General features: G+C 31.8%; 3 protein-coding genes across 8 annotated transcripts in view; all 3 read left to right on the forward strand.

Moving 5' to 3' along the window:
* Positions 1-415, forward strand: part of LOC114174551 (abhydrolase domain-containing protein C22H12.03-like) — a 7,958-nt gene extending 7,543 nt beyond the window's left edge. The window contains exon 13 of the mRNA XM_028059387.1: positions 115-415. Coding sequence (XP_027915188.1) covers positions 115-183 — 69 coding nt within the window. The 3' untranslated portion in view covers positions 184-415. The remainder of the gene's footprint in view (positions 1-114) is intronic.
* A 1,971-nt stretch (positions 416-2,386) lies between these two features.
* On the forward strand, positions 2,387-15,145 carry LOC114173702 (protein phosphatase methylesterase 1). Of its 5 annotated transcripts, XR_003602546.1 has the most exons (16): positions 2,387-2,546; positions 3,453-3,556; positions 4,918-5,106; positions 5,235-5,319; positions 5,417-5,487; positions 7,601-7,715; positions 7,792-7,871; positions 8,886-8,970; positions 9,060-9,140; positions 10,284-10,378; positions 10,536-10,586; positions 10,991-11,071; positions 12,112-12,184; positions 12,279-12,356; positions 13,639-14,031; positions 14,649-15,038. XR_003602546.1 is itself a non-coding variant. In XM_028058244.1 (15 exons), the coding sequence occupies exons 3-15, from the start codon at positions 4,982-4,984 to the stop codon at positions 15,126-15,128; spliced, it is 1,335 nt and encodes a 444-aa protein (XP_027914045.1). In that variant the 5' UTR covers positions 2,387-2,546; positions 3,453-3,556; positions 4,918-4,981; the 3' UTR covers positions 15,129-15,145. The 5 variants fall into 5 exon arrangements, 4 of the variants coding, with proteins under 4 accessions (XP_027914045.1, XP_027914046.1, XP_027914048.1 ...); XM_028058244.1 differs by lacking the exon at positions 13,639-14,031 and having other exon boundaries at positions 14,814-15,145; XM_028058245.1 differs by lacking the exon at positions 13,639-14,031 and having other exon boundaries at positions 4,940-5,106; positions 14,814-15,145.
* A 22,616-nt stretch (positions 15,146-37,761) lies between these two features.
* Positions 37,762-40,864, forward strand: LOC114174342 (putative SNAP25 homologous protein SNAP30). Of its 2 annotated transcripts, none has more exons than XM_028059177.1 (6): positions 37,762-37,866; positions 39,129-39,569; positions 39,706-39,799; positions 39,887-40,017; positions 40,123-40,220; positions 40,539-40,863. In XM_028059177.1, exons 2-6 carry the CDS (start codon positions 39,138-39,140, stop codon positions 40,633-40,635), a joined length of 852 nt encoding a protein of 283 aa, XP_027914978.1. In that variant the 5' UTR covers positions 37,762-37,866; positions 39,129-39,137; the 3' UTR covers positions 40,636-40,863. The 2 variants fall into 2 exon arrangements, with proteins under 2 accessions (XP_027914978.1, XP_027914979.1); XM_028059178.1 differs by having other exon boundaries at positions 37,768-37,866; positions 39,132-39,569; positions 40,539-40,864.
* The last annotated feature ends 23,717 nt before the right edge of the window (positions 40,865-64,581 follow it).

Genomic DNA, 64,581 nt, shown 5'->3' on the forward strand with positions numbered 1-64,581 from the left:
CCTTCCGAGATCTATGCTATCGTCCAAAAAATACTTTCAACGTTAATACCTATGGCATTTGGATTGTTTGGGACACCATTTAAAAGAGGATTGATTTACTTTGTCTATGAACAGGTGCATGCAGATAACCCGGACGGACTCTTCAGGATACTGTCATCATCTTTCCAGGGAGGCAAGACCTGAGTTTGCAAATGTCTACTAGATGAGATTTTGCCTTCGATGTTTGACGCCATTCCTTCTTCCCATTTTCTGTCAGTTATTCCTTTTGTATATGCTATTTATTTTTTTCACGATAATAATTTTTATGGTTACCCTATTCATTAAATCTCCTCCCCATGTTTTATGTCATCTGCGAGAGCAGCGTTGATGTTTAATTGTACACGGTCGTTGCTTTAGTTGCTTTGTCCGCAGGTAATTCTTCACTACTTAAATATGTTTTATGGCTTTAAATTCCAGATAAGTATTTTTCTTTAAAACAATGTTGTAGTCCTTTCATGCAATTTTTTTTTATTCAAAATGTTGTAGTCCTTTGATGCAGGAAAAGGTTTGAAATGAAAATGTGGTAGGATTTTCAAAAGTAACAATGTAAAATTCAAAGAGATCGTTACGCTAATGATGACTGTTGGTTCGCTAGTAACGTAAATGAAATCTTTAACCATATTTATTTGAAATTAAAACTAAACTACAGAAAAATTGTTTAAATCAGTGAGATATTGAATATCTGTATCATAACAATTTTTTAGTCCCAGTCTCTTTTAATTCTTTTCTTATCATGACAACCCATTTAATTATTAGCATTGTGGCCCTCTAATTATTAGCAGGATGAGCACTGCAATTGGGGTTGCAGTCAGTGGTGCTTTCCCATGCCACGCCACCTATCACCACAGTGAGTGTGCTCCAAATCGTTGATAAACAAGTCCTCTCATAATTTGAATTAAACAACGCTTTGCTATCTCCTATCATAATTGCCCTAAACTTCCCAACCAAAATCTCAGAGTTATAGTTTCTTGACTTTCTTCATTTTTATGTCACCCTCCACGCCATGCCTCGTTTCGCCTGGAGGAAAAATGTGTTTCTTTACCCTTAGACTTAGACATCACTTGACTTTTTATTCTTAGACTTAATCAACAAAAATATTCAATGCCCATCACTCATGGGAGTGTCTAATTTTATACCAAAGAACAGTAAGAAAAGACTCGGTCAAAAATTTAAATTTGTAAATTACTAGCTTTTTCAAAGTCTGTAATTTTATTGGATCTTCTGAAACATCTTTATTGAAGAGATACAACACCAATAAAATTTAAGTCCAACTCATATAAAAAAATTAATACTATTTTCAATTTAAAATCTTAAAATAATAAATTTGAGTCGTCTGCCTATGTTGGTTAACTTTCATATTTCTATCCAAGGACACTTGAATTATCAAAGCAGGATTCATTTATAAAATCCAGTGCCATGATTGTCGGTTTCGTCTTGTATGCTACTTTCACTGATCATGCTATTCATGGAGGTCAACACTAGGCCACATTCTATGTACTATCAATAATAGCACCATTTCTACTGTGGTGCAAATCATTTTCCAATATGAAAACTATAATTTTCATGCCTTCAGCCAATTAATGATGTTAGCACTTTTAATTATTATTTTTATATATAATGACAATGCCAATAACATGATATTATCTAATACACTTGTTTGTAATGTATTCTTTATTATTGGTTGAAATTTGTTAAAAATACATTTTTTTTAAAAAGCTAACTACAGGATTTTTATCATCGAAACTAATGATTTTATATTTTTTTTAACGATAGATTTACTAAAAAAATAATTGTATACCGTCAGACAAAAATAATCTCAATCCTTTGATTTAATTTTAACAAATTGTGTAATGATATTTTGTATTCTTTTAACATGACAATTACTAAATACAATAATAGTCTAAAATGGAAAAGGTTCTATATAATATGTATGAATATTCATAAAATAGATGCATGCATGTTAAAAGGATCCTTGCTAAATACCTTGAAATACTCCTTATTACACTACATTTTTTTTTTTCATAAAAATCCTTTTTGAATATTAGTTATGGCTGATGCATAATTGCATTTGACTTCTTACTATGATTTTGTGATAAACAGAAATAAAAATAAAAATGTCGATCCAGATTTAATAAATTTTTTTATTGTTATCATTATATGATATTCCCTTTCTATCAAATAAAATTACTATTATTATTATTATTCACATGATATCATTTTGTGGTGCACCTTATCCTAAAAAACAGAGAAAGAAAAGGAAAAAAAAAAGGGAAAGGAATGAAAGGATAGTTGTGGTGCTTAATCCATTTTTGCAAGTTGCGAAGGTAAATAAATAGAGATGAACGCATGCATGTGACGTGGCATCTCCAAACTCACTTTTTATTTACCCAAACCCAACCCCAACCCCTCAAAAACAACACAAAGCAAATTTCTGACTCTCATTCTCTCTCTCGATTCTACTCTGCTCTCCTTTCTTCCGTCAACGGCGCTTCTCACTGTGGCCACCGGTAAGCTCTTTCTTCTCAGCGCGCAATCTCTAATTCTCTCTTTTTCCGATTATTGCTTTAGGTTCAATTTTCCGAACGCTGATTTAACTCGCTTTATCCGTTCAACTTCTATGTTGAATGTGTGAAAATGTAATTGTATCACGATAATACCGACTTTTGAACTAAGACGAGTTGACTGTTGAATCTGAATTCTTAACTACAGCTAGGTTTCATTTCGTTAAGATCTACCTGAGGTTGAAACTAAATAGTGTGTGCTGATGTTACGATTTAGGTGATGATAGCGTCAATTTATTTTTAGCGAAAGAATTGTAGTTGTGATTGCAACGCACTCTAGGATTCGGTTTGAGGTTCCTCAACCCTAAACTATAGCCTGTATAATTTATAGCACTCCTAGCACATGTTTCGCACACTGTATATGACTTAGATTGGCCTTTTCTATTCCTGCTTTTCTCAGTTCCAATTTTAGACGAGCTTCTCAACAAACACGTTTATAAATCATAGCCTTGTCATAATTTGAAATGAGCTCATTTTTCAAAAGTTGAAGTGCATGACTTGATTACAACTAATTGTAGAAGTTTGACTGATTTTATCTTCCTATTTCTTCTTTTGTACGTGTTTTCCAAGAAGTTTGCAAGTGTTTGTATATTATTTTTCAATCTTATTTCGGTCCTCATTTTTTAATTCCTGAATATTTTTTACTCTCCCCTCATTATATACTTGCGTACTCGTCATTTTTGTCATTTCTTAATCAAACATTTGCAGATATATAAGTTAATTAATTTTGATTTGAATATGACGGCCATAACCATTTATTCTTAATAAAACTTTTATGAAAATAGTATTAAAAGTATTAATTTTGTAGAGATAACTTTTCTGACAATGAAGAATTCGTTTCTTCGTTTCCAGGGTGAACCTTTTCGGTTTGTGGACACGCTTTAATGTACAGAAGCAGCAATATTGTGGCTAGGGTTTTTAATCGTCAAATTTGCACTCCTCCTCCTGGCACTAGTGTAATTTCTTCTCACTACCAATAGTATTTATTGTTGTCTTTTCTGATAATTATTACATGTGTTGTCTTCTTTTAGCCACTTTTTTGTTTATCATGCTGAGCGACATTAGTTTTTTAAGTACTTCAGAAACAGGGATATTTCCTTGTAGTTCCTTTTTTTGGGGTAGGGAGTGTTAAGAAGAAATTGTACAATGATTGGGTTGTAAGTTGTAATTGTAGGAAATGTGGACATCCCCGGTGAACTATCAAAAACATGAGTGAGGGAACACAAAACAAGGTTTTGCTTTGTTACATTTTGGATTTTGGATTTCAATTTTGGATCTAGGTCGTTCTTCCGTGTTTTCAATTTTGGATTTTTATAATTCAAATTTAATATCTTAGTTATAATAAAAATGTTTAAATATCTTTTTCGTTCTCATTTTGGAAGTGTTTGTTGCGGATGATCCTCATTTTGACAACAGAATGTTTAAAATGGTCATCATTTTTTGAAAATGATCATCATTGTCGCAATTCTTGTTTTATTTGGTCATTTTCTGTGACGCCGTTTAAATCAGTAATGGAGCATTGTACAAGTGACAAATGTTTGTATTATGTTGCATTGAGGTGTGTTACAATATACATGTGTGATAATTTAGAAACCATGCAGAACATCACAATAATCCAAACACAAACAAACCCATAATAGAATTACGATAACCCTAACCCACAAGCAAACATAACCCAGAAAATTCTAAACCCACTTATTGAAATAAAGAGCTTAAGAAAGACGAAGACGAAGAAATCGTCTCCAACAATAAAGAGCACAACTGCAATCCAACTCAAACCCTAATTGCAAAATTTTCCCCAAATTGACAAGTTAATGTTAACACACTCCAATGCAACATAATACTAGTGCCACCTGTATAAGGCTCTGTTTACTAATTTAAATGGCGTCATAAAAAAGACTAAACAAAACATGAATTGCGAAAATGAAAATAATTTTAAACATTCTGTGAAATATGATGACCATTCCACAACAAACACTATGAAAATAAAGATGAAAAAGGTCTTTAAGCCTACTAAAAATTAACAAGTTCAAAAGAGTGTTTGGAGTTGTGTTAGAACTCATTATATTGTATTCATTTTCTTTAATTTCTTTAATACGATCGGAGAGTTTTTATCACAACCCGTAATCATCCAAGAACTAAAGCATCATATTGCATACAAAAAGTGCACTGCGATTCGACGAAACAGTGTCGCTTTCTTGTTCATCGAGTGTATTCACTGACCAATTCTCGTTAATGTATTTTGCTTTCTTGTTCTTTAGATTTTTTTATGAAAACATTTATTCAATTCAGATTTAAGTTTTTATTTACAATTCAGTTCTGGTCTGATTCTGCGAAAGTGTGATTGAACATTGGAGATCGACATAGGAAGACGAAGAGCTATGGATTCTTCTTCTTCTTCTTCTCTTATGGCTTCGCTTCCAGAAAATGCGACGGAGGAGCATTCACAACAGCAAACTCAACCCGATTCTGCTTTCGCTTCCGTTCCTCAATGCCCACCGACTAAGTAAGCTTCTGGCGATCTTCTTATTTTCACTTCTTCACTTCTCAACGGAATCGTTATTGGCATCTGCATGTGAATGACGGTATTCACCATCGCTTTCCGTTTTAACTTTTAACTGTTGTTTATTGTAGGAGCTCTTCAGAAAAATACGCGCCTCTAGATTGGTCCCAGTATTTTGACAAAGAAGACGATGTTGCGATTCCCGCATCTAACGATGTTAGTCTGCGAATCTAAATCATGCTCTATTCTGTGACCGCTTTCTGTAATCCGATAAGATGAATTTTCCTCTGTTGTTTTTTTCCCATTTGTTCAGGTGTTTCATATTTACACGGCAGGAACTGAAGGTCCCGTTGTATTCTGTTTACACGGGGGTGGTTATTCCGGGTACGATTGGTGCTAATGTGTCTTATTCATTGATGCTTCTCTTAATTTATAGTTACTATCAATGGTCCATGAAGTATTGTTGAATTTACTGTCGCCTACCTCTAAATTTCCTCTTCAGACCGTTGGTAGTGGAGTGTGCTAACTTTTTGGTTAATATTTGAAATTTCTTGATATTGTAGGAAAATTAAATGTTCACACATTGTTCTAAGAATACATTGTCTAAGTCTCGCTCAATGGACTAATGCTCTGTACTTTGATACATAAATTGAAATATAGTTGTGTAATTTCATGATGCATGTGGCCATGTGCTGGTGGTGTCTTTGCTTCTGCTAAGCAATGAAGGGAGTTTAATCTGTGCTTGTCCAATGCCTGTAGTTAATTTTAACATGTTTGCATAAGATTGTGAATCGTAACAATTGGATAGAATAACTTGAGAAATCAATATTGCGGAGAAATGTGTGACCTTGGACACATGCATATATGTGTGTGTATGTGTATTTGTGTGTGTATAAGGTTTTAGAAGGAAGCCCGCCACTTACATAATGAATTTTATGGTTAATTGTGGTAATGGATGTTAATAATTTCTCCTAATATGTGCACTAAGTATGTTTCTATTTCATAATCAATCACCCATTCACCTTTTGCATTGGGAGCTTTTCAGTAACTACTAAAATTTATTAGCCTGAATTTGGAGTACATTATTTGAAAATTTTGGTAATTCTTGGGTTTGTGCTCTAAATTTGGAGCAGTTATTTTCAGTGGTTTTTGAGGCTTTGACACTAAAGAGGGAAAGTCTATACGTGATGTACTGTCTTCATTGTTCTTTATCCCTAGTTTTATCCATTCACTTAAACGACTGACTGTTGTCTATTACATGTGGAACTAATTTCACTTTCGAAAGAGTACATAGTTTGGTGTTATTGAAGTTCTCATGTTAGATGGAATTAGTCTGTTCTTTTAGGCTACTGTGAAGGGTATTTTTAATGATTGTTTTTCAGCTTAGTCTTTAGTAATATAGCTTTACCAAAACTTGAAGCCTTTTCTAATGAAGCAACCAATAAAGGATTATTTCTTGAACCATTTACCAGTTAAAGTCAATAAAATGTTGTAAATAACATCTTGTCATAATTTACCTCAAAAGCTTTAGTTTGAGCGTTAACGTATAGGTTGTTTATGACGTGTTACCTGTTGGAGATTCACATTGATAAGATGTATGGCCAAATTATAGTGGGTGTAAGGTTGTTCTAGACTTAAACAACACTTTTTAAAATGGTATAAGAACCTATCCTAATAAGTATACTTGGACCTATCATGCCACCTGCCTCAAGTTACCTACAAACATCCAGTTCTATGCACGAGATATCCAATTCGCAGCGTGAGCGGTTGTGTTGGAGATCTTATATTTACTAGAGATGTGATCAAATTATAACATGTAAGTGAGTGCAAACCTCACCTTATTAGTGAAGTTGGAACCTACCTTTTTATTTTCCTTTTCTTATTGGAGTATATGGAAATGTAAGCGTGTGCACATAAAGTATATCATATTTATAAGTGTTTCTCTTTGTACAGTAAAATTTTACTGCACAGTTAGATGGCCTGAATGCAAACTATGAGATAGTGTGTTGGGTGGTAGAGGCAACAATAAGGTAAGCTTAATGCTTTAGAATTGAAAATGTTCCTACGAATGAGGGAGCACACAAGACTGAATAGAACTATTAGTACAATCATTGGAGAAAGTAGGGATAGAATCCATAGTAGAAAAGGTAGTGTCTTGTCTTAGAATGTCTAGGCATGTTTAGAGAAGTTTCATTGGAGCACGAGTAAGTAAGAAGGGTGAATCAAATAGAATAGAGTCAAATTGTTGCAGGTAGAGGGAGACTGAAGAAAATTGTGGTCAAATCATTAGAGGGATTTTGAAATAATGTTCTATCTTTCCATTTATGAAACAAATTTATGGTGTAGCACAATTTCTCTAGCTGATCTTACCTAATGGGGAAAAGTCTCTAGATGTTAGAACATGCTAATTCAGAAACATGTCATTTATTAACATTTTATTTTGAAATTATCCATAACTTTACAACCTGATGAAAGTTTTCTCATTATATTTCCACAGGCTTTCGTTTGCTGTCTCAGCAAGTAAAATTAAGGAGAAAGCTAGGGTAGTAGCTATGGACTTGAGAGGCCATGGGAAATCATCAACAGAAAATGATATTGACTTATCTGTTGAGGTAAAAAGTAGTAAATGAACTAAATTGGATATCTTACCACTCATGTACTTGTAGAGGTGATCATCTTCTTGTGCAGACTATGTGCAACGATGTATTTGCTGTTATAAAGGAATTATATGGCAACTCTCCTCCAGCAATGATTCTTGTTGGTCACAGGTGATTTTGTTTCTTAAATTAATTTTCTTGGATTTTTGTTATAGAGGCTTTAATACATGAAGTCAACTGTCAAAGACATCAATTAATAATGTTCCGATTTTGACACTTTTATCTTGGTTAAGCATGTTAGTCTCTGGAAGTAATATGGATTCTTTTCCAGCTTAAATGTGCAAGAAAATATATTTAAATATATCTATATAAGTCAACTGTGATTATCCTTCTATCACTGCCTTCGTTAGATGATGATTGTTAACCTTTCATAAGTTTGAAGTATTTTTTCCTTTTATAAGTTCAGAGTCTTTTAAGGGTATTTCAGTTTCTACTTCTCCTTTTGTTTCTTCATTTCAACTCCAAACACCCAAGAACACTCTATAAAAGAAACTTCAACTTGAAGTAATTTTTATGCTTAAAAAATCATAGGATTATGAAACAGCTATAACTTCAATCTGAAGTAGCTTTTTAAGCTCTAAATAGACCAAGTCATATGCTACTAAGTTGCTAAAAGAAGAACTTTATGTACTTCGTTTGATACATGAAACCCATTAGTCTCAAAGATCAAAGCATTTTTCCCTGATATTTGCTACCTGCCTCTTCACCACAGCTTTACTACATCTGACTAGAGTTATCATCCTTCAATCACTGTGTATTGTGCTTCATAACTCATTAGCATAATGCATCTGCTATAAAACTGTAATGTGGCATGACTATAAATGTTATGATTTCTTTGTATGAGATTGATAAGCCGCTGCAAGGATATTTTGTATAACTGTTATGTATTACCGCTTTAATTTCACATCTGCATTTACTCTTGCAGATATTTGTGTTTCTTTTTCTATTTTAGTCTGTGTCTGCACCACTTGTCTTTATTTTTCACTTATTTTCTTTTCTGAATTTTATTCCTATGAATATGTTTGGTGTACTGAGCATGACCAATTTTCCACTTGTATAAATTACATTTAACTTCGTTGTATATTATTGTTATTATCGGTTATTAAATTTGTTTCATTATTAAAGCATGGGAGGATCAATTGCTGTGCATGTTGCTGCAAGAAAATCATTGTCCACCTTGGCTGGGTTGGTTGTCGTGGATGTTGTAGAGGTTGGCTTCTGTAGTTAGTTGCCGCATTACTTTTGTGATTACTTTTTTCGTCATTGGAACAAAAATGTTGATTGTCTCAACAATTTCAGGGAACAGCTATGGCTTCACTCATTCATATGCAGAAAATTCTATCAAACAGGATGCAACATTTTTCAAGCATTGAAAAAGCTGTGAGCCCTGCTCTATACCTTCTTTCATTTGTGTTTCAAGTTTTGTGTTATCTGTTGTGTCTACTGTTTCTGATTTTGATCTTTTTTATTTTCTTTTTGTTGTCATTATTAAAGCAGTCTTTAAAAATTATTTTTGAATGTCATCCCAATCCCAGTTTATCATATTCCTCTTGAATATTGAGTTTTGGTTAGAAATGCACTTGAAATTGGTTTTTAAAACTAATTTATTTTTTTTTTGTTGAAATATCTAACAAAGTTATAACGTAATCATTGTTTTTGAATAAGAGGCACTGGTGCAAATTATCAACCTCTAAACCGACCCACTAATTTACAAGCTTCATGGCACGAGAAATTATTTGTTAGTGCACAAAGTTCGTGGAGCCAAGAACCAAGAACACTAAAAGTATTTAATCGAGGGAGGTCTTGAACGTGAAAAAAAAAATAATGTATGGAAACATAGAATGAGTACCTTTCGATTGTTATAAGCCATAGCTTAAGTTTGCTAACATACATTATTATATTTGTACATGCCAAGTGGTTTATTTTTGTTTTGGGCTTAAATATAATTTTGGCCCCCCTATTTTGTTTAATCTTCACTTTCAGCCTCTCCCGTTTTCCATTTTAAAATTGAGATTTGGTCCTATTTTAGGAAATCCAGAATTTTGGTTCAGTCCACAATTTTGTTTGTGTTTGATTTCTTTTATTATGGTCCGATTGAATCCTAGACCTAACATATTCATTTAAGGTCCAAAAAAATATTTAACTAATTAAAATTAAGAAATACAAAAAATAAGTGTAGACAAAATTGAAGATTGGTCTACAATTGTGGATTTTTTTTTAAAAGAGGGGGACTAAATATCTATTTAAAAATGGGAGGACTTAAATTGAAACTTGAACAAAATAGAGGGATCAAAATCGTATTTAAACTTTTAATTTAATTGATCTGCCTCTGTCATTCACCGGCCAATGGCACCATCAGTACTAAAACATCAATTGAGATTTTCCTTTGGAGGCATTTTTTTTCCATGTCATATCATGTGGCTATGTTATAAAACCTGCAGAAGCTCTAGGTTTAAGTGAAGGCTCACTGTTGTTTCATTTATTTTGGTGAATTTGACGTCAGTTGAAATTGCTTCTGTTCAGATTGAATGGAGTGTCAGGGCGGGGTCTGTAAGAAATATTGATTCTGCTCGTGTATCCATCCCTCCCACATTAAAATATGATGAGTCAAAGAAATGGTGAGTAGTAATGCTTCTCTTAACTTTCCATTACATTGATAGAATAATTCAAAATATAATGTTGTTCACCAGTTCCTATATGCATTCTAAACATCTGGTTACATATCCTTTTGTTTTTAGTTTTATGCTTGATTAGTATGAAGCTGATTTGTTGCAGTTATCTTTATCGGACTGAGCTGGAAAAGACTGAACAATATTGGAAAGGCTGGTATGTTTTTATCTTAACTTTCATGCCAGATGTTCACAGCAGTTGCAAATTGTGTATATGTGAATGAAACCAATTACTTTCTATGTTTTCTAACTTCTAAGTAAGAGGTGGATTGTGTGGGGTTCACTTTTGATTGTTGTTGGGTAATTGCTTCTAATATTGTTCTTGTGTAGATTTTGGTTGAGTCTTTACGCAGAGAGGAACGTGTAAAAACAATGACCGTTGGATCCTTTCTTTCCACAAATTTTCTTCACTTTTTTCTTGAAGAATTTTATGATATATACTTCCTTGTAATGCAGAGCATGATTACTTGATTCTAAAACAACGAAACTAGGCTAAGTTTTCGTCAAAAGCTCTTATGGTATCTTACTATCCCTTTAAGGAGTTAATATTTTTTCTTACAGGTATGAAGGACTCTCTGATAAATTTTTGTCATCTCCAGTTGCAAAGTTGTTGTTATTAGCAGGAACAGATAGATTGGACAGGTTAATCTTTTTGAATTATTTTAACTTTTGGTGGTACCGTAAAATTTATTTGTTGGTTTTCAGTGAAAACATCTTTTATAGCTTGCCAATTTCAATGGTTGAAATAGAATTTGAAACAGTTGGATGCAAATCTCATTCCAACTTTATGTGTTACTACTATATGTTTGAAGTACCATGGCAGGTTATGATCCGAGATTAGCTCAATTTTTAAGTTTCTTTCTTTCATAGTTATACATCTCTAACTATACTCTAGGTTAGTGAACATTGAGCTTTTAAGAGACAATGGGGAAAAGGTGGGAGTAGCAAGAATGATAATGTTAAGTTGGATATGTGGTCTCCAAAGAAAGGGTACCATATGAGAAGATATTGGTGGGAAACCGATTGGGAAAATATAACATTAAAATTGTTTAATGTGATATGAACATGTTCAATGGTCACTGAAAGCAATTGTGAGGAGAGGAGATTTCATGGTTTTTTGCTCTAAGAAAAGGGAGAGAGAGGGACTAAGAACAACACCAGGTGAGTTGTTAAGAGGGATCTCATGGTGAATAATATCTCTAAAGATTTGGTCTTCAACTGAGTGGAACGGAGTTGTGTGTCTTGTGTAGCTGACCTCAATTTGTGGGGTAAAACTTTGCTGTTGTTGGTTCATTAATAGATATAACTGAAATTCATAATAAGGTAAATTTAGTTGTCTAGCAGCATTTAGAAGCGCAATCCTGATTCATATTAAAATTCACGACAACAAGTAAATATGTTCTATGTTTTTTGAAATTAAATTTAGGCCATCTTGGTATGCACCACTATATAGATTGTAACATATTTATTTTAGATTTATAAGAAGGATTTATATGATCCTAATACGAGGGTGATAATATATGTTTGTGATACTAATGTGAACTTTTTATGTGAACAAATAAAGTTGAATTAAATAGCATTGTATACTGTGTAATTCTGTTTCTATTATTCTTTCTCAGTTGTGAGAAAACAGAATGTTGAAGTGGAGTTCTGATATTTTCTCGGAATTATTCCTGTGACAGGTCTCTCACAATTGGCCAGATGCAAGGGAAGTTTCAAATGGTAGTTGTAAGGCATACAGGGCACGCTATTCAGGTTTGTACTAGCCGTGTCTTTCTGCATTCATTATGCTGTTTCTGGTTTTCTCTTACAATTTGTAATTTAATAACTTGGTTCCCAATATTTTTAGGAAGATGTACCTGATGAATTTGCAACTCTGATTGTCAACTTCATTTCTCGGAACCGAATAGGCCCTCATGGAGTTGAGGTATTTCTCATGGTGATTTCTTTACAACTGTCCCGATCGTACTAATATTACTGTGACATTTATGAGAGGGTTTTTCCGTCATAATAAGAATGTTTTTATTTTTATTATGAGTACTTCAGTTGGGATCATCAACCTCAACTTGGTTGAAAGTATTGGTTTTTGGTCCCAAGAGGGTTGGGATATGGTAAGGATCAAGTATGTGTTTTGGAGCAATTGAAAAATAAGAAGTAATTGAGTTGAATGTCATCATTACTTTCTTAAGTGCATTTATATGGCACTAGAAGGTGTGAATCAAGGATCCTAACAGCAAGAGAAATTTAAAAAGGACAAGATACATCTAATTCAGATTGAAAGAAACAACATAACACAAGAACTGAATTGAAATAGGAAGAAGAATTGCAGAAGTAGACAAGAACATGAACTAGAATTGAAACAAGACAGCAAGCAAAGAAACAAGAAAAGGATGGAGAGAGTTGTAGAGAAGGAACAAGAGTGTCACTTGAAGATGGAGAGAACTTCATTTTTATGATAAGCCCAAAAAAGAACCGCCACTTGTCTCCTAGGAGTCCAAGATAAGATCTTAAGTAAGTAATCTCTCACAAGTGGTCTCATAACTCAAATTCTCTTAAATTCTAAGTGATTACAATAGGAGTAAATGGCTATTTATTGCCTAATACCATTATAAATTCTCATCCTAATTGTCGTCCAATGAAATGGGAAGGAGATTTGAAAAGCTTAACCCAGGTCAAAATTCAAATACAAAATGGGAGGGAGAGATTTGAAAATAAAATCAAAGGCAATCTTGGGAGTTGGTCGGAAATAGAGACACTCTACCCTTGTTTGCCATGCCTCTTTGGAACGTGCTTTTGTTGAGCCTTCCTTGCCCTTGATTATGATCATTAATTGGGTTTGAAAAGGCCCATCTAAACCTGTTCTTACTAATTATACCTTAAAATACAAGTATTAAATCTTGCATATTACAAGTCCCAAAGGATACAAAATAAAGAAAAAATGTTTTATTGAGCAAGAGCAACTTGTCTTGTCATGCTTCTTGTAGATATGTTGTGTTGTTGCTAATTTTCTTTTTACTCATTCATGCACTCATTGGGGTAGGTGGGCTGTTGGGGTATATTGGAGGGAAAATGAATTAAAACTAAGTTGATACAAGAGTCATTGGGCACATAGGCCATTGAAATTTCAGAAATCTAAAGCAAAGATATATCCATTAATGTGGTCGGGAGTCATGATACAGTGTCTAATTTGGCAACTAGTATGTGTGCAGTGGCTGCCTTGTTAGAGGGTATGGACGAACCTCAACTCCCAATCTTTGTTTCTTCAGTGTATGATTCTTATGAGTATTCAGTCCTAGGGTGCTCAAGGACAACTGATTGGTCAAAGAAAAAGCAACTTTTTAGTCACTCAATGATTTTATTGTGCACATGATTACCCCTGAAATACCCAAGTTCAGCTAAAAGAGCCATCTTATGGATAATATGATGAGTAAATCCTAGCAGCCACTGCCCAGTTTCATCCCTCAGCAGCTTGACAACTATATTCGGCAGGATTACCTCAAGAAACCTCATCTGGTCATTTTACATCAGTCCTTATGCTATTTCTCAAAATTATATTAGTTTCAGTCTCACTTTCACATTGGATGGTATCAATGTAATTGGAGGTAACGTTTGTTTTTTCATGAAACCTTTCACATAACAGCTATTTGCATGAGTTGTGACTGTAAAAAGATCCTTCCATTTTTAATTTGCAAGAGAGCCATAAATATAACGAGAGGTAAATTATTCTGAATCCCAAACTGTATGGGATGCTAATCAACAAATCCGAACACTAGAAGCTATTAGGTGCTCGCAAGTTATGTGCAAATGTTTTGGCAACATCCGAACAGAGGAGTTTTGGGCTGTCTCCTCTACCCCAATAATTTCTCAAAGCCTTATCTGGTAGAAAGTTAGGTATCCTTCAGTTCAGGTCCTCCCATTGTTTGATTCAACACAAACTACCTGTCCGTATTTGAAAACGGATTTAGTTGTGATCAATGGATCTTTGACAATGTGCTGTACTCCTTTTTGTGCACCTGAGATCTCTTAGTTTTGATGAATAATTTAAATGCTTTGCAATTCATTTAAATGCTTTTATCAGTAATTTAGATGAAAGTAGAAATTAAAATTCAATGTACCATGCACTTTACCTTTAAATAAATAATACATAGTTTAGATTTCATTTGATTGTCAGAATACTTAGGATTTGGTTTGTATGATTCTTGATAAAATTATTTTGCAGATACCTGGCCTTCTCAAGCCAGCCTTTTCAAAACCTTGAATCTGGCTGGTGCTTAAGTAACCCGAGAATGACCACTCTGCAAGATGACGATGATCATGGATTTCTTACTTTTTTTATTCCTTTACTTTGGATATATAATTATGGATACAATATTTATGTTGATAGGGGAGGAGGATAGGTGAAACGATTATACATCTCAGATTATTTTCAAATGTAATGAGCTGTAGGGGGAAGATGAGGAAGGGCATAGATTTGCGCACTCAGCTAAGCGAAGTTAGTATGGTCATCGGTACTATCCTTAGTGAATTTTACGAATACGAGGAAGAAATGTTGATGCAATGTGATTTTAGATTTAGTTCTCATATTATAATGTATCAGTTTATTTTACAACCTTTTTACCTGTTTTTATCTTATAAAAACAATCAACTTACTAACAAAACAAGGAGTAGTTATTTCAGCCAAAAATTACAACTGCGTTGAATACGTGATTCTAACATTGTCACAATTATTCATTTTTTCTATTTATGATTATTGTTATTAATTATTGTTCATATTTTCAATCTAAATTTTAATAAGTATTCTTTTTTATATTTTTATCATAAAAAATTAGACATACTGTTACTACGTTCCCACTATATCTATAATTTATTAGTATTATTATTTATACCATTATATAAAAAAATATATTTTTTCTAACTTCATTTACTGTGATGAGGTAAATTTGTTTTTTAATTAAAAAAATAATTTATACCTTTAATAAAATAACTAATTAACAACTTTTTTTCAACTTCAAAAAAAATAACTAAGAACTTATTTACTTCAAAATAACAGCTTTTATAAAATTATATATATAAATTATATTCTTCTTATGTCTTTAAATATATATATATATATTTATTATTTTCATGTAATATTATAACCTATTTTATTATTTATAAAACAATTGCAGTACATAAGAATTACTAAACCTCAAGTGTGAACTTCATTTACATACTATGAAAGGACATATATAGGGAATGTATGATAAGTTTTTTTTTTTTCTTATCTGTTCTTATAATGTATTAAATTTAATGTACTTATGTCGTGTCTATCTTTCCTACGCTATGTTAATTTAATTGTGGAACAAATTTCTTTTAGTTGCCGGATAAGTTAAGAAACAAACAAAACCTTATGAAGGTGAAATTAAAGTGGTAAACTTAACACCCAAAGTGTTCTTTTAATCTTTTTGGTCATGCTCACACAAATATTTGAAGTTGCTAAAAATTTTACAGAATTTTCACCTCCCATTTAACTGACATATGCATTTTCCAAAATTTTGGACTGTGTTGTGTATTGAAACTTTAAAGCCACCAATTAAACTTTTTAACAATGGAAGGAAATGTGATAGTTTGACTATCGTTACTTCCTTTTGATATTTAAATAAATTAATATTTTATTTAAATAATAATATTTTATTAAAAAAACTGGTGTTAAAGTGGAAGTTATTTGTAAATAGTGGTTTCAGATAATTTTTTCCTTTAACGATCATCGTCAAACTAATCAAACAATACTTAAACTTTACCCAAAAAACGCTCTTTCTATTAAAATATTAACGTAAAAATCCCATTACAATCTTAATATGTTCTTTTCTTTTTTTCAGTTCCTATATCAGAGAAAAAAAGGTTGATAAAAATTTAATTTTCAATTATTGTTTTAACCATTGAAAATAATAATCCACGGTGATTGTTTTAAACGAAATTTGTCTTTGTCTGAAGATTGGGAAAATTTTGAATACACACAGAGAAACATGATTATATGTGCTTAACACAATAGAAAAAAAAAACACAAAAATGTTAGTTTTTTCAACTCAAAAAATTAATTTAAAGTTGAGAAAGTAATATAAAGTTTGGATGTAAACCTAATAATCTGAATGGGCCCAAAGACCCGGACGGGCCTGACGACCCAGACGGGCCCGACGATCCAGACGAACTATACGACCTAGGTGGGCTCGATGACACGAACGAGCCCAACCACCTGGACGGGCACAACGATCTGAACGAGTCCGATGACCCGGACGAGCCTTACGACCCAGACAGACCCAACGACTCAGACGGGCCAGATGACAAGTACGGGGTCTACGACCCAGACGACCCGGGCGACCGGAACGAGCCTCACAACCCGGACGGACCTAACGACCCGGATGAGCGCGACGAATTAAACGAAATATAATTATTCGTTTGGAAAGTGTGTCATAATTTTCATAATTGTTCATTCTTACGGAAGACCTTAACTTTTGATTGGATTCAAAATTTGATTAAGGAGTTTAATTATTTAATAATTATTGGTCTGGTGTGATTTAATTAATATTATAACAGCACCAAATTTGGAACCCTAATTAGGGGTAAAACCCCCTTTCTGGGATTTCACGATCTGTGCTTGTGAGTTTTTTATTGTTTTTTTCAAACCTAATATATCAACATCAATTGGTATTTGGATAAATTAATATTCGAAATCAAAGCCCTAAATTGTGCATCACGTTTCAAAGCCCAAAATCAAAGCCAGGTTTCTCCTGTTTGACCACCAACCGTTTTCATTTTCTCTTTCACGAGAATTTTTTGACGCTGCATCACGACGGTGCTCGGTGCTCGATCTGCGTGGTAGTCTACGTTATGCACAGCAGCGGTGAACGTCGTTTTCGTCGCGAAACAGTGGTTCGTGTCGTTGTTATGCGCAGCAGTGGTTCGTTGTGGATGATGGTCACTTTTGGTGGCTTAAGTTTCGCACCCATATCCCACGTGCACCAGATTTATGTACATCGTTTTTGAATTTTTTAAAACAATGAACACTAAATTGACTATAGGAAAAGAACCCTGTAACTATGGGAACAGTTCAGAATGTAACTGCGGGAATAATAATAACAATTAATAATATAATTATATTTAATAATAATAAAAAAATAAAAAAAATTATTAAATTAATAATAATAATTATTATTATTATTATTATTATTATTTTTATTTCATGCATTATATAATTTATTATATTTTTGTTATGCATGATATAATTTTATATAATTGTTAGCTCACCTATCATGGATACAGTTGTATGAAATTTTGTGAGAATGATATAATTTAAATATTTTATTAATTAATTTGATATTATATTAATATTAATTATACCCTATCGGTATTTTATTATTAATATATATTTTTTTGATACAATGTATTTTTTGAATTTTATTATGTTAATTATTTGTCTTGTACCCTATCGGTATTAGATTTCTTTTGACATGAGATGTGCATTGTATTTTATTATATTTTATATTTTGTTATAGTTTTTATTTATTATGATTCGGGACCCTTAGGCGAGATCATAGTGAATGAGAAATAATTTGATATCATAGGCATATTTTGCTGTGTATTCAGAAATATTTATTTTGTTTATTTACACAATAAGTGTGTATTAAATGTTTCTTTGATATTTTGATACCAGCTTCTTTGATACCAACATGGATTTTTCCTTGAGAGAAGCAGAACCTTCAACTCTTACGCCTGAGTCCACTATTGTCCAGAGAGCTTCTCGTGAAAAATGGGACACTCGAACAGGGTGTGCCTAATGGTGATGAGATATACCATGGAGAAGTCTATTCGACAGAGCATTCCGGATAATGACAATGCTAAGGATTTTATGAGATCAGTTGGTGAGAAGTTTAAGACTTTTGATAAAGCTCAAAAGGGTCAATATCTGTCACTTCTTGAGAAGACCAAATATGATGGTGTCAGTGGTGTTCGTGAGCATATGATGAAGCTTGTGCACTATTATAACAAACTCAAATCTCTAAAGGTAGATCTTGGTGATAGTTACTTGATTTGGCAGGTTATGGAATCTCTTCCTTCTCAGTTTGATGTGTTGAAGACTTCTTACAACACTCAAAAGGAGGAATGGACAATTGATGAAATGATAACTATTATTTCTCAAGAGGAAGCATCGATTAAAAAGACCAAGTCTCAAAGTGTGCAGTTTACAGCTACTACTTCAAGCACTAAACCTGTGAAAAAGGGATTCAAAGGTAAATCTCGTCCTGAAAAAGGGAACACAGGGAAAGCACCAGTGGTTTTGGAGCCTAAGAAGAAGTACTTCAAGGGGAATTGTGCCTATTATAAGAAATTTGGACACAAGATAACTGATTGTTATATTCTTAAGAAGAAGAATGTTGATAAGGAAGGTATACTCCTATATGCTTTAGCTTGTTTTGAATCTAATGTTATTGATGTTCCTCCCAATTCTTGGTGGTTAGACTCGGGTGCTACTATTCATGTTGTGAATTCTTTACAGGGATTCACAAGTCTGAGAAAACCAAGTGATGTCGAGTCCAAGATTATCATGGGAGATGGAGCTAGAGCACTAGTTGAAGACATATGAGTAGTTTCTTTAAATTTACCTTCTGGACATGTTTTGTTATTCAAAGACGTTGTTTATGTACCTTCTATGAGAAGAAATTTGATTTCAGTTTCAATTTTGGACAAATGTGGCTACACTTTTGAATTTGGCAATGGTAAACTTGTTGTTTATTTCAATTCAATTATTGTTGGCTCAGGAGTTTTATATGATGGACTTTACATGCTGAATCTGAATGATATGTCTGTTAATTCTGTTATTGGACATAAGCGTAGTAGAGTTGATGAAAATTCCTCTATGTTGTGGCATAAACGTCTGGGACATATTTCTAGACCTCAGATTGAGAGGTTGATTAAAGAGGGTATTCTGCATGATCTGGATTTTTCTTATTTTGATACTTGTGTTGATTGTGTTAAGGGCAAGCTTACCGCAAAAGTAAGAAATATAGGAGCAAACAGGAGTGATAATGTGTTGGAGCTTATTCATACTGATATATGTGGACCTATCACACCCACTTCCATGGGCGGATATAGGTATTTTATTACGTTTATAGACGATTATTCTCGTTTTGGCTGGATAGATCTCCTACTGGAAAAATCAAGTTCCTTGGATGCTTTTAAGTCTTTCAAAGCTGCTGTTGAGTTGAAAACAATAAAGAAGATAAAATGTGTAAGGTCTGACAGAGGTGGAGAGTATTATGGCAGATATGATGAGACTGGAAGAAATCCTGGACCTTTCGCTAGATTTCTTGATGAATGTGGTATTGAAGCTCAGTATACTATGCCTGGTACTCCTCAGCAAAATGGAGTTACAGAAAGGAGGAATCGCACTCTTTTAGAGATGGTGAGATGTATGTTGAGTCATTCCTCCTTACCGAATTTCCTTTGGGGAGATGCTTTAAGGACTGCTGTGTATATTCTTAATCAAGTACCTAGCAAGTCTGTTTCAAAGACTCCTTATGAACTCATGTCTGGGAAGAAGCCAAGTTTGAGACATTTCCATGTGTGGGGCTGTAAGGCGGAGGTGAGGCCTTATAATCCTCAGTTAAAAAAACTTGATCTCAAGACTGTCAGTGGGTTCTTTATTGGTTATTGTGTGGGTTCTCGTGGTAGCAGGTTTTATTGTCCTTCTCACTCTATGCGGGTTATTGAGTCTGACCGTGCGGTATTCTTTGAGGATGATTTGGACAGTGGGAGCAATACACCACGACCAGTCACTTTTAGAGAAGACCGTGTTGTTATTCCTGTGCCATCCATTTATCTTCCTGCAGATAATGTCATTCCAGTTGTCCGTGATGAAAATGAATTTGTTCCAGATCTTGTGGATGCCACAACACCTGTAGTAGATGAACAAGTTCATGATGATGTTGTTGAAGAAATTTCTTTGAGGAGATCTCAAAGAGTACGCAGGTCTTCTATATCTGATGATTATCTAGTGTATCTTTAAGAGCATGAATATGATCTAAATAATGTTGATGATCCTACTACTTTTGAAGAGGCTATCTCTAGTTCTCATGGTGATGATTGGTTAAATGCTATGCATGATGAGTTAGCTTCTATGGCCCATAATGATGTTTGGGATCTTGTGGATTTGCCTCTAGGTTGTAAACCAGTTGGGTGTAAATGGGTCTTCAAGATTAAGCGTAGTCCAGATGGAAAAGTTGAAAGGTATAAAGCCAGACTTGTAGCAAAAGGCTATAGTCAGAGGGATGACATTGATTATAAGGAGACTTTCTCACCGGTCTCTACTAAGGATGCTTTTTGTGTTGTTATGGCTTTAGTAGCTCATTTTGATTTGGAGCTTCATCAAATGGATGTCAAAATAGCTTTTTGAATAGAGATTTATTTGAAGAAGTGTATATGGTTCAACCTGATGGTTTTGCTAAAAAAGGTAAGGAGCATTTGGTTTGCAGGTTGAAGAAGTCTATTTATGGACTAAGACAAGCTTCTAGGTAATGGTATTTGAAATTTGATCAGGTGGTCACTTCTTTTGGCTTCAAGGAAAATGCCTCAGATCAATGCATTTACTTGAAGAAAAATGGGAGCCATTTCATCTTTCTTGTTTTATATGTTGATGATATTCTTCTTGCTAATAGCAGTGTTGAATTTTTGATTGAGACAAAATTTATACTAAATAGCCACTTTGATATGAAGGACCTTGGTGATGCTTTTGTTGTTCTGGGCATTCAGATCTCTCGTGACAGGTCACGTGGCATTCTTGGTTTGTCTCAAAGAGGATACATAGATAAAGTCCTCAAGAGGTTTAATATGCATTCTTGCTCTTCATGTGCAGCACCTATTCAAAAAGGTGACAAACTCTCCAAATCTCAGTGTCCTCAAAATGATAATGACAGAGTTGAAATGAAAAAAATCCCATATGCTTCCGCTGTTGGTAGTTTAATGTATGCTCAAGTTTGTACTCGTCCCGATATTGCTTTTGCTGTTAATGCTTTAGGGAGATACTTGAGTGATCCAGGTTTGGATCATTGGAAAGCTGTTAAAAAGGTTTTTAGATATTTACAGGGAACTAAGGATCATATGTTGACCTTTAAGAAGTCTGATCAACTTCAGGTCATTGGTTATTCTGATTTTGATTTTGCTTGTTGCCCTGACGATCGAAAGTCTACTTCTGGCTTTATTTTTATGATGGCAGGAGGAGCCATTTCTTGGAAGAGTGTTAAACAAACTCTTACAGCTACTTCCACTATGGAGGCAGAGTATGTTGCTTGTTATGAAGCTACTTGTCAAGCTGTGTGGCTTAAAAATTTGATTTCTGGCTTTCAAATTGTTGAAAGTATTACTAGGCCACTTGTGATATATTGTGACAACACTGTTGCCGTCCATTTATCTCAAAACAACATAAGTTCTACTCGCTCAAAGCATTTTGATATAAAATTTCTGTTTGTTAGAGAGAAAGTTTTGGATTATCAAACTCGGATTGAGCATACTGCTACAGAAAATATGTTAGCAGACCCACTAACTAAAGGCTTATCTGTTGGAGTTTTTCAAAATCATGTAACTCATATGGGTGTGGTTAAGTCTTTTGATGTATTGGGTTAGTGGGAGTCTGAGATTTACACTTTATATTATTATGGTTGTCAATGACGTCAGTTTCGTTACATCTTTTCTCTTTCTACATAGAGAATTTATGAACCATTTTGGGATCACATATTTATTATGTTTGTTTTTATTCTATATATTATCCATTATTTAAGAAATCTAAGCATATGGTAAGTATCCCTATCGGATATTATCTTTGTGATTCATGTTTATATTTCTTAATTGGTATTTGTACTTATGTTGCAATTGATATAATTTATTTATTTATTAATGTTATCCAAGTGGGAGAATGTTATATTTTATATAATAAAATTATATAAAATTATTATTCTCTATGTTATTATTATTATGGATTAGCATTAATAATAAATTAAGTTATTCGTTAATATTAATTATTATATGGATAATATATATATATATATATATATATATATATATATATATATATATATATATATAATTTTGGGTATTCTGATAAACGATCCGTGATGGGGTTGGATTGTTTGATAAACAGTCTGTAATGGACTTGAACAATCAGATACATTTTGAGAGGTCCCTGGTCTCTGCTGAGGGGTTATAAAACTGATACCTATTAGTCAATTTTTAAGTAACAACGTAAAACACTCTTACGTTAGAGAATATCAATCAGAAAGAGAACAGTAGCATCTCATACTACGTGCCTCCATAGATCCTTCATTAATTCCAGATACACAATTTTTTAACTCATACTTGAATATATTGTATTATTGTATCTTATATATATTTTATTTCCATCAGCAGGTATGTTGTGAATGAAATGATAAAGCTATGACTTTCATATTACTACAGATAGAATCTTTTAAAGATTTAACATCAACTTACAACCGGAATAATGAAAAGTAATTATTCATTATTTCTCCTCCTCGGTTTGAAATTGAAAAAATACAACATGTGTACAAAATGAAAAAAAAAAAAGAAAGAAACAAAGAAACAAAGTCAAAATAAAATGTCCATAGACTGCAAAGTTTTTGTTTTTTATTCTGTATTTTATTTAGACAATGTCATTTAGATATTTTGTTTACTTTTACGATCATCATCAAAAAATAAATTCTAATATAATGAGTTATAATTGACTAACAGTATATAAACTATTTTCAACGTTTAATAATTAAATTTTGAACTCAATGAAAAAGCTATGTCATAAAGATGTTTAATTAATCAAGGAGAAATGTGTTTTACATGTAACTTTTGAGATTTTGTTTTATTTTAACAATTAATATTCTTATTTGTTTGGAAGCTCAAAATCATTTCAGAAGATCTTGAAGGAAAAGTCAACAAAATGTGTGTTCTACATGCAGACAAGATAATAATAATTGTGCCTTATTGCTGAAAATAATGAGGATGAGACATATTCTAACACTAAAAATCTTTCAAATATTGTCATAGCTTTGTTTCACCATGGCATCTATTCTTTTAATCTTTCCTCTAATTTTTGTTTACTTAGGTAGAAATGATAACAGCAATAGTGTAAAACACTTTTCTTCTATAAGACCAAAATCACATCAAATAAACACATTACATCAATATAATCAAATTTTAAAACCAAGTGAAATAGACATGTTTGCTTTTTTATGATTATGAAAGCATGAATTTGATTCATTACTTTGTAGAAAGTAAAAAAATCTTGGCTTACTTGAGTTGTAGTTGAATATAAAATCGATTTCATGATTAAGATGTTTTGATACGACAAAAATAAGTTAAAAAAAAAGATTTTAAGATGAATTGTAGAAGTGAACAAAAAACTATAAGACTATATTTGGTAAAACCTTTGAAACGTTGAAAGTGAACAAATAAGTAAATCAATAATGGTGGACAGGAAAGTTTGGAAAGTGAAAAACTTCATGGAGGAAAGTGATAACAAGAAATTAAAAATGAAAAAGTAAGTAATTAGAAAAGTAAACATGAAAGATAAATTAACAAGTAGACAACAAGAAATTATCATAAGAAAAAAAAATTGTTAAATAAAATCATAAATTTCGGTGACGTGGAATCCTATTCCTTATTTTAAGTTTGTAATGTTTATCACTAAAACTATAAATTCAGCACCCTTAATTTGAACTACAAAGTCTATAGACAATACGCTTGAAAAATTATTACCAATTAAATTTTTTTTATTAATAATTTTTTCATTGTTGGATCAGGATGAAATTTTGACAGTAGGTTTGTAGCATAGAATTCTTTATTTTGACTATTGTGATCGTCAATTGAAAGTTTGAAGTTGAAGAAATTAACCTCGCATTGTTGTTCTGTTTTGTTTTTTTTCTTTGTCCTTCATATTTGACTATATTATTTTAGCTGGTTATAGGAACTTGTTGGGTGCTTTTTGATTTGATACTCTTTTACATATATTTGATCTTAGTGGAGCTTGATTTACTGGCTTGTGTCCGTGAGCTTTTACTTATCACATTGAGAGAGTTTTTCCATGTTAAAAATGGTGTTCTCTTTTTGTGATTATTGTTTTCATTTTATTTTGTTATTGCTCCTCATATATTCTTGCATATTTGGGGAAATTATTTTTGTTGCATACTTTGATATCTTTGGTCATTATTATTATTATTTTCTCTTTTGATTTGGAGCTATATTTACTTACTTGAATGATGGAGGCCAATACAAATATGGTTGTTTTAAATGGTACAAATTATTATTCGTGGAAAGGCAAGATGAAAGACTTGTTTGTGAAGAAATTGAATCTTCCCGTCTTTGCTACATACAAGTCGGATTCTATGTCAGATGAACAATGGGACTTTGAACAACAATAAGTGTGTGGTTTTATTCGGCAATATATATAAAAGACAATGTTTATAATTACATTGCTAATGAGACACGTGCTTGAACTTGATGGGAGACGATTGAGTCTTTGTATGCTTCTAAGTTAGGCGATAATAAATTATAGGTTAAATTATGACTTTTATCCCATTTTTGTACGAAAATATCGATTTGGTCCTTTTATTTTTATAAGTTTCAATTAGGTTCATATTTTGGAAAAATGATATTAATCATGCATTTTCTATTAAATTTGGTTAAATGACATTGATTAAATAGTTATAGGCAAGTGAGATTAATGACGTGGATTATTTCATTTTTAATAATTAACCTATATTACAATGGTATCATGGGATTTATTTATCATTAATCCTTTTCTTGGTTGGTTAATTATTCATGGGATATGGACTAAACTACGTAGTTTTAATGGTGGGAAGGTGTGTTGTTTTGGGTTTTGCTCTTTTGATGGTGGGAAGGTCTTGGAGTGGGTTTTGTCAGGTTTATAAAGGAGAGGGTATCACTGGGGAGAACAACACCATTTATGGGTCTTGATTCTTATATAGTGCTATACTTTCTCATTTCTGGTCAATGTGAGACTTAGACTCACACTTGGAATCCTAACAATCTCCCCTTCAAGTGTGAGTCCCTTCAACCACATTGGTACACTCCTCCTCCAGCGGAAGCCGTCGTTCTTCTTTTTAACGGGACACGCTTACCTGAGACTCTTGCTAGGAAGACTTTCGATACTAGGACCATACAGGTATGGCACTCGTCTGAGCCGGTTTTAACCATCGGCTATGATACCACTTGTCAGGTTTATAAGGAGGGGGTATCACTGGGGAGAACAACACCAATGAGATCTGAGTCTAACCACATAAGACACTGACACCACTCTCAACCCAAAACCTTAAGGCAATGGGTTTATGGGTCTTGATTCTTATATAGTGCTCTACTTTCTCATTTCTGGTCAATGTGGGACTTAGACTCACACTTGGAATCCTAACAGGTTTTGCTCTTTTGATGGCACCCGTTTATTTTGGAGAAATCACCTCTACCGAAGCCCGAGGCTTTTTAAGCTCCCTACTTGAGCTTTGTATCAACATTGAAATTTTACTCGATTATGTGGTGAACTAGTTGTTAGCAAAATTGCCTTTGAGGCTTGGATGGAGATTGATGTTTGGTATTGTAGCAGGTCCTTCACTTGCTTTGACTATGGGCATTTTCGCAATGCTGGAGTCTTTGAGATGGTTGGTGGTGAAAGCCCATTTGGGAAAAGCAAAGAAATTTTTGGTACAAGTTTCATATAGTGTCAAAGTCAATCAAATTGCGCATCCAAAAGTAATAACGACTTGATGCTTAACGGTCAAGACCAAGTCAAAGCGGTTACTGCAGAATAATTTCTTTTCTGCTCTTCTGTACCAGTATATATTTTTTTATACTTTTCCCTTTCTTACTCACTTCACTGTAACGACAAAACGTTTACCCACTCATAATACAAAATTCAGTTTCGTTTTCTTCTCCCTCGTGTTCATGACTCTCGTAACCTTTCAACCCTTATGCAATGTCAGCCAATACCTCTATCCACAAGAATCAGGTTAAATAAGATGGTATCAGAGCTCTTCCCTTGAAGAGCTCTGCTGCGCATCACTCTGATCCTTTACCCTCTCTTTCCTGTTTCTTCCTTTCTTCACCATGGCGTCGCAAGATGATTCCAAGATTGTTGCTGGAACTATTGATTTCAATGCTCCGCACAGTTTTCTCTACCTTCATCCTAGCGAGAACCCATCAATTTCTTTGGTTTCACCTGTTCTGGAATCTCACAACTATCATTCATGGAGCAAGTCGTTTGCCACTGCCCTCAGTGCGAAAAACAAGGTCGAATTCATTGACGACACCACTCCTGAACCTGCCAAAACTGATCCTTCACACCAAGCCTGGAAGAGATGCAACAATATGGTTGTGTCTTGGTTAACCCATTCCGTTTCACCCTCTATCAGACAAAGCATACTGTGGATGGATAAATCTGAGGATATATGGAGAGATCTTAAATCCAGGTTCTTTCAAGGAAACCTCCTTCGTATATCTGAATTGCAATCGGAAGCTTCTTCCCTTAAACAAGGAAATGCCTCCGTGACTGAATATTTTACCAAGATGCGCGTTCTTTGGGATGAACTAGATAGCTTTCGGCCAGATCTGATTTGCAGTTGTTCAACTAAATGTTCTTGTGATCTTGCTGGAATTTCTCATCAAAGGAAGACGGAGGACCACGCTATGCAATTTTTGAGAGGCTTGAACGAACAGTACAGCAACGTCACGTCTCATGTTTTAATGATGGACCCAATCCCATCTATTTCAAAGATCTTCTCCTATGTTGTTCAGCAGGAAAGGCAGATCGGAGGACATAACTTCTTTAATGGGGTCGAAGCCAAGATTAATAGCACCACTGCTACTTCTAGCTATTGCAAGAAAGCTGGTCATACCGGGTCTGTCTGCTATAGGAAGCATGGGTTCCCTGGCAACAACAATACTGAAAACAAAAACACAAGGTATGCTAAAAAGGTTTGCTCTTTTTGTGGTCGCAATGGGCATACAATAGAAAATTGTTACAAGAAGCATGGCTTTCCACCTGGATATAAAGCAAACAACAAGAACAATGCTGTGAATAGTGTGGACACCATTCAGGAAGCCAAGAATGAATCTGGTGCAGAAGACCAAGATTTTAAATTGTCACATCAGCAATATCACGCACTCATGAGTCTACTGAAGCAAAACAATGGTAATAACACTGATAATGTATCTGTTAATCAGGTTGGTCCTATTGTTTCCTGTAGCATGAACCAAGGTAAAAATAATTGTTTTTCTTTGACTGGTTTGAACAATCATAATAATTGGATTATAGATTCTGGTGCCACAGACCATATAAGTTGTTCCCTTTCGAATTTGATTTCTTCAAAACAGATATCACCTATAAAAGTTAGTCTGCCTGATGGAACAAAAGTACAAGCTACACATTTAGGTGTTGCTAAGATTTCTGAAAAATTATACATAAGAGATGTTCTTCTCGTCCCTGCTTTTTCATATAACTTGATATCTATCTCCAAACTTGTTTCACACTCCGACTACTCTGTTATCTTCAGCACTAACACTTGTGTTATCCAGGACAAGATGTCAATCAAGAAGATTGGTATAGCTGATCTTCAATCAGGATTATACATACTAGCGGGTGATAAAGAAGATGGAAATAGTCTCTCTTCACAAATTTGCAACAGTGCTGTGAGTCAGAATGTTTGGCATATTCGGCTTGGACATCCTTCTCGTCAAAGGATGGCTATTCTCAATAAGAGGTTCCCCTATATAAGTCTTCCTGATACTGCAAGTTGTGATGTATGCCACCTAGCTAAACAACGAAAATTGACTTTTCCCGTTAGTACTTCATATGCTTCCTCTATTTTTGATCTTGTGCATGCAGACATTTGGGGCCCATGTGCTATGACTTCCATGAACGGTGATAAATACTTTCTTACCATTGTAGATGATCATTCTCGTTTTACTTGGGTGCATGTCATGAAAAATAAAGCTGAAACTCGTGTCCACCTAACCAATTTTGTTTCCATGGTTAAAACTCAATTTCAGAAAAAGGTTAAGATTATCAGAACTGATAATGGTTTGGAATTTAACATGTTGCAATTTTTTAACACTGAAGGCATCACTCATCAGACAAGTTGCATTGAGACTCCTGAGCAAAATGGGTTGGTTGAAAGAAAACACCAACATATTTTAAACGTCACTCGTGCCTTATTGTTTCAATCAAATTTGCCTAAAAATTTCTGGAATTATGCTGTCCAATATGCTGTAACTTTAATAAACTGGTTGCCCACTCCTCTTATTAAAAATTCTAGTCCCTTTGAGATTTTGTATGACCATTCTTTCAATATGAATCAGCTGCACGTTTTTGGATGCTTGTGTTATGTTTCTACTATATCTGCCAATCGGACTAAACTTGATCCCAGAGCAAGATCAGGCCTGTTTCTTGGACTCAAACAGAATGTAAAAGGATATATTGTGTATGATTTAAAATCACATAACATTCATGTTTCTAGAAATGTTGTTTTTTATGAAAGTCAGTTTCCTTATAAAGCCCAAAATCATGAAAACTTTCCTGAAAATGACACTACTGTTTCTGTTCCTGAACAAATCAATACTTATGATTTAGATCTTCCTCAAACCAGTATACCCAATAATGACTGTAATACTGAAAATGATGGTGTTCACACTCAAAATAATATTGATGATATTGTTTCCAGTGAAACTGACACAACCCAGCTTGAACAAACTATTAATTCTGGTACTAAAGATAATTTTCTGAGGAGATCAAATAGGCATAAAACTGTTCCTGCCTATTTAAAAGATTTCCACACTTCTTTTACGACTAAATCTGATAGTACTTCTAGATACCCCATTGATGCTTATGTTTCCCTAGCAAGGCTATCTCCTTCCTTTAAACAGGTTATCTGCTCCATTGACTCTCATGAGGAACCTGATTCATATGAAGCTGCTTCCCAACACAAGCACTGGCAGACAGCCATGAGTGAAGAATTGACAGCCCTTCAACAAAACAAAACTTGGACAGTGACTTCTTTGCCCAAAGGGAAACGTGCCATTGGATGCAAATGGGTATACAAGGTTAAATACAAAGCAGATGGCAGCATAGAACGCTATAAAGCGCGCTTGGTGGCAAAGGGGTACACACAAAAAGAAGGTCTAGATTACTTACACACATTCTCACCCGTGGCCAAGATCACAACCATCAGGTTAATTCTCTCCCTAGCTTCCATACATAATTGGCATTTAAAACAACTAGATGTTAATAATGCTTTTTTACATGGTGACTTAGATGAAGAAGTTTACATGCATTTGCCTCCAGGTTTTAATGAACATGATAAAAATCTTGTCTGTCACCTTCATAAGTCTTTATATGGCCTTAAACAGGCTAGTAGGCAATGGTACTCTAAGCTTTCCGAATTCTTATGTTCCCATGGATATAACCAATCCTTTGCTGATCATTCTCTATATCTCAAATTTAACAAATCCCGCATCACTGCCTTGCTTATTTACGTTGATGATGTTATCTTAGCGGGAAATGATATAGATGAAATCAATGCCATTACTGATTTGCTCAACTGCACTTTTAGAATTAAAAATCTAGGAAACTTGACATATTTTCTTGGTTTTGAGATTGCAAGGAACAATAAAGGCATTCATTTATGTCGGCGGAAATACACCATCGACATTCTAAAAGAAGCTGGAATGCTAGGATCTGCTCCCATGCCAACGCCTATGAACTTTTCCAGACACAAGAACACCAACATAGGAGAACCTCTCGCAGATCCACTCCTTTTCGTAGACTTCTTGGTCGTCTTATATACCTCACGAACACGAGACCAGATATCACCTTTGCTGTTCACCATTTAAGTCAGTTCATCGCAGCCCCTACCACCTTACATCATCAAGCTTCCATGCGAATTCTGCGTTACTTAAAGCGTCATCCAGGACAAGGGATCTTTTTTGATTCCACCAGTAATCTTCAATTAAAAGCCTTCTGCGACTCCGATTGGGCTGGCTGCCCTACAACAAGACGATCAGTAACTGGCTACATCATCTACATTGGCAACTCTCCCATTTGCTGGAAATCCAAAAAGCAACAAACTGTCTCTAGAAGTTCTTCCGAGGCAGAATACCGTGCTATTGCTTCCACCACATGTGAGATTCAATGGCTCCATCACCTTATGCAAGACTTAAAAATTGATCACCAACAACCATCCATTCTTTACTGTGACAACTTATCAGCAATACAAATTGCTTCCAACCAAGTCTTCCATGAAAGGACAAAACATATAGAGATAGATTGTCATTTGATAAGAGAAAAGATCAAGAAAGGGGTCATCAAGCTACTCCATATCAATACTCAACACCAACAAGCGGACATTTTGACTAAAGCTCTCTCTCCTGCTGCTTTCCACAAACTTATGACCAAGCTTGGGCTCCTCAATATATACGCCCAGCTTGAGGGGGGCTGTCAAAGTCAATCAAATTGCGCATCCAAAAGTAATAACGACTTGATGCTTAACGGTCAAGACCAAGTCAAAGCGGTTACTGCAGAATAATTTCTTTTCTGCTCTTCTGTACCAGTATATATTTTTTTATACTTTTCCCTTTCTTACTCACTTCACTGTAACGACAAAACGTTTACCCACTCATAATACAAAATTCAGTTTCGTTTTCTTCTCCCTCGTGTTCATGACTCTCGTAACCTTTCAACCCTTATGCAATGTCAGCCAATACCTCTATCCACAAGAATCAGGTTAAATAAGATATAGTGAACAAGAAGTTAAGCTTCGATTCAAGGAGATTAAGAGTGTTGCAGGATTGGCCTGCAATACTGGCGAGGCTTGTAGTGAATGGTTTTTCTCATCAAGCTTTGAAGGGAAGCCTCTAAAGAATGTTTCCCGAGAATACAATGAATCAAGGTGCAACCTTAAATGTCATTGAGATAACTTGAATGTCAATTACGTGTTTCTGAAATTTTTGGTTTAAGGATAACTTTTAATATGTCAAATAGCTTGATTGCTCCCTATGATTGCTAAAGAGACAATGTAAATTGTATTTTCTCTCAAAATGGTTTGTTTTTTCATTGCTAATAATTATTTAAATTAGAGGGTAATTGGATTAATTTTGTTTGATGATAACCACAGTAAAGTTTTATCCTACTAGTTGACGTTGACTGCATAAATCACACAAGACTTGGTTAAATGATTAAATCTTCTACACCATGAGCTTTTTAACAACTTTAATAATGTCTTTCTTTGGCTCCTCTCTTCTTTAATATGACTAACAACCATGGATATACTAAAAGAATTCACACAAGCATTTGATGTTCTATAAATGTGATACTAAAAGATGGATACTTTTCTCATGAAAAACCACAACGTTATTTTTGTTCCTGACATCTACCAAATATTAATACTACAATGTAAATACTGTGGAAGATTGATCTATTTAGTAATTTTCCAAATAACCAAAACACTACATAGTGCAAACATTCGTTGCTTTCGTTTATTCAGAATGGTTAAAATATTCTGATTCCATGTAAACATTCCCTTATCATATAAATTCAAATCTTCGTAGCATATATTATTATGACAATTTTAATTTTTTATTTCCTTTCATCTATGACGAACGTTTTTCTTTTAGACCAATTTCTATTTTTGTTTTTCATCGCATTGCTTAACTAATCTTCAAAGCTATCTCATTAACCTCCCACTACAAATTTGTCGTTTTTATACAATTCATGGTCCTTACTCTTCTTAGCTTTAACCTCAAACCTTCCACAACTTTCCACCTTAGAACTCAAACATTGTCTAAATGTTGATCCAAGTTGATTTTTCAAACCTTGCTACACGAGCACACACCAATATCTCCTCTTATTCTTACATCTAGACTCAACTCCTCTTGTAAAACTTGTGGTTCACAATCTCAAAACCTTATCTTGCAACTCCCTTAGTCAAAAGCATTGCTTCTGAACTTCCAACATCATTTCTCAAGCCACTAAACCAAAACTTAGTTTTCCTCGTTCATTAATAAACAATCTATTATAAATTCATATATTCAAGTCAAGATATTGTCTCAAAGGCCTTACCCAACCCTTGTAAAGGTGAGAAGGTCAAGTTAACCTTGAATCTGCATTCCTCTACCACTATAGACATTAAACACAAACCACAAAGGCACAAACCTAACAAGAAAAGGTATAGAAAACAAAAATCAATCTATAACTCTAACTCGCCCTCTAACAAACCTAACTCTTATTTTTTCAAACCTTTAGGATTAAGAAAGGAAAACTAGCTCTGATATGGCAATGAGTGTGCTCCCTCATCACTCTATCCAGACATTTTTTGTTCGTATTACTTCCATTTTTGTAAGCAAACCCTACTAAACTTGAACTCTAATACAAGCAAGACATGACAAACCCACAACCTTCAGGTCATCCTAAAGACGAACTACTCTAATACCATAAATGTAACATCCCATTTTATCAACTGAAACTAATAAAGTAGAACGCTCCATTATAATATTCAAAACATGTAATCCAATGTATAAAATATATTAATACAATCTTACAAAAGATTGAACTATAAAAATATATCATCTATACACACAAATTAAACTAACAAACCCTATAAAAAACTAGCCACTTACTAAGACTCCCTTATGACCTTCCACTAGTCTAACTGATAGCTCCTCATCTTCTAGAGGTGCCTCTACACTTGCAACTTCATCTACTCTCACCAAATAGTGATCATCACAAAAGAAGAAAATAACACAAGACTACAAAGTACAAGGTTAAGCTAGCTATACAAGAACAATCATACCTCACAAACAACCAATTTTATTACAATTATCATAAGCGATCAAGATCACACACATGTATTTTATCAAACTCTTTAGAACTCGATTTATCTGGAAAAGTGCAACTTGAGTGGAACTAGGGATGTTATGCACTTATGATAATGAAATTACTTGCTTACCCGAGCTACCAAACACAAGGTAAATCCTTTTTACTATTATAGAATCATGTGGTTGTTCTCCTGGTAGGACCTCCTGCCACTCCTACTACCTAATCATCCTCCTCTACATGAGTATGAATGACTAGTAAAGTTTCATAATTAGCTCCTCAAGATGTAGTAGTTTTATCCTCAGTGCACACCCTAAAGATTTAAGCATTCAATGGCATTCCTTTCTTGGAAATATCCTCACATTATCACCAATTCTTCGATCTCAAGCAATTACAATTATCATAACAAAATCTGCACAAGATACTCATACCCACAATCATATAATCAACAACCCTAATCATATACATTTTCATCAATTATTCTATACAACTCAGCCCATCACAAGATATTATATTCAATTCATCATAATGAGAACCATAACCATACTTCACATCAATCATAAAACACCCTAAAATAGTCAAATAAGGGAAATAAGAAAAACAGGGAAAATAATGCTATACATAAAGTACATAAAAGCTCTGAAAACCATTTCTCTAACCATAGACTTCAAAACAGAGATCACACCAGTCAAAGTGAATAATCACGTATCTAAGATCAGTTGTCAAAATTTTAGCTTGATTTGACGATTAACGAAGCGAGAATTGTCATTTTACCAAGAGGACGCAAACCACAAAAATAAGGTGGCGCCCAACGTTGGAAAAGTGGGGCCCAACACCCTGCCCCTGGAACCCACTGACTTCTAGTGCCCAACGGTCCAAAAGTGGTATCCGACGACACCAAGTTAGAGGACTAGCACCCGACGACACTATAATGGTGCCCCGTAATGTATCATAAACAATAATTTGGGGAAAATTGATCCAATGTACTTAACTAATTAGGCACCTTTCCTTTTTAGTAATTTTGATTCCAAATGGTTTTTGAGAGTTCAAAACTGATACTCAATCACTCAAAACACAAATCCAAACCTTTCCCCAAATCAAGACCAAACACAGGTCAAATATCAAACAATTCAACATATAACTCATCAATTTAACAAAACACATCAAACAATTCAACATACAACTCATCAATTCAACAAACCACATCATAATTAACTATCAAGATTATCAACTCAACAGAAAACTAGCTTCTCTTACCTGACAAAACGACTCCACAAATTAAAACAACTCTAAGAACATCAAACACTTCTAACTCTACAGGATGCTCCATCTACACATAGAAACATCACAAGAACGATAATGACATACTATTATGATCACTAATCAACAGAGACTCATATAGAAGATGAAAACCTCATATGCAAGTAGAAAAAGTCTCACATGCAACAGAAACAAAAGACCAAGAAAAATGATTGAAACTTAACTTACGCGAATGAAGAAACTGATTGGTCCAAATTGAAGAACTCGCCACGAGAATCACTCCTACAATCTTAGATCTTCAATCAAACGAACAGAGGAGGAGAACCCTTACAAAGAAGTTAGAGAACTATAAAAAAGTGGCTTCTAAAGAGACAGTGCATTAAATAAGTTAGTTTTTTAATTACATTTTTTTCTTATCAACAAAGTTCCAACTCAAACCTTTATTTAAAAAGGCTAAGCCCTATTTTCATGAATTATTTTTTTTACCTCTAAAACACATTGTGCTAAATAAGTTTTATGTATCTTTTTATTATGATGCTTTTTTTATTATTTTCGTTTCATTATTTTAAATCATTCCAAATGAATTTAAAAAAAAAAACAAGTTAATGAATATTTTTATTAAAATGATGATTACATTCTTACAGCGATACGTGATATTTATTGTTTGTGACATGTGTTGTTTCAATTAATAAATATAAATAAATTAACTTCGAACTTTAATTGATAATGTACCGTTCATTTTTATAAATTTATTATCATCAATCACATAGAAAAGATTACGTTTATTTATTTTTAAAAAAATAAAATCAGATTAAAATGTTAAAAATAATATAACTAAATTGAAAAGGTATCATAATCATAAGAAGAAAACACAATTTAACAAAATTTAATATATTGATATTCTGCCCAGAAACAAAATAGAAAGATGATCTTTGCACTTTCTGGATAGATTTATAGTAGCTCCTGGGGACAATATATCTCATTTGGTTAAAAGTAATACTACATCAAATTTTACAATATCTTTAAAATATATTAATTTAAAAAAAGAAAAAATATCGAAATCGTAATACAGAATCTTGTCAAATTTATTTTAAAGTTTTTTTCTCATCATTTGTAAAAATCTCTACATAAAATGTGCCCCAAATTCGGACTGAGCCACCAAAGTATAAAACGCAGTTGCCAGTTTCTTCGTATACTTCTATAATTTTATTTATGGATCTCATATATATATATATATATATATATATATATATATATATATATATATATATATATATATATATATTTTGTTTATTTTAATTTTTTTTATATATTTGATTCTAAACTTTAAAAATAAATTTTTTAACTCTTATGCTATATTTTGTTGTATTGTTAACACATTTTATGTTACTATTTAAGTTATCTACGTAATTTAACATATATCCACTTCAATATTAACTAGAAAATATATTTGACACGTTTAAAGGATTTAACGTAACTGGATTTAAGAGATTATATTCATTCATTTTATATATTTAAAAATTAAAATGTATTAAAATTTTGGATAGAAATAAATTCTAATTTCGTGTCAAAATTCAAGACTAACAATGTATTTAACCTTTCTTTCTTCTTCTATCTTCTCTAAGGGTATTAAAACGGATCAATCCAACTCATTTTGATCCAGTCCAATTTTATCAAAACGAGTCATGTTAAACTGCCTAGCAAAAATAGATTGGACCATTCAACCCTGCCCACAAACAGACGAGTTGGCAGATCGGGTTATTGCAAACAAATTGACCTACCATGTATGTCTTTTTGACACCTCTAATTTTACCTTTTTGAATTGTATAAAAATCACTTTTTTGTACTTTAAATCTGATGATTAAAAATGACTTTTAAATTATGGGGTTCAAAAATTATTTTTTAAAAAAGAATTTTCAAATTGCATGATTTGAAAATTAAAAATAAAAATATCTTTCTGATTGTTTAATTTAAAAGTCAAATAACATTCATATTATGTAATTCAAATTTTATTTTCTAAACAAATAATTTTTAAATTATACCATTTAAAAGTTATTTTTGACTTTTCTAGTATAATTTGAAAATTTTTAGATCGTACAATCTCAAAAGTAAAAAAGGAAAAAAACTTTAAATACAAAATGGGAAAAAAGACATTTATAGAGATGCAGAAAGAAAGATAGATTACGATGAAGCCCATTTGGCCCATGATCATTTAGGTCATATCTTTAAATAAAGATGTGATATTATTCGTATTATAACTTTGTTTTTGACAGATATTCTTTTTACATACAAAAAAGAAAAATTATGTTTGGATTCCAAACTATTGAAGTCATAAGTTTCTTTTATTCATATATTTTCTTTTGAATTTTTTTATCCCCTGTAATTTACATTTACATAGTTGCCCATAGTTAACTATTGAACATATATTTATCTATCGATCTTAAAGTATTTTCATCTTACAGGTTGCTTTTCTTTACAAAATTTTTGTATACAGCTCAAATTATTATGAAAAAAAGACACCTGAAAATAATTCATTCTACATATCTATAATTATTCGCCCAGATAATTCCTTTTTTTTTTTAAATTCACATTTTAGTTTCCAATATACCATTTAATTTTTGTAAAACCACCTTGTACTTCTTTTGTTTTATTCATTTTCAAATATTTCCCAAAACTTTATCTCTCACTCCTGCAGTTTTTTTTATAATTTCCATATTCTATATTCTCTCTCACATCGATTTGTTCTGACTTCAAGTTCCTTCTAGATTTACTTTAAATATCTGAAATAATTTTTCAAACTTAAACAAAAGAACATAAATATGTTATATAAAAAAATATTATATAAAACTAATACATAAAATAATAAAAATTATTACAACAATTAAATTAACTCCATAAAATAAAATAATATATAATAAAAATCATATGTGTTTCTAGTACAAATGATTTCATCTAATACGGTAAACTAATTAAAAAAATAAAGAAAAAATATAAGCTTTTGATCTAAATATCTTCAGTCAAAATTAATTTTAGCTTTACAACAACTAAAATTGGCAAATGTTGTTTACGGTTGAAACAACGCGTGGGTCTCTGTTTTTTCGCGGCACCTCTCATTGGTTTCTTATTTTTCAACGAAACGAACACAATTCTAAGTCTCTTGCATTCTGTTTCACCCATTCCCTGTTCCTCTTTTCTGCGCAAACCCATTGCCACATTTGGGTTTGTGTACAATTTACCATACCTCAATAACCTTCTTCACCTGAAAATTCAGGTACCCTTCTCACAGTTTTTCAGCTTTCACATAGCCAAAAGGTTTCCTGATTTCTGCATGATGGGTTTCTTTGACTGCATTTGTTTTACTTTGTGTTTCTATTTCTGAAGCATGTGCATTTTGATTCATGAAAACCACGGAATTTCATCATAGTGTGGTGTGCTATTGATTGTTACCTTCTTCAGCAAGTAAACCAGTGATTTTAGAAGTTTAGGAGATGTTATGTTTTAGTATCTTTCTGGTTTTTGACACTGTTTTATGAAACCATTTTACATTATCCAACAATCAATTCCTCATCCAAAATCTGTTAGAGTTTTGAAAGTTATTTCCAAATAAGTGTTTTAATAAGCTAAATATAGAAATAGCTACAAGATACTTCATCAATTTTTTGTCTTTTATGCATATCTTGTTCAACATCTCCCTCAATTCCACCTTCTGCTCTATGTCCGTTGCCTAAGCAACATTGAGAAATATTTTAAAAACCACAAGTAGATTTTGCAAATAGAATTCAAGCATACCCTTGTATATATACTTGTATATATGCACGAGTTCATTGTAGATTTTTCTATTTAGTTCCTAAACTTTGATGTAAAATAGAAATTCATCTTTATTGGAAACTTTGGTATATTTTTTGATATCAAACTTTAAAAGTTAATTGATATAATACTTTTAATCCAATTACATTAAATTTTTTTGATATGTTGAATATTTTCGCAAACAAACATTGAAACAAAAACTTGTCAAATACAGTAAATAACTAAAATATTAGTGTAAAATGTGTTTGACATTTTCAAAAAATATAAAGAAATTGAGTTAAAAAAAATATGTATGTTATTTTTCAAGTTTTAAGAACCAAAACGTATTAAAATTTCAAATATTAACAAATTCTAATTTTTGGTTAAAGTTAAAAGATTAAAATCATATTTAATCTTTAACTCTTTGACATTTGAACCTTAGTTGTTGAAAGCATTTTCTTTGTTGTGGTTATCATGGGCTATGTGGGTATGCACCAAAATGTTAATTTGGCTAGTTTTTTTGTTGCGAAATCTGAATGTTTATGCTTCTGTCTATCTTTAGTAAGTATCTATTTGTGGTTCAGATTTCTTACATCATTCAGATTTAGTAAACCAATCTTTGTGGTTTCCAAAGTGCCTTCCATGTAATAGTGTAAAAATCTTGTGGCTAGTGTATCAAAATTAAACTCAATGTTAATTACTTACTTTACTTTTTTTTCTGTTTTTGTGGTATTGGGTTTGTGGTAGAAGTGAAAAATGTTTGGGTTTATGAGGGCAGCGCCAGCGCCAGCACCAGCACCAGCTGAGGCAGAAAAGGAAACAACCCTTACTGCAGAAAAAAGAACTGTTTCAGAACCAGTAGCAGTTCAAAAAAAAAAGGGAAACCCTTTCGATGAAGATGATGATGATTGGGTGAAGAAGCCTCCCTCCAATGTCTCAAAAGACAAAGACAGGTACAAGAATGGTTTCCGTGACTCTGGGGGGCTAGAGAACCAAAGTGTTCAGGAGCTGGAAAACTATGCAATGCACAAGTCTAAGGAGACAACAGACAGTGTCAACAATTGTTTAAGGATTGCTGAGGACATCAGAGATGAAGCCACAAGGACCCTTGACATGTTGAACGAGCAGGGTGAGCAGATAGCCAGGACCCACAACATGGTTGTTGATACTGAGAAGGATTTGAGTAGGGTATGATAAATCAGCTTTCATTTCTAATAGTAGAAAAAAACAAAAAGGAAATGTAGAAGAAAATGAAAGCAATGATTTAGTTTTTGCTTCTAACTCTGGTATTTATAGTTCCAAAACCTTAAATTGTGATCATCAGGGTGAAAAACTCTTGAACAATCTTGGGGGCATGTTCTCCAAACCTTGGAAGCCAAAGAAGACCAAGGCTATCCAAGGCCCTGTAACCACACCAGGTTTTTTCTCCTCATCCTTCACTTCCACAACTCAAAAATTTTGGTTTTTTTCTTCCATAACTATAATGGAATGTGGTGTATGAACAGATAAGCCTTCCAAAAAGGATGTAACCAATAAGGAAGACAGGGAGAAGTTGGGTTTAGCTCCTTTGCCTAAGGGACGCTCAGCCCCTACCACACCTCCTAATGAATCTTCCACTACCTATGATAAATTGGATGTATGTGTTTTGCTTTGTTTTGTTATGTTATGTTATGCCTATTAAGTATTGGTTTTTCTGGAGTAACATTTTTCATTGTATTATCTCATGATGTTACTGAAACAGTATGAGAAAGCTAAACAAGACGATGCACTCTCGGATCTAAGTGACATCTTGGGTGATTTGAAGGGTATGGCAGTTAACATGGGAACTGAACTTGACAGGTAAATTGTGTGCCATTCTTTGATAACTATTCTTATTCTTTATTGTTTTGGGATTCACCATGTTCTGCTTATGGAATGGAGCAACTGATAATATTAACCATTGAACAATAAATGAACAAAATATTAAGGGAACCGGATTCAATGTGGTATATTTAGTTTATCTCTGATAAAGGATCTTTAGCGAACCTTAAGAAAATTGTTAAATTTGTGAATGTGCGAAAATTTAACTATAGTTGAAAATGACATGTTTGTGAATAGTTGTGTAATATGAGAGAACTATTTGATTCAGTGATAGTGAATGTACTGTGATAACTGCAGGCAAAACAAAGCTCTGGATAATCTTAGTGACGATGTTGATGAGCTTAACAATAGAGTCAAAGGAGCGAACCAGCGTGCACGCAAATTATTAGCGTGAAGTGACAGATGATAGCCTCAAATTGTTCCTGAGTTGAAGTTATTCATTTATTGTTTGTTATGCAATTTTTTCAAATTTTTCCACATCACTGTGTTACTGAAAGCATTTGCCAAATGATAGAGATTTTTTTCCTGTTTGGAATTGTTGTTTTTTACTTTCCAACAACAGCAAAAAGTTGGCGTATATAAAAATGAAGTATGATCTAGTTTGGGTGAATTATCTTAACACATTAGTTCAACTCAAAAAACATGTTAAGAATATTTATTTTTGCATAGACAATCATGTCTGAGTAGTTTATATGTCATACAGTGGTATATTGTCCAACAAACACTAACAAGAATAATACAAAAAAGAGGGCCTTAGCATTTGCAGGTGAGAAGCTAAGTGTCTTATTTTTGTTTTTTTCTAAAATTGAATCGAGCGTTATCTTATCCACAATGAGAAATCAAGGGATTGTTAGCTCATAAAAATGTTTTCAATTTTTAGTTTGAGTTATAAAACTTTACTTTATTGTTTGCTTTGAAAAACTATGTAAGCTGAAAACGAATAAATAATATAAAGAAAAGTAAAAGCTATTTTGTATTGCTTTTTATACAAAGTTTTGAAAATAATATGTTAAATGATATTTCTATCGTTGAAAATAAATATAGTTTATCAAGCCAAGGATATTAAATGATGTTAACTCTTCTATTTAGGGGTGAAAAAGGAATCAGAGAGGATGGGTTTTATTATCTTATATTCATCGACAAAGTAAAATAATCATCCTCATCTTTGTACTCAATTGTTATAAAAATCTTGTCTCATCTTCATCACCATCAGATGATTGGTATATCCGTACCTGTGTTTATACTCGTTTTCTTATCGTTTTAATATCAATTAACTATTTTTTATAAAAGAATAAAAATCATATCAAAGAAAATATAATATTGTCAAATATTCAATATAAAAAAGACAAATTCTCATATCTTCGGTGTCAAATATTTGAAAAGAAATTATAAGAGTATAAATTCTGTAACCAGAATAACAAAAACAGTTAAGAATTATATGAAATATTTCGCAATTACACAAACAAAATTTCATGACAATCAAAATTTCTATAAATTTTGCAAAGATAAATGAAACAAATTTGATAAAATTAAAAAATAGTTTAAAAAAATTATAAAAAGAAAAAAATATTTAAGTTTAAAAATATTTCAAATGTCTTTTTACTGATCTCTTTTCTTATACACCGATAAAGATTATATTGAACGAATCACTCAAAAGAAAAATATTAAACTAATAATAATTTAAATTTAGATATAAATATTTCATATTTTTTAACTTCAATCTATTATGAATAATATAAATAAGATTTATGAAAATAACATTAAATTATTATATTATAATAAATAAATATTTTTATGCAATTAATGTTGTAAAACTACACTTATGAGGATGAATTAGAAAATAATTTATTTTTTTTACCAGACTTGGATTTCGTATTTGCAAAACGCACGTGACAAGATCTTGCGAATAGCTTCGACAACAGCAAAAGATTCTCTAAGAGCTAAGGATCTTTGTACTTCCTTCCTACTTGAGCTCTTTATATATTTATATAGAGTTAGTGAGACTTGAATGGTGGTTGTGTTGAAGCATATGAGAAGTAATTGCAAATAACCATCTCATAAGTAAGAGACCACCACGACTATATGACTTAGAATGCTAATAATGGATAAAACTGCTAAGATTTAACGGTGCATTAAAGTCTCTTTATGAGTCAGATACGTACAAAAAACAATTACATAAAAAATCATCAAAAAAAATAATAATCTACATAATAAAAAAACAAATAAAAATATTAAAAATAAATAAAAATAATCAAATAATTTGATAGACCATTAAATAAAATCGCCCAAAAAAAAATGTATAGTTAAGAGTATATTAAGATGAAAAATACTTTCGAGATATAAGAAAGTTTTCCGAATGATAATGTAATATAAAAGGATATCAAAAAAAGACTTTGATCCCGTGTAAACATAAAAGTTAATGATTAACATTGAAACTCAAACTAAGTGAATTGTAAGTTAAAAGTGACAATTCTCGGTAATTATAAAGTCTAAAACATAAAATCTCATATGGTTGAATTTTTTGTTTCCAAAAGTTGTCATACAACCATAATCATTAATCGAAGTTAAAATAGTGATTGCATTCTTAGCACAGGAACATGAGAGCAATCACATACATATGCTTAAGAAGACAATACAATGATTTCAATTTAATCCACAAATCTTAATTTAGTAAAGGTGAAGTGAAATATTTATAATCTGAACTGAGCTTGTGGAAAAGAAAAAAGCTGTTCAAATTTAACACATTTATTTAAACAATTTTAATTGAAAGCTTAAACTTTATATGTTAAAAAACATACAAACTTAAGTTTGACTTACTTCACTTTTTTTATAACTTAATTAATTTTTATTTTATAATTTCTTCTTTCATGACTATTTGCCATGAAAGAGTTGTGAGCTACTAAAAGGATTCTTGGCATAAGTATCTCACGTGATAAAAGAGAAAAAAGATTTTGCTATCACAAGAGCACTATATCAAGAAGGTGTCCTAAATATTTTAGATGGAAAATGCTAAGGCTAAGGCTGCTACTCATTATAGATTGAATGTTAAATAGAGTCCTTCAAATAAAGAGCATTGGTACTAGTGATAAGAGGCATTGATTATAGAAAGTCTACTTTGGGCTATTTGATTAAGTTTGTAGGGGGAGTTATGGCTTGGCAATCAAGACTACGAAGGTGTGTAGCATTGTCTACTATGGAGGCACAACTTATTGTCATTACAGGAGCATGCAAGGAGTTGCTATGATTGAAGAAATTCTTGTAAGATCTTGGTTTTGTGCAGAACAACTATCCATTATTTGTGTTATAAAATAGTCATCTAAATCTAAATATATAACTAATACATGAAAAAACAATATCACTTACACAAAAACGCAGTCTAAAAAATATCACTTTACACATTTTACACGTTATTGGAAGTGCCACGTCGATTAAAGATAAGACCTTCACAATATATAAGTAGATGTGATCCTCATTTTACAAACCGATTTTATGAGATTGAGTTAGATTTAAAGGTCACTTCTAACACACAAACTCTATCGCTACCATTTTTTTTTCTTCACAAAATACCACTTTTATTTTCAAAAATTTCTAAAAATTTCAAATTTTGTTTATAAAACTGTGTAAAAAAACCAATGACAACTATTCATATACAGTATAACGTGGGTGTATGGCCAGAGAATTGGCTTTCTTTTTCTAGTAGAGCATTTTTTTCGGTGTTGTTGCTCATAAGAAAAAACTTAGGTTTACATCAAGAACACCATCAAATGAACACAACCACATGAACTTGATATTCATTAAAACACATGAACCCTAAAATAACCTCTCTATTTCCCCCAACTTTCCTATGTGTGTGGCTAACCCTGGAAGTCACAAGCCTTTGAATTCAACATTAATGTACCCATTCCTCCCACAAGCCCCATCATCATCCCAACTCCTTCACATATAAACTCCATGACTCCTTTGATGATGAGATGTGATTGCTGACTAAATACACAAACCCTAAATTAATTCACTCAGGCCCTACCCTTTTCTTCCTCATGTGTCTCTTGCTTTCCATTAATACTCTTCATTTCCCTATACCTCACACACTTCTTTTTCCCATAACCTTCACAAAACCATCACTTTTTTTTCTTCCTCACTCCCCTGTTTCTCTCTGTTTCACAAATGAAGACCTCTCTGTTTTCAACCACATGGAGCAAGTTCATCACCCTCTTGCTCCTCTTCTTTCTCTTTCTCTTCTTCTCTTCAGCCACTTTCAAAGCTCCTCCATCTTCAACTTCCTCAGGTAACAACACCCTCCACCATCTCCATCACCACCTCCTTCGCTACTGTGATTCTTTCACCAAGAGAAACCCACGTTCCTTGTGCACTGAACTCCACAAAATCCACCAAAGATTGATCCAAACCATCCCACCCTCCCAAGATTTTGACCCAACATTTGGTGCAGAGAAGAGACTAGTCCCTTCTGGACCAAACCCACTTCACAACTGATTATTTATACCAGTTTCACCACTGTTGATTAACACTCTTCATATATCTATCTTTTTGTTCCACAACCTGCATGAACAACTTCTGCAAACTGTTTCCTTCACACCCTTCAGTGAACCAAGTCAAAACCGTTTTCTCCTTCACTGTTCATAACCATCATCACCTTTCTTGCCAACCTTCATGACTCTCTCAACCCACACGTTTAATCTTCAGCGTACCTGCATACCCCCACATGGCTAGAAGCTTGAACAGTTATATATCAATGGCATGCAGAAAGTTACCATCTTTGGTGGCAACACTTTAACTTGAAATCATGGTGTTACAGTTATGTTGTGTAGTTGTGTTCTTTGATATTGCTAGATGTTATGAAAGAATATCACCAGTGGGAGAATCATGGTCGTTTACACCTCAAAAAAAACCTTGAAGTTGCAGTGAAAATCGTGGTTCTGGTTTAAGCAAGGGGGTGACTACTGAATCTTCACAGAAGGATATTCAAGTGTGACTGTGTTGGAGGTTCTACCTTTCTTTGTACTTTTGTGTGACAACACAAAAATTGTATATTGTATTTTAACTTCATTTTTTTTTTTTACTTTATTTAGTCTTGGACAAATCCCATTTGGCCATTTCCATGCTTGTTTTTGGTTTTGTGGTCTTGTAATTAAGGGGTAGAGTTTGAGAGAGGATAGAGAATGTTGTAGAAAAGAAGGGCTGAATCTGAAAACAAGCATGGAAATGGTCCTTAATGGGGTAGCTTTGAAGAGAATATGGTTGGAGGTGTAGGTCAGGAGGACCCCATGAGTTTCACTAATATGGAACCACCAAAGGACAAGGACGTTTATATTTATTAAGCGTTTGGGTCAGTTCTGCAACATTGTTTCTAATTTTTAAATATTCATTTATAGTTGATATTCGAGTTCGTGGATATGACTTCTTAGGTTGTTTTTTTTTTTAATAATGTTTATTATTTATTTTGAGAAGTCATGTTTCACTATTTATTTGAAACAGTTGGGTGTGTACAAATCCTGTCCACGATGATTTGAAAAGGTGCATCTGTCATTATTAAATTTATGCAATATCTTCCCAAACAAATGCAGATGGGTGTTAGCTTAACTGGGATGGATTTTGGTGGAAAACGTGGTCTGCAAATTTCTGATGAATTAGGTCACAAAATCTGGTGGAACCTCCACTCTAGAATATGTGGATGTGAATTTTTGGGCTAGGGCTAGTTAGCTACTTTACTAGTTCAGTGAATTTAGGAGAAGCATGGAAGGAAAATCAAATATAATTGGGTTCTGGATTGTATTCAATATATTCTAAATGTTTTCATTCAAATCTGTTGGATTGTAACTTCCTTTTACATAACCCAATCTTCTTGAGAAAAAAAAAACTAAATATGCTATTTTAAACTTCACCTAATTTCATAAAATCTAATTAAATCCAACTTTATATATATATATATATATATATATATATATATTATATCGCAGGATTAAATACTAAATATTGGTTTGATAGTAACTTAATATTGGTGATACGATAAGTCTAATAAACAATCAATCAAGGTAGTATAAGTTTCAAATGACTCTAATGTCGTATTAAGATATGAGTTTAAATCTAACTTAACTCTACAAAACTGATTTGTAAAATAAGGTTTTAACCTACTTATATATTTTAAATTCTCTTTATGCTATAATAATTAATTATCTAAATCACCAAGATATTAGGATATAATAATTAATTATCTAATATCCCAAGACATAATACTTGATTATATTAATAAATACAATACCTTATCATACGAAGTACTTAATTAGAACTCAATACTTAATTGACACTCAACTATGAGACTCAATTCTTACTATCTACCCTTATTGTCATTATACAAATCTTTACTTTTTTACTGACTTAAACATCAAAGAGTTTTTTGCAGGTAAATCTTTCACAAAGGGTTTAGAAAAGGAGCTCTTGAGAGCCTCATACTCCTAAAAAAGGTGGATCTCCTCAAAACTTTGAGCTTTCACACCAGGCGGTAGCAATTTACCTCTTAAGAGCCTCATACTTCGTCTCAAAGACATTTCAACAAAATATAGTAAGAACATTTGGCGTCCATTGTGAGGCTTGGGTAAAACTATTGCCAAAACATAAGTCTTATGGTAATGTAGCACAATTGAATCATGGATTGTTAGAAGTGAGCTTTATGCCTAACTCAACCCCACAAAACCAGCTTGTAAGGTGAGATTTGCACCCAACTTATATATTGTAAATTGGCCTTATCTCTAGTCGATGTGAGACTTCCAACACACCCCACCCCTTCACGCCGAGGTAACTAGAAATGAATGGGTGGTCTGTTAGCAGCCCGATAAATGGTGGAACAAAATGTCCAAGAAAGCTCGCTATGATAGGCTCTAACCTAACTCTAATATCATGTTAGAAGTGGGTTTTATATCTAACTCAACCCCACAAAACCGACTTGTAAGGTGAGGTTTGCACCCCACTTATATATTGTGAATTGACCTTATCTCTAGTCGATGTGGGACTTCCAACATGGATAACAATGATATACTCTTTTTCCTTTGCTATGCTTTTGTCCTTACAAAGGGTTTTTTTGAATAAGGTTATAATGAGACATATTCTATAAATAAATTCTTCTCTTTCAAATAATTGTTTTGTTACTCTTACTTTATCTATAAGTCTTTGAAATTATTGTATAAATGTCAAGTCTGAGATCACTCAACTACACATCAGTCAAACATGTTAGACAAGATAGACAACAATAAAAAGTTTTATACATTCATAAAATGCCACAAATTCTAGAAGTGTTATTCTATTCAACAAAGGAGTTACATGGAATTTTTACTCTTTTGGTCTTCACTACATGGGAAATGAATATACTTAAATCGTTCCTACTCACTAAAGGCCAGATAAAATTTTTAATAGTAATTATCAATTATTTTACTACATGGATAAATGCAGAACCTTTGTCAAATATCACTGCACAACAAATGCAAAAGTTCATTTGGGAGAATGTTGTATACATGCATGGTTTGCCCCCACTTTGTTGTCATTCTTAATAGTTCCCAATTCATTAACAAAGGCTTTAAAATATTTCTAGAGTTTGATAGAACATCCATAGATCAATAGTCAGACTAAAGCAACAAACAAAGTTATATTTGTTTAAATATATTTGTTTACTCTTGACTTATGAAGCTTATAAATACAGTACCTATAACAAGAAGTACTCAATAAGGACTCGATACTTAATTGACACTCAACTATGAGATTCAATTCTTACTTTTACTCTTATTATCATTATAGAGGTCACTACTCTCTTACTAACTAAAGCATCGAAGAATCTTTTACATGTGAATATTTCTTTATTTCTCTTTAAAATTTGGAGATTTCGTTTTATCTCTTAAGAGCCTCTTACTCCACTTTGAAGATATCTCAACAAAATCTAGTAATTATATATATATATATATATATATATATGTGTGTGTGTGTGTGTGTGTGTGTGTGTGTGTGTGTGCGTGTGCGTGTGCGTGTGCGTGTGTATGTGTGCGGGGGGTTGATGTAAAATATTATATTTATAAAAAAATTAAAAGTATAATAGCTTATATAATTTTCAGGTATAATTTTATCTTTTCTCAATATATTCATATCATATAATTAAAAGAAAAGTATATATAGTCATAATTTTTTGTGGCGATGAAATATATATTATATTAGTAAGAAAGACACTAACCTATTTTAGAAAGATGCTACGCAAATTTCTCCCATGCTTAATTAGAGAGATTTGGAAATTGTTATATGATATATAAGTGCATCAACACTAAATACTCACCAACTATTTAATATGTCCTATCCAAACACACTTGTTTTGGTTTACAAAGTGGAACTATTTTGACATTTACCTAACTTAAGCACTCATCCCAAATATTATTGTAGATTTTCTACAAGTAAACACTCTTCAATTATGATTCTTCTCTTGAGATTATATTTCATGGAAAATCTATTTAAGAAGAGTCTTTAAGTGAATAATGTCATCTTTGTATTTTTTTTCCTTCCAAAAGCTAACATATTTAGTTTAATGAGACTTGTTATGTTTTGTTGCTAAATAATGTTTTACATCAATTTCAAAGTATACTTTCAAAAGAATTTCCAATTCCAAACTCACTTGTCCTCCTTTTATCGCTTTGTGGTGCAATTTGTAATTTTTACAATTTCTCCTCCTCGTACTTTCAATTTTCCCATACTCCTCATTTCATTGTTTTTATTCTGAAATTCAGGAACAACAATCCCATGTTAAAATAGAATCTTGTACCCACATTTTCATCCACAACCTAATATGAGTGTCATTTCCTACCTTCATAACAATCTCATTATCATTCTTGGTTTTTCCTCCCCCTCAATGTTTCTCAAATCCTTCCACCAAATAAAAGAACTCAAATTCATTTCTATCCCTATGATATTTTTTCCTACATCCATATAACTTGGTGCAATAACTTATTGTTCTCACTTATTTTTCTAACAAAATTTTAATGAATGATTTAATACTTTTTTTTTAATCCAAGCTCCCTTGTTCTTTAAGGTTAGGGTTGGAGACCTTTTCCCGCTTAACCTAATGTATTTTAATATCTACTTCTTTATTGTCCTAATAAAAGCTTGATTGACAACTTATTAATCTTATTTATTCTAAAGAAGGAACATAACATTACAAATGCAGTAGGTTTGGTTTGAGGTGATGTGAGCCACCTAGGTTGTCATCTTGACCAAATTAAACAACAAACATTATACATATAATTTTCAAATTAAGCATAAATCAATTATTAGAATGATTGGGCAAAACCACTAAGGTTGCATACAAATATTATAAATAAGTAGAAATCCTAAGGCCTATATAGTTGAATTATTATATATTTATTACTTTATCTGTTTCTCAATCGAATTAAGCAACAATGATGAATTGGAAGAGAACTTTACAACTACAAAGGAATATCAACATATAGGATTCACTATTAAAGGGGATCTTAGTCTTTCAAGTTCATCTTGATCAAGATAAAAGCATTTGACACTTATTGAGAAGTTGAGTTAAACTTTGATAAGACAACATAATATTAATAAAGAACATGACAAATAACAATAAAAGTAGTCACTAAAAGTCCAAGAGAACAACTTGAAGCAGATGAAATTAACGGTCAAAGTCTAAAAGAAGAAAGTGAAGCTAAAGAAGAGAGTAAAAAATTGGCATCGATGAATTGAGACATAAAGAAACCAAACTTGTGCGGTCAGAGAAACCCTAAAACTTTTATTACAAAGTCTAAGCTAAAATGTTATCCATTAAAAAGAAGGAATATAGGAAAGAATGTACAATCGACAACAACTAGCAATCAGGATGAAGGAGTCACGAGGTTCTTGATTCACAAAATACACTCCTTTCAACTCCAATAAAACTCGCATCTTTGAGGAAGTTTTGAATATTGAGCTCATCTCAACTCAAGGTTTCAAAACCTCTTAATGTTGACTTGAATTGACAATGTTGGTAACATCATAATTATGAGCATATAACATGGAAGTGTCTTACATTAAAATATAAGTTTGAAGAATCGATTTCAAAATATTACTTTTAGAATTTCTTGTACAAAAACCACAATGAAAGAAACAACTATCATCGAGAGATATCATGATGAGAAGATCACTATTACCACCATAACAAGATTTTTTTTTTCGAAGTAAAAATAAAGATATACTATTTATGAGTCATATACATGTGTGTGTTTAAAATTTGATACCCTACAAGATTATATATATTATAAAAAAGTCTTAAGTATATAATTAATATTAGTATAATTTTATTTTGTTAATATATTTTTGACATTTTATAAAAGGTCAAAATTAAAAGGAGACTCTAAATTATCCATTTCAATATTGATGGAATATAATTACATAATATATATATATATATATATATATATATATATATATATATATATATATATATATATATATATATATATAACTTTCTAAATCAAGTACGAGTCATATTTAAATTTTTAAATTAAATATGAATATACAGATAAGTACGTAAATGCTTGCTCCATTTTTATTGTCATCTTTTTAAATTAATAAAATACTTTTAGGTTATTTTATACTTAAAATTTATGATTATAATTTTTTCATACTTAGTTGACATTAAAGAGAATAAAATACATGTACTTTTATACTAAGCACTTGATACTATTATGTTTTTTTATTTTTTATTAAAAAAATATTTAGATGAGTTTATATATATATATATATATATATATATATATATATATATATATATATATATATATATATATATATACACACACACACACACGTTACTTAACAAAACAAAAATAAAATACAAAATTTTATATTTACCAAGTATTAAAGTCAAAGATAAATATAATTGAGGAAGAAAATGAATATAAATTTTAATTCCAAGTGATTTTATATCTGGTTGACAAAAATAATAATATGTAGTAGAAAGTGGAGAGATTATTTTACAAATATAGTTGACTAGTTTGTGGTTGCAGAGTGACAAAGAATAGGTCTATAAAGAAGTAGCATATACATAATCCTAAGATAATTATATACATAATCCTAAAACAATAACTTCTAATTAGTGAATAGTATAAAGTATGCATATTCATTAATTTCAACACTATTAAGGTAATGCATTCTTTATGCTTTATTAAGGCCAAAATGTTTAATTGGTTGAGGTATGAATGAAGTTATGAGAAGACTAGTAGACTGACCCACCCATTAATTTTCAGCCTTATCCATGATTTGAAATTGAGTCATATCAAGAAAACCTTTATTTTTATTTTTCTATGTTATTATAAGAATATTAATATAGTTAATAATAACATATATCCTTGTTTAAGAGAGAATAGCGATTATAAGTCTTCCTTGGAGAATATAACATTATTAATAATTCTAATAAATCTGTCCAACAATAGTATAGTTAGCCACTTAAAATAAAACAACTTATCCTAAACGTATTATTTTTGTTAAAAAAAAATGTTCAACCAAAGACTTCAAACTTAATCAATTTATTGTTCATTTGTTATTTTTATTCTTTCAATAAAATTTAATTATTTTAATTTTTCTTTTGATTTTTTCCCGTGATTTTTTCCACATTGGTCGTTTTCGTGTTTAATATATAGAGATATTAGTTAAAAATATCTAACATTTATACAATTAGACGCATGCACCATTTCCATAAGAATGGAGATATATTCATCTTGTGCGCGAGACGATATCGAATGTAACAGAATGTCCAAAACGATATTTGACGGAGATATATTCCTTTCATGCGTGGGACAATAAATTAGTGGATGGTCCATTAACGGTCCAATATCGGATAGAATAGAATATCCAAGAAAGTTCGTTAGGATAGACTCTAACCTAGCTCTGATACTATGTTAAAAGTGAGATTTAAGTCTAACAATCCCGCAAAACCAGCTTATAAGGTGAGAATTACACCCACTTATATATTGTGAATTGACCTTATCTCTAGTCGATATGAGACTTCTAACAAAATGGAAAATACTTTATCATTTTTTTCTTACTTGCAAGATTGTTAATTATGTTTGAAATTAGTTTGGTAAGTGGGTGGTAGTTAGTACTGCCCTTCATTATCAAGATAAGCAACATGTACAACAATTTATCTTTTCCAATTTATATAACAAAGGAAATTCAATTTGAAAGTATATGTGAGTGATAATTGCATGATGTATTTGAAATAATAGGAAAAAAAAAGTAGTACTTAGGAGTAAAAGGTGTAACGTACGTAACCTATTAGTGTTGGATTAGCTAACTTTAATGCGACATAAAAGCTTATTATTTGTTTTAGAAAAAATAAGTTAAAATACATAATTTTTTTTATCAAAAACATTTGTTGTAGCATTGATTAATCAAAGCAAATAGAGTTTACTCAACATTGGACACTAATAGAGTCGGTTTAGCGGACTCTAAGGCAATACAGCAGATAATTTAATTTAAAAAAAATTAAAAACATTGCTTTTAATTTTTTAGAAATATAAATATTTATGTTAGTGTTATATTATTATTTAATTAAAATAAATATTAAAAATAAATAAGGTTTGTTTAAAGTTGATATTAATATTTTTTATTTTTAATATTTATATTTATTTAAGTTAGTGTATAATATTAAAGAACCATAAATTATTTTTAATTTGAAGGCACATATTTAAATATGCCATATTTTCTCATTTAATATTTTTTCTCTCTCAATTTTGATATAAATATCCTTACCATCATCGTTCACGTTTATTTCTTTCATTCACACACTTTTAATTGGGTTACAATGATTATCTCATTTATTCACACACTCTTACTTTTATACTTTTCTCCTCATTTCTTTGAATCAAACTTTTCTCCTCGACTCCTTCATCACATTCATGTATTTCATCCATGCATATTTCTTTTTTCATTTGTATTTTATTTTGTTAAATAATATTGTGAAATTTTCCTTTTTCTTTTGAAAATATTGTTTTTAACGTCGGTCAAACTAAAATAAAATAAACTAATATTAAAAATATATTTTATTAAGTGTTGGTTTAACTAACTCTAAATTAAATAATTTTTAAAATAAAAACCCGATACTAAATTTTTTTAATTTAAAAATTAATAATATCATTTAATCGGTGTCAGTTTTCAAAAACCGAAGCTAATGTACAACACAAATCCGATGCTCCTAGCTAATTAACATCAACTTTTATTTGTTAGCATAAGTTGATTCTAAATGTCTATTTTTATGTAGTGATTACAAGATATGGTTGGTGTAAGTTATATTTTGGAATTCTTGTGTAGCTAAATCTGGACTAAATTTTGAAGTAAAATATATATGTTGTCATAGGAATTTTATCTAAAATCTGATTAGGAGTTCCTTTTTGGGATCAAAGGAGGATGTAATTAATTACATATACGATTCAGTGAAAGAACTAGATTGGTTTTTGAAGACTTAGATAAGACTAAATTGGCTTTAAAACAAAACTTTTGTGTGGTTGAATTTGCAGGTACATTTTTGGTATACTTTTAAAGGAATAAATGTCAAAATAAAAGTTTTTTTTTTCATTTTCATAAAAAATAAGTCAAAAACATAAATCTAAATAAAAAAAACTATACTTAACTCCAATAAGTTAATTTATAAATAAATTAGTGTCTTTAAAACGAATTAACAAATTAATAAATAATTTCCTCTACCAAATCACTTTAATCATCTTGACTTTTAAAAGTTAAAAAAATGAAAACGAATTCATCAAAAATATTTTATAAAATTAAATTTCTACTTAAACATATGAATTTAATATATCATATATTTTTACGGTTAGTGGATACCAGTCAATCATAAATAGTTATCCATGCTAATTAAGTTTTGTTTTTATTCTATGATATAACTTATATCAACAATAATTTGGGGTATTTGATAATAATACAAAACAGTTTTACATGCAGATGTAACAATTAGAAACTATAATAAAAGTTAAGAGTGAAAGCGATATCGAAGTGAAGATACCTCGTAAAACAAAAACATTATATGCAAATGGATAAGATTCGAAACTAGTCATTTCAAGCAACTAAAAGAAGACTATAGGGTAAAGGAATCAAACATGAAGTGTTGGAAATTCTTAAACAAGTGAAGTTACGGCCAAATTTTTAAGGCAGTGTTTTTCTAGTTGGATGTATTATTTAGAAAAATTAAGAAAAGATTATGAGGAGGTGAGCGGTGTAATTTTTTTGAGGTGATACAAGATAACGAGAAGAGATGATTGGAGGAATAGACTAAAAATTTAATCTCAACATCTATAATGAAATTAGAGGATGACATAACTGAATTTACCAAATTATCTTTTATTATTTAATTTTTGTTACATATAATTTAGCGGTTAAAATTAATATACGTGATAGTTTTAGTTCACTTACTTAATTATATGTTAACGGTAATAATACTTTATTACGATTATAATAAAAATTATTACTTCTAAAATTAATATTAAAAAGAAAAAAAAATTCATATAAATTAATTATTTTCCACCTTATATATTAAATTTATTTCTATACAAAATATATTGTATTATTCATTTTTTTATAAACATTTTTTTATATTTTCAATCATTTAATAAAATTTATAAAATAATTTTAAATTATTTATATATAATTTTATATTACCTATAACAATAGGACATCTTGGTAATCTATTTTTTTTTCTATTAATTTTTTTTTAATATATCATATCAGTCAATTTAGTCACAAATTTTCACAGATTTTACTCTCTAATCCACTCTAAAATCACTTATGAATCACTTAAAAGAAACAACACCAATTTCATCATGAAGATCTCTTCCTTCTCCTTACCCTCTAATCCTTTCTCTCAAAAGAATACAACCTAAGAGTAGAGAACTGAATAGAGAGAAATGAAGAAGCTAGGAAAGAGTGAAGAATGAGCATTGAAAGAGGGTTGTCGATGGAGAAAGTGGTGACAAAAGAGAGTGAGTAATGTGGATTTTATTGGGTTTAAATTGGAAGGTAGCATGAGAAAAAGCTAAGAATTTTGATGAGATGTGTGGGCAAGTGAAAACAAATTATGTGGGAAAAAGCACATCCAGGCTCATGCATAAGCATGGAGTTGTTTGGCATGAAGGAACATTGTGATGTTGTGAAAGTATATGCCTATAAGCTTCCAAGAGACAAAGGAAAACATTTTCAGATATATAGCAATTCCTACACTAATAATACAGTTTTTAATGACCATTAAACACATTATTTCCATATACAGTACCTAATTAGACTTCATAGATAGCAAGATAAAAAGAACTATCTTTGTCAAATCATGGGGTTTTCATATGATTTATTGATAAACATACAAATATATCATCAATTATAGTCATGAAAAGTAGTTCCAAACTCTATTGTCAGATTTACTGATTTTAAAGTTCTTTTATAAAAGCTGAGTTAGGAATTAATATTGTTCATGAATAAATATGATGTATGTAGCAAAAGAAAATTACTCACTCTACCAATTTTTAACTCTATTTATTGATCAAAATCCAAAATTCGACATTAATCATATATATATATATATAATTGATGCATGATTTCTAATGACCCACTTTTAGAAAAGTTGTGCATATGATTTTTATGAGTATATTCGCTTAAATTTTGGACAAAATATTATATACAACATTGAAAATTGCTATATTTTGGTCTTAAATTTCTCATTACGTTTGGAAAGTATCATAGTGTTACTCTCATCAACGGTAGAAGTTGATGCATCATTTCTAATAGCTCACTTTTAGAAAAGTTGTGCATCTGAATTTTTATGAGTATATTCGCTTAAATTTTGGACAAAATATTATATACAACATTGCAAATTGCTATATCTTGGTCTTAAATTTCTCATCACGTCTGGGAAGTACCATAGTGTTACTCTCATCAACTGTGGAACATCACTACAAATATTATTATTATTATTATTATTATTATATACTAGTTCTAAATATGTTAAATCTTACAAAATTTAAATATGTGATTCTTGATATTACAAGGAAGAATTACTTATATTGGATATTAAAGTTGAAATACATTTTGATACACTGAGTCTTGGTGATGTCATTAAAGAAAGAAATAAAGCATCTAAATAACTAATTTGCTTCTGCAACAACAATATTGTGAAAAAAGATTTCATAAATATTCTGAATTTATTTCATGTCTTTTGTAGTTGAACAAAACAATGAAGTATTTAATGAAAAATCATTCCTAGAAGTGAATGCAGCATTATCTCTGATTCATATTTTCATGGTCATAGTTGTGCCCTTGATAGTGGTTGTGGTTGGGGTCGTGCTAGAGGTCATGGTTGTGGACATGATCATAAAGAAATTTTCAAATCAGAAATGAAACAATAATGTGTAAAATGGAAAAGAAAAAATGAAAATAATGACAAATAAGATGAAAATATAGTTAGTTATCATTGTGATGGTAAATGTCATTTGAGTTGTAATTGTCATACACCAAAGCATATTAAAAAAATAAGGAAAAGAGCATAGAAACACTATTTGATGGTGATTTTGATTATGGTCATATGAATGTCACTCATTTGAGTGTAGGATGAGCATTTATTATTATATAGATCTTCTATCATAATTGTTATAAAATTGTGAATGAAGCAATATATATATATATATATATATATATATATATATATATATATATATATATATTACAAATGGAAATATTTTAAGTTAATGATATATTAAAATATACATATTATGTGTAAAAATGTGAAATAGAAGTTTTGATATGGATTCGTGGTTTTGATTTATTTATACTATACCTATATACATATATAAAGGTTCAAAGTTTTTCGAAAATGGTGTTTTATACTTAGTTTTATTGATATTTATGATAATATATGACCTATGGAGTTGATTAATTTTGGGTGGTACCTTCAACGAGTTGAGATTATTAAATACATTAAAATTTAATTATATATATGATCATTTGGTTTGTAGTAGTGTTGTATAGACTAATAAATATATAGTGTTTTGTAGTGCAACAACTCATACAATTCTTAAAAGTAATAATATTTTTTTTGTCTTGTTTGACTATGCGAAAAGTCAATATTAACATTATCTATGGTATTACAAATATATTTGAAGCCTCCAAAAGAGTTAGTGTACTTCTATCAAGAACTTTATTGAAACTTATTATGTTTTAAGGATATTTTTTTTAAATGGATATCATATTGAGACAAACAATGAATGAGATAGAAAATATCTTTATATCACTAGAATTGAGTTGAAAAAAAAAAATTGTATTGGAGAATTGAGTTTAGTAAAAAAATGTGTATTGGAGAAATTATCAGCCTTCTTTTATGGCTTGTACTACACTATATTAGTGCAATTGAAACACATGTAATTATAAGCCATAAGCTTATGAATAAAATTGAGTTCCTTGTTTGGTATGATTAGTTGGGTTATCATGGATCTATTATGATGCAAAAAATAGTTGAAAAACTCATGTGGACTGATGAGGACATTGAAGTTGATCAAGGTTCAACACAATTAATTAGAGGGCCTATGACTAGAGCTAGGACAAAGAAGGTAGAGGAATCAATGCAGCAAGTGGTGGCAACAATCCTTGAAGCTACACCTAAGGAGAAGGATTTAGAGGCCAAAACAATTCAAAATGTACTAATCATTTAAGGCCAATAATGACTTAGACATTTAAAATAAATATAAAATAATAATTAGTTATAATAAAGTGCCTATGACTATTTTGAGACCAAGACCCCAAGCTTATTTAGGTCTCAATTAACCACCAAGGCATTTTAATTATGCTTATAATGCTGATAATTAATTTATCTTTTACTTGTTTTCTTTAGTATGTGAGAACTACTTTGTATAAGTCAGTTTGATGTGAGTGAAAAGACAAATTTGGATGTGAATTTTTCTGAAGTGTGAGAGCTATTCTCTTCTAGGGTTCTTCCTTGAACCATTGGTCTTATCAATAATTCACCAAAATTCTTGTGGTGATCATTAGGGCTTATCAAACATCAATTGTTTATGGCGCCCATCCTCTTCCTTACCAATTTTTTTGTTCCTTTGTTAATATTTCCTCATTGCTAATTTCTAGATTCTGTCAAAATTTTCTCATATCCATATCTCATGTTTTATTAATCCTTTTTTGGTGAATTTGTGCACCGGTCCACATCATGGATACTCACTCAAGAGTAAAAAATTCTTTAGTCTAATGATTTCTCTTGTAATGCACATTCACAAATGAAAGTTAATAATAAGACCATCACCAATAAAATTAGAAATGAGTTAATCTCATTTTTAGAACGAATATAGGGTGATATTTGTGGTTTAATACACACATCATGTGGACCATTTAGATATTTCACGGTTTTAATTGATGCATCAACTAGATGATCACATACATATTTATGATCACATACATCTCATGCTTTTCATGAATATTGTATATCAATCGTAATTGAAGTTGAACACCCAATAGTACATTTTCATACTAAAAATGGACTTGGAGAATCACTAATAAAATGTTTAAAATTGGTTGCAAGACCATTATTTATGAGAGCTAATCTTCCCATGACTACTTAGAGATATGCAGTTTTGCATGTTATAGTATTGATTCACATCAAGCCAACAAGTTATCACAAATATTCTATTATGAAGTTGATTTTTTTGTCAATAGCCTAATATTTCTAATTTTTAGGTGGACTATATATGTTTTAATTTTCCCACCAAAAGGGGCTATGATGGGTCCTCAAAGACGATTGAAAATATATGTTGAATATGATTCTCCATCAATAATAAAATATCCTGAAATATCAACAGAAGACTTATTTACAGTTCAATTTTTTTATTGTCAATATGATGAATAAATTTTTTCAACATTAGGGAGAGAAAGAATATAATTGGAAAAAGATATTAGTTGGAATGAATTATCATTATCTCGTCTGGATCCTTGTACAAAAGAATGTGAACTGGAAGTTCAAAAGTTAGTTAGTTCATTTACAAAATTACCCAATTAATTATTAGATGTTTTTACTGATAGAAAAAAGATAACTATTATATATATATATATATATATATATATATATTATCATTCTATAATGGTCTAAATATAATTTATATTAATTCATAACACGCCTAAACATGGTGGGCCTGTTGGTTCCAAAGACACGCTTGAAGCGTGGTAGACCTATTGGTTTCAAAGATAAAACCTCTTGAATGAGAAAATGAGCTAAAATACAGGATGACCGAATAAAAAAGGTAAAAATCCCAAAAATATTTATTTGACATAATTAATGAGTCAGTTCCAAAATAACCTAAGGTACTTGAAATAGTTGGAAATGATGAGATCTCAATAATTTATATCATGAATAAGATAATATGGAACTAAAATGAAGTCTGTAAGACCGTGAAATTTAAATAATTAAATAAATAATTATTTAATAAATACGGGTAGGGGAGCCTTTATGAAATTTAATGGAGATTGTTATGATGTGAAAAAGTACTAGCTCAAGTGGTTGAGAGTACTTTAAATGTGTGAGAGGACTTAGGTTTAAGTCCTATGTATGTTATTTAATTGTTATTATCTTAATTATGTGCATGACCATGTTGAGTGATAATAAAACCTTATAATTATAAGAATTATCATGAAATATGAATTGGTTGAGTGGTTGTGCATTAGGATGACATTGGTTTGGTTATGAGTTCAAACCTTGGTAGAACCAAAGTAAACTTTCTTTTTGCAAAATTAGTTTTGGCTTGAATGTGAAAGGGCAGAGGAAATCCTAGCTGAATGGGCAGTCAAGTAAGGGTTGAAAAACCATCTCATAATTGTGCTTGAATGGCAATTACCACCATCAATGAGATAATTTTCGTTTTGGCAATTAATCACCCTTAATACCTAATTAAAAGGTGAATTAAGGGAGAGAAAGAGGTTTTCTGAGGCTGCTTGTGAGGAGCTAAATTCCAGAGAGAAAATTGTGATTCTGGTGTGAAAAGAAGAGTTTTTTTTTTTGGAAGGAATCAAAGGGAGGGCATTGGTGCTTAAGGGAAGACTCGTAATTCAAACTCTAAGCAAAGGAAATTTCAGGTTAGGGGAGCTGATTAACGTCATTTTAATTGGTTAATAATTAAATGTATGTTGTATCATATGTTATTGCATGATCAATGTCTATTTTTGTTGAATTTCGCGTTTCTAGGAATTTTTTCAGAAACCGCCTGGCGGGTGATGAACTGTCGCCAGGCGACACATGCATTTTGCCTATTTTTCTGGGTTCCTAATAGGAACTGCCTGGCGGTGAGCTTAGTATCGCCAGGCGACGCAAGCCCCGCCACCCAGTTTTCTGGGTTGATCATGATTTGCCTGGTGGTGAAGAACACCCGCCAGGCGATGCTTTTCGTTTTGGTTTGATTTTCGGGTTCTACATGTTCTGGGTTGCTTTGGTTTGGTGGAAAAGGCATTTTAGCAACATTTGGACCAAAAGGAAGGGATTAATTGTGAAAAGTCATGGTAGTGCGAAGGAATCAAATGAGATTGGCTATGAATGAATGTTAGGGTGGAAGAATTGGGGTTTTCAGAAATTGTATAACAAATTGCGTAATGAACTACAAACTTATTCGATGAATTGTGATCCTAAACCTTTGAGTGGTGAGTATTGAGTCGAAACTGAAGGAAATTGGGATGGTTGGGCTAGTTGAGGTTCGTAGGCGCAAGGGAAGGGTTGCTGGATTCTTGAAACTGCAGGAACAGCCTAGCGGCACCCAATTGGCCGCCAGGCGCCATACCAGAGACGTGCATGGTGTTCTGTTCACGAAAAATGTTGTTTTTCATACTTTTCGCGGTACAGGAACCGTCGGGCGCCTGTTTTGCACCGCCAGGCACAACCTTCGTGATTTCTGGGCGATAAGCGCCACCATTTTTTTCCGATTTGCGCAGTTTTCGTAAAACTGTATTTCTCGATTCATTAACCGTTTGATTTAGGTAAAATTTTGATAGGTTGTCCATAACATGTAGTTCTTCACTTTTAACGGTGGAGATTGGATTTGGCGCATGGCAACACGTGTCCCTCGCCAGGCGGTCTGGAAGCCTTTTGCGTCTGGCAACTCGTGTGGAGTACCAGGCAATTTTTTTGATGAACTAGACATCGTGTTTTTCTTACTTTGGATGTGCGTGGTCTACGAGGCTTTGGGCAATATCTCAAGGGTCAAATGCTGGAGTATTCCTGGAGTTGTGGCTCAGGATGGAGGGTAATACGAGTATTCTTTGAGTTGTGGCTCGGAATAACGAGTGTTCCCGCATGTGTTCTACGAGTGGTAGCTTGTAGGTTGGCAGCAACGATATCTTGAGACTATCAATCAAAGATGTAAAACATGGATTACATGTTGGCGTCCATGTGAGATGAGACCAAAGGATGGAGTTCCTTGGATTGTGTGTGTTTTGTTATATAAATTGATGCATATATTTTATTCTATTAGCTCACCCTATCTTCTTGTGTTTGGCGATGATCGTGTACATGGTACACAGGAGTAGTCGATGTTGTAGGTGGATCTAGTAAGGCATAGAGCCGGAGCGGGGCAAGTTGGGAGAGGACTTTCTCAGAGTTTTATATTTTATGAGTTTTTAAAGAATTTGTAATATTTCATATTAATACCCGTAGACATTGTAATTGAATTTTAAATTTTATGGATTTGAGTTAACGTCGGATGTAATAAAAGTTTTATATTTCCCATGTTTTGGAAAATGGAGCTTAATAAATGAGCATTTAATATTATTATCTTATTTTATTAAGTAAATTCGTAATATTCGGACGGAATGTTACATTTGGTATTAGAACAATGGTTTTCAAAAGATTTTTGGGGTCTATGGGGAGTGAGCTTATCGTGTTCCGCTTACGAGTCAGTGTGTTAATTCTTTTGTGTTAAGCCTTTTGTTTGCATAGTCATGACTTAAGTTGTGTGGTTTAATTCAGCTGAAATGTGGCGGGCACAAGCTTTGGCAAACAGAAGAAGGAGGGATAATACTGGGGCTGATGAGATTGCACATGCGATTCACAGGATGGTGGACGCGATGCAGCCTAATGCAGCACAACCCAGAGCCAGAGTCGCACCTACTCGTCCCGTGACTATGGAAGATTTCATGAGGCACATGCCAGCTAATTATTTAATAAATACGGGTAGGGGAGCCTTTATGGCATTTAATGGAGATTGTTATGATGTGGAAAAGTACTAGCTCAAGTGGTTGATAGTACTTTAATTGTGTGAGAGAACTTAGGTTCAAGTCCTATGTATGCTATTTATGTGTTATTTAATTGTTATTATTTTAATTATGTGTATGACCATGTTAGTGCAGAAGACTTTCTCAGAGTTTTATATTTTATGAGTTTTTAAAGAATTTGTAATATTTCATATTACTACCCGTAGACATTGTAATTGAGCTTTAAATTTTATGGATTTGAGTTAACGTCGGATGTAATAAAAGTTTTATATTTCCCATGTTTTGGAAAATGGAGCTTAATAAATGAGCATTTAATATTATTATCTTATTTTATTAAGTAAATTCATAATATCCGGACGGGATGTTACAAAGTCAACATTGACGAGACTTTTGCCTATAATATAATGATGAATGTTATAAGTGACAATGAGGATCAAGAACCAATAATCATTAAAGAATGTCGACAAAGAAATGATTGACCAAAATGAAAAGATGCAATAGAAGCATAATTATAGTTGTTTGTTAAATGAAAGGTTTATGGACATATACTTTGCACACCTGAGGATGTAAAACCCGTTGGGTAAAGTTAATTTTTTGTGCAAAAACAAAAATAATAATGGTGAAATTGTTAGATACAAAACATGGTTAGTTGCTCAAGGTTTTTCACAAAAAACTTGATATTGATATGTGAAGAAACATATTCACTAGTATTTGATGCAAATCATTTCAATATTTGATTATCCTAGTTACACAATAATGTCTGCATTTACATCTAATGGATGATATTACAACCTTGTACGTTTCTCTTGATAATGATATTTGTATGAAATTTCCTGAAGGTCTTAATTTGCTCAACAAAACAATTTCTAAAGAGGATTATTCAATAAAATTAAACAAGTCACTTTATTGATTAAAACAATCAAGATGTATGTGGTATAACTATCTTAGTGAGTACTTGTTAAAAGAATGGTATAGAAAGGATCATATTTGTCCTTCTATTTATATGAAAATATTAGAAAATGAATTTGCATAATAGTTGTTTATGAAGATGACATAAATATCATTGGAAGACAATCACGAGGTAAGTTGTGAATGTGTTTGGTTAATGTCTATAATTCAACATGTGTGACAAACTTATGGTCCATCCTAAAAAAATTGAATCAACAACCATATATGAAGACAATCATGCATTGTTCAATTGAAAGAGTGATATAGAGATATAAAAGATTCATTCATATGAAAATTTGATGGATCTATTTACAAAATCTTTTTCAAGGAGAACTTTTGGGCAATTCGTTCACAAGATTGAACTATGTCATCTTAATGATGTGAATATACATGAGGGAGAGAAATAGAATATGTGATGAACAATATTGTATTAAAGAATACAAAATGTTATACTTTTTTTTTCCTTCACTAGGTTTTTATCCTAATGAGTTTTTCCTAGTAGGATTTAGCAAGACATATTCTCTTACCAATGGACACCCAATAATGGGGAGTGTTATGAATTAATGGTTGTTCATTGATTTGATACATCTACTCATATAATTGATATGATTGATTTGTATCCTTATGGATTACATTTTGTATCTATAAATAAGACTATTCCTATCAGTAATAAGACACACAAATATTCTTCTTTATCATCTCTTCTTCTTTTTCTTCTTCTCTCTATTATTAACTTTATTTTATAACATTTTTTATTTATAACTTATGAGTATTTTTTTGTTAAATAAAAAATTCTTAAGATTTAATTTAGATAAACGAAAATGTAATTAAGATGGACTTAATACAAATTATATAAAGTAATGGATCTTTGTACCACCATCATAATTAGAGGAAAACACTTATATTACTTTTAAATATATCTTAATTTTTAAAGTTTGTCGTGCAAAAATAAAACTTATATACTTTGAAATTTTACGAATTCAATAAAAGAAAACCGTCATAAATTTTATAAATTTTGAAGTAACCATTTTTTGAACATTAATAATTTTAATTAAATACATGACATAGGAAACTATTAAAACAAACCAATAGTACAAATTCAAAC

The sequence above is a fragment of the Vigna unguiculata genome, chromosome 2, assembly GCF_004118075.2.
Source record: "Vigna unguiculata cultivar IT97K-499-35 chromosome 2, ASM411807v1, whole genome shotgun sequence".
NCBI lineage: Eukaryota > Viridiplantae > Streptophyta > Magnoliopsida > Fabales > Fabaceae > Vigna > Vigna unguiculata.

Excerpts from the sequence above, each read along its gene's own strand:
- LOC114174342 (XM_028059177.1), top strand. The coding sequence starts at position 39,138 with ATGTTTGGGTTTATGAGGGCAGCGCCAGCGCCAGCACCAGCACCAGCT. Across the intron at positions 39,570-39,705 it reads CTGAGAAGGATTTGAGTAGG|GGTGAAAAACTCTTGAACAA; the intron begins GTATGATAAATC and ends TGTGATCATCAG. Across the intron at positions 40,221-40,538 it reads ATGGGAACTGAACTTGACAG|GCAAAACAAAGCTCTGGATA; the intron begins GTAAATTGTGTG and ends TGATAACTGCAG.
- LOC114173702 (XM_028058244.1), top strand. The coding sequence starts at position 4,982 with ATGGATTCTTCTTCTTCTTCTTCTCTTATGGCTTCGCTTCCAGAAAAT. Across the intron at positions 7,716-7,791 it reads ATATTGACTTATCTGTTGAG|ACTATGTGCAACGATGTATT; the intron begins GTAAAAAGTAGT and ends CTTCTTGTGCAG. Across the intron at positions 8,971-9,059 it reads TTGTCGTGGATGTTGTAGAG|GGAACAGCTATGGCTTCACT; the intron begins GTTGGCTTCTGT and ends CAACAATTTCAG.